This window comes from Bos javanicus, chromosome 2, assembly GCF_032452875.1.
Source record: "Bos javanicus breed banteng chromosome 2, ARS-OSU_banteng_1.0, whole genome shotgun sequence".
Lineage (NCBI taxonomy): Eukaryota > Metazoa > Chordata > Mammalia > Artiodactyla > Bovidae > Bos > Bos javanicus.
In genome coordinates, this window is record NC_083869.1 from 126,163,025 (window position 1) to 126,223,972 (window position 60,948).

At 48.5% G+C, this 60,948-nt stretch overlaps 2 protein-coding genes and 1 pseudogene across 6 annotated transcripts; 1 reads left to right on the forward strand and 2 right to left on the reverse strand.

Annotated features, from left to right (window-relative positions):
• Positions 1–11,946: 11,946 nt before the first annotated feature.
• LOC133256377 (protein CEBPZOS-like) lies at positions 11,947–12,425 on the reverse strand (annotated as a pseudogene).
• A 10,355-nt stretch (positions 12,426–22,780) lies between these two features.
• On the forward strand, positions 22,781–35,728 carry KDF1 (keratinocyte differentiation factor 1). 4 transcript variants are annotated; one of them, XM_061392270.1, is made up of 4 exons: positions 22,781–22,870; positions 32,284–33,354; positions 34,432–34,506; positions 35,073–35,728. In XM_061392270.1, exons 2-4 carry the CDS (start codon positions 32,316–32,318, stop codon positions 35,153–35,155), a joined length of 1,197 nt encoding a protein of 398 aa, XP_061248254.1. In that variant the 5' UTR covers positions 22,781–22,870; positions 32,284–32,315; the 3' UTR covers positions 35,156–35,728. The 4 variants fall into 4 exon arrangements, 3 of the variants coding, with proteins under 3 accessions (XP_061248254.1, XP_061248245.1, XP_061248236.1); XM_061392261.1 differs by having other exon boundaries at positions 22,856–22,932; XR_009731408.1 differs by lacking the exon at positions 22,781–22,870 and adding an exon at positions 23,208–23,484 and having other exon boundaries at positions 34,432–34,595; positions 35,073–35,158.
• Positions 35,729–38,666: 2,938 nt separating this feature from the next.
• On the reverse strand, positions 38,667–52,219 carry NUDC (nuclear distribution C, dynein complex regulator). Of its 2 annotated transcripts, none has more exons than XM_061392296.1 (9): positions 51,990–52,219; positions 49,593–49,670; positions 42,172–42,375; positions 42,017–42,082; positions 41,170–41,289; positions 40,902–41,096; positions 39,570–39,653; positions 39,358–39,476; positions 38,667–38,935 (listed from the first exon to the last, which is right to left on the reverse strand). In XM_061392296.1, the coding sequence occupies exons 1-9, from the start codon at positions 52,068–52,070 to the stop codon at positions 38,884–38,886; spliced, it is 999 nt and encodes a 332-aa protein (XP_061248280.1). In that variant the 5' UTR covers positions 52,071–52,219; the 3' UTR covers positions 38,667–38,883. The 2 variants fall into 2 exon arrangements, with proteins under 2 accessions (XP_061248280.1, XP_061248270.1); XM_061392286.1 differs by having other exon boundaries at positions 41,170–41,334; positions 51,990–52,200.
• Positions 52,220–60,948: the final 8,729 nt, after the last annotated feature.

The window sequence follows — 60,948 nt, forward strand, 5'->3', positions numbered from 1 at the left end:
CACTAAGCCTCTGTTCCCACATTTGTTAAATGAGACCCCTGGATTCCTAAAGGTGGCATGAACCACATGTTTGGGTAGAGGGAGGGCAGTGGCTTGGATGGGGACTAGATACCTTCCCGAGGAAGGCAGAGGCGCAGTGTCAACCATCTCAGTCACGCTCCATCCAGAGACCTCATGGGTTTTCTTTTTTTTTTTTTTTCCCCTCTTGTGGTGAAAATTTTGCCCTGGATCTTATTCCTAGAATAAAAAGCTGTGACTTGTGTTCACAATGGATGTAGCAGGTTTCATGTGCTTTTAGGGCTCCAACACGTTTCTGACAAGTAGCGATTTTACTTCCCTGTGGGATGTTGGAAAGAGCAATGCCCCTTCCCCCTGGAAGCTTTGCTCAAATCACCCCACCTTTATGGGTCTCTGTTTTCACAGCTCTAAAGTGGCCAGGTGGGACTTCCCTAGTGGTCCAGTGGTTTAGACTTTGGCTTTCAGTGCAGGGTGTGGCTTCAGTCCCTGTAGGGGAGCTAAGATTCCACATGCCTGGCAGCCAAAAACCCACAACATAAAACAGAAGCAATATTGTAGCAAATTCAGTAAAGACTTTAAAAATGGTCCACTTCAAAAAATCTTAAAAAAGAAAAAAGATGGCCAAGTGTTGAAGGGTAAGAAGGACAAGGTTAGAGTCTATGCTTTCTAGAGTGTAAGTTCCAAAAGGGATGAGTTGGAATCTGCCTTCCTGCATTCATTCAGCAATGTAATTAAGCATATGCCGTGTACCAGCCACTGTGCAAACTGCTGGGAGTACAGCAGTGAATAAGAAAAACACAATTCCTGTTCCCACAAAAGCTTACATTTCAGAAACCAAAATAATTAAATCCCAAGAAATGTACCATGAAGGAACAATAAAATACCTGTCAATATTTATTGAATGCTTACTCTGTGCTTTGCACAGAGTGCCTATCTTTTGAGGTACTACTATTAACACACTCCCATTTTACAGATAAGGAATCCAAAGGACAGATTGGTCAAGTAACTTGGTCAAAGTCACATGGTACAGGACTGGAAAAGCTAGGATTCAACACCCAGGCAATCTGCCTCCAGAGCCTGTTTTCAACCGTGAGGTCACAGTGCTTCCCTGGAAGTCATGAACAAGGACTAATCTGGTGACATGATAGAAAGGGGAGGCAGGGATGGCTTAAGAGGTGACATTTAAGCTGAGACCTGAAAGAAGAGCAGGAGTCAGTTATGTGGAATTGGGGAGAGAGACTTCCCAGTAGAAAAAATAGTATGTGCAAAGGTCCTGAGACAGAAAGATCAGGGTATTCAGTGTGTACTAAGCCAGCAGGAAAATGGGGAGAACTAAGGTCAGAGGAGCTGGGTCTGGGGGTCAGGGTGAGGATTTGGGGTTTTACCTTAAGGGTAGGGGAAGCTTTTGAAAGGTTTAAGTGGGGATCTGATTTTGCTGTTAGCTGTGTAGGGGATAAACTGAAAGGCAGCAAGAGGAGGATGGGGGAGACAGATTGGGTGATTACTGCAGTAATCCAGCTGAGAGAGGATGGAGGCCAGGCCCCGAGTAATGGCAAGAGGTGGGGGGAGGGACGGATTTGGATTTTATTTGGAGATGAACTGAGAGGACTTGTGGATGGATTAGTGTGGGGGTGAGGGAATGCTCTCTGGTTTTGTGGATAGAGCTGCAGAATGAATTGTGGTGCCCTTGACTGAGATGGGAAAGACCAGGGGCGGAACAGGTTTAATAAAGAAATCAAGGTTAAGAGGTTTTTTGGTATTTTGATTTTTTTACCCCCCACATGATAATTGCTTCACGACAAAAATAAGGATTGAAATGTCTATAGTAATGGTCCATGTAGCTTCCCATTTTTTAGTCTAACTAAGGTTTCCCAGCGGGGCTCAGTGGTAAAGAATCCCCCTGCCAATGCAGGAAACACAGAGACGAAGCTTCGATCCCTGGGTTGGGAAGATCTTCTAGAGAAGAAAATGGCAACCCACTCCAGTATTCTTGCCTGGAAAATTCCATGGACAGAGGAGCCCAACAGGCTAGAGTCCATAGGGTCTGACAGGACTGAGTGACCGGGGACCCGTGCACAAGAAACAGTATACCTCGCAAGGGGTATACATTCAGTTCAAAGGTGAAACCATTTTTTAAAATAACTGACATTAGCACAGCAGCATTCAGATGTTATGCTTTGAGTTACTGTGCGCTAGAAAATGAAAGTCTGACTTGTAAAATCACGCTCTCTGCATCCATCTAACACAGAAAGGCAAAACTCAGTTTAAAAAAGAAGTAACACAGAATGGAAAAAGCATATTTTACTAGATAGTAAAGCTCTACACACATAAGGAATAAGTAAACCTTTGGAAACAAGCTTGCTGTGGACACCTATTTTGGAAACTGTCTTCTGTTTTTCTTCTTTCCTCTCAATACTCACAGAATACTTCTGACACTTCTGGTCACCAAATGTGTGCATGCATTTCCCCATGCCAACCAATTCTTCTACACTAGCTGGGTGTCCTGTGATTCAGTGTAATTTGATTCTGACACTAATGCAGATCCCACAGGTAAAGGGCCTATTCCCACAAGACTGCCCTTTGCTTCAGACACCAGTCACAAGTAGCAGATCCCCAAGTTACGGCAACTTTGTCTGTCCAGTTCAGTTCAGTTCAGTCGCTTAGTCGTGTCTGACTCTTTGTGACCCCATGAACCACAGCACGCCAGGCCTCCCTGTCCATCACCAACTCCCGGAGTCCACCCAAACCCATGTCCATCTAGTCAGTGATGCCATCCAACCATCTCATCCTCTGTCGTCCCCTTCTCCTCCTGCCCCCAATCCCTCCCAGCATCAGGGTCTTTTCAAATGAGTCAGCTCTTCGCATCAGATGGTGAAAGTACTGGAGTTTCAGCTTCAGCCTCAGTCCTTCCAATGAATATTCAGGACTGAATTGCTTTACGATGGACTGGTTGGATCTCCTTGCAGTCCAAGGGACTCTCAAGAGTCTTCTCCAACACCACAGTTCAAAAGCATCAATTCTTCTGTGCTCAGCTTTCTTTATAGTCCAACTCTCACATCCATACATGACCACAGGAAAAACCATAGCCTTGACTAGATAGACCTTTGTTGGCAAAGCAATGTCTCTGCTTTTGAATATGCTATCTAGGTTGGTCATAACTTTCCTTCCAAGGAGTAAGTGTCTTTTAATTTCATGGCTGCAGTCACCATCTGCAGTGATTTTGGAGCCCAGAAAAATAAAGTCAGCCACTGTTTCCCCATCTATTTGCCATGAAGTGATGGGACCGGATGCCATGATCTTTTCTGAATATTGAGCTTTAAGCCAACTTTTTCACTCTCCTCTTTCACTTTCATCAAGAGGCTCTTTAGTTCCTCTTCACTTTCTGCCATAAGGGTGGTGTCATCTGCATATCTGAGGTTATTGATATTTCTCCCGGCAATCTTGATTCCAGCTTGTGCTTCGTCCAGCCCAGTGTTTCTGATGATGTACTCTGCATATAAGTTAAATAAGCAAGGTGACAATATACAGGCTTGACGTACTCCTTTTCCTATTTGGAACCAGTCTGTTGTTCCATGTCCAGTTCTAACTGTTGCTTCCTGACCTGCATACAGGTTTCTCAACTCACCTAGAAATCAGAGGTTCCCACAATCCCCCCTGAAAGAAAGAAAGAAAGAAAGTGAAGTTGCTCAGTCATGTCCGACTCTTTGCTACCCCATGGAGTATAGCCCACCAGGCTCCTCTGTCCATGTGATTTCTCAGGCAAGAATACTGGAGTGGGCTGCCATTTCCTTCTCCAGGGGATCTTCCCAACTCAGGGATCAAACCCAGCTCTCCCGCATTGCAGGCAAATGCTTTCACCTCTGAGACCTAGGATTCAATAATTTGCTAGAACAGCTAGAAAATTCAGAGCAACACACTTACCAGTTTATTATATAATAAATGATACAGTTGAACAGCCACCTGAAGAGATGCAAGGAGTGTGATCTGGGAAGGTCCTGAGCACAGGAGTTTCTGTCCCACTGAGTTGGGGTGCACCACCCGCCAGTGTTGGGTATGTTCACCAACCTAGAAGCTCTCCAAACTCTGTACTTTGGGGAATTTTTATGAAGTCTTCATCACTTGAACATGATCAACTCAATCTCCAACTCTTCTCGCCTTCCCCAAGGATGGGGTAGGGGCGGGGGCTGAAAGTTCCAAACTTCTAATCATGGCTTGGCCTTTCTGGTGTCCAGCTCTCACTCTGAAGCTATTCAGGTGCCCACCAAGAGTCACCTCGTTAGAACAAAAGATGCTCCTATGACCCAGAAATTTCCAAGGATTTTAGGAACTCTGTGTCAGGAACTGGGGGCATCTATATAACCCATTATTTCACAACACCCATGTTGGATATCCATGATAAGTAGGCAAGTGTACAGAGGCTTCTGGAAGTCAGCACTGGAGAGTCACAGCTGGAGACTTAAATCTGGGGAGTCATCCATAGATGGTACTTAAAGCCATGGGACAGGATGAATGGCCTTGGGAGAAGGTGTTAATGGAGAAGTGGACATAAGTCAGAGACACCATGCTTAGAAGTGGTGATGATGGACAGGGACCAGCCAAGGAGCCTGAGCAGGGACAGCTGTCAGTAAAGGAGGGAAACAGAAAAGTGAGCTGAGCAGTAAGTTGAAATTAAGGAAGCAAGTATGGCAAACGCAGACGGTTCTTCTGTGTAAGCTTTGTTTTGAAAAGCAGAGAAATGTGGAGTGGTAGCTGGCAAGAAAGTGGGGTCGAATGTGTGTAGTTGCTAAGTCACGTCTGATTCTTTGTGACCCCATGGACTGCAGCCTGGCAGGCTCCCCTGTCCTTGGGATTCTCCAGGCAAGAATACTGAAGTGGGTTGCCATTTTCTCCTCCAGGTGGGGTGGAATAGGGATTCTGTAAGATGGGAGCTGCTAGGAGCACCTTTGTATGCTGATGGGGTTGATCTAGTAGAAGGGAAAATAAGGCTGCCTGGCATTATCAACTTCATGTGGGAGATTCCTTTTTTTTTTTTTGGCCACCCTGTGCAGCTTGTGGAATCTTTGTTCCCCAACCAGGATCGAACCCAAGTCCTCTGCAGTGAAAGTGTGGAGTCTTAACCACTGGACCACCAGGGAGGTTCCCTTGTAGGAATTCTTTTTTCTTTTTGTAGGAGATTCTTGAAACAGCAAGAAAAAATGAGCTGTCCATCAAGTTCATTCCTACCACAAGCCTTTATTAAGTACTTACTGTGTAGCAGACACTTCCAAGTGCTAGAAATATAGCAGTGATCAAGACAAGCAAGAACCCTGCCTTCTGAGCACTTTCAGTCCAAAGGAAAAGAGGACAGCCATAAAGAATCAAAACAATTAAGATCATTTCAGATTGTGTTACATGTTTTGAAGAAAGAAAACAGCGTGATGTGATAGGGAGTACCTTAGATAGATAACTCTAGGATGACGGGTAGGTAGCTGTGGGTTTTGCCTTCCCACCATTCATTTCCTACTTTTAATAACAATGCCTTTATATTTCGGGGGAAACCACTGCTGCTACAAGCTCAGTGCATGTTTCTTGTGGGGCTGAGCCCAGCCCATCTCCAGGAATGGGCTTACGATCTTGGGCTGGCTAAGGAAACTCGATACTAGGAAGTTTCCCGGAACTACGCAAAAAGAGAAACTTTCTTTGCCCAGGAATTGTTGACTAAGCAGATTATAAACCTGGAACTGAAGGCAGTCATCTTGCCACTACAAAGGAAGTGCGTGCCTACTGCCTGGCAGGAGAGCCCAGAAACAGGGACCTAGTGAGTATGGAAGTCACGTGAATCAGCTGATTCCAGTCGCATCTAAAGGTACCCTTGGACTTTTCTGTTAAGTGAGCAAACACATTCTCCTGTGTTTCTTAAGCTATTCTGGGCTATTTTGAACTTATAATTGAACAAATCCTGATTGATGAAGAAAGCAAAGGAGAAAAGGAGCCAGGCTTAGAAGTGCTGTGCTGTGCTGTGCTTAGTTGCTCAGTCATGTCTGACTCTTCGAGGCACCATGGACTGTAGCCTGCCAGGTTCCTCTGTCCATGGGGATTCTTCAGGCAAGAATGATGGCGTGGGTTGCCAGTTCCTTCTCCACGGGGTCTTCCGGACCCAGGGATTGAACCCGGGTCTCCCACATTGCAGGCAGATTCTTCACCATCTGAGCCACCGGAGCTAGGTATAAAACACCATTAGCCTGATAAAGTGCCCCCTCCTGGAGGAGAGAGTATCTACATATATTTGGAATTTTGAATGGCACCCCACTCCAGTACTCTTACTTGGAAAATCCCCTCCTCCCATGCACAGAGGAGCCTGTTAGGCTGCAATCCATGGGGTCACTAAGAGTCGGACATGACTGAGCGACTTCACTTTGACTTTTCACTTGCATGCATTGGAGAAGGAAATGGCAACCCACTCCAGTGTTCTTGCCTGGAGAATCCCAGGGCCCGGGGAGCCTGGTGGGCTGCCCTCTATGGGGTCGCACAGAGTTGGACACGACTGAAGTGACTTAGCATAGCGTAGCAAGGAAAATGTCTGCTCTCCCTATTTATTCAGTCATCTCTGATTTTTTTTTTTTTTTGCTTCATTGAGATATAACATACATGTGTAAATTTAAAGAGTAAAGAATAAATCAACTCTCTATATAAAATAAATTAAAACATTTTTGTGGACCCTTAAAAGTATTGAGACCCCTAGGTACTGTGCTTCTTGTGGCCAGTGGATAAATCAGCCCAAATGATTACCATTAAAGGAATGACTGTGGAAAATTCTTCAAGAGATGGGAATACCAGACCACCTGACCTGCCTCCTGAGAAATCTGTATGCAGGTCAAGAAGCAACAGTTAGAAGCAAACATGGAACAACAGACTGGTTCCAAATTGGGAAAGGAGATCATCAAGGCTGTATATTATCACCCTGCTTATTTAATTTATATGCAGAGTACATCATGAGAAATGCTGGGCTGGAGGAAGCACAAGCTGGAATCAAGATTGCTGGGAGAAATATCAATAACCTCAGATATGCAGATGATACCACCCTTATGGCAGAAAGTGAAGAGGAACTGAAGAGCCTCTTGATGAAAGTGAAAGAGGAATATGAAAAAGCTGGCTTAAAACTCAACATTCAGAATACTAAAATCAAGTCATCTGGTCCCATCACTTCATGGCAAATAGATGGAGAAACAAAATGGAAACAGCGAGAGACTTTATTTTTTGGGGCTCCAAAATCACTGCAGATGGTGATTGCAGCCATGAAATTAAAAGATGCTTACTCCTTGGGAAAAAAGCTATGACCAACCTAGACAGCATATTAAAAAACAGAGCATTACTTTGCTGACTAGTCAAAACTATGGTTTTTCCAGTAGTCATGTATGCATATGAGAGTTGGACTATAAAGAAAGCTGAGCACAGAAGAATTGATGCTTTTGAACTGTGGTGTTGGAGAAGACTCTTGAGAGTCCCTTGGACTGCAAGGAGATCAAACCAGTCAGTCCTAAAGGAAATCAGTCCTGAATATTCATTGGAAGGACTGATGCTGAAGCTGAAACTCCAATACTTTGGCCATCTGATGCAAAGAACTGACTCATTGTAAAATACTCTGATGCTGGGCAAGGTTGAAGGCAGGAGGAGAAGGGGACGACAGAGGATGAAATGGTTGGATGGCATCACTGACTCAATGGACATGAGTTTGAGTAAGCTCCAGGAGACAGTGAAGGACAGGGAAGCCTGGCATGCTGCAGTCCATGGGGTCGCAAAGAGTCAGACATAACTGAACGACTGAACTGAAAGGAACGATTAACACTATTTTCAGAATATTTTTCTCTGGAAGGATGAGGAAAAGGGAGGCCATGGAGGAGGATCATACAGAGGGATACAGAGGGCTTCAAAAGTACTAAAATGTCCCATTAAACTAGTAGTGACTATCTTCATTTTTACTCTGTTAACAATACATATATTTTTATATGTATGTATATGTGCATGGATATACACAATATATTCTTCTATACGTATAAGATATTTCACAGTAAAAATTTTACAACAAAAAATGTAAGGACAAGGACTTCCCTGGCGGTCCAGTGGCTAAGACTCCATGCTCCCAATGCAGGAGGCCTGGGTTCAACCCTTGGTCAGTGAACTAGATACCACATGCCACGACTAAAGATCCCAAGTGTCACAACTGAGACCCCGCACACCCAAATAAGCAAATAAATAATTTTAAAACAATGTAAGGACCAGGTCATGCGGGGAGGGAGGGGGAGTCCGTCTTAAAGATCAGGGCAGGGCCTGGCCCACCACAGCACACAGGAATTTGCTCTGAATCATTTAACGACCATCTGGTTCTGGATCAGGTCCCTCCTGCTCACTCACACTGAAGCTCCGGCTCTGCCTGCCTGTTTGCCACCGCCCCCCACCATCACAGGCATGGGTGGTGGAGGTTCTGGGGATCCTCCTCCAGGCTCCAGAAGGATGCAGGGTTGGCCCCCGCTGCTCAGATGTAGGATGCTAAGGAACAAGGACTCTGCTAAGGGATGGATTCCCAGATCCAGAGGGATACAAGGGTCTGGCTCTAGGACAGAAAACCAGCCAGATCTTCTAGGGACCACAGTAAGAGGCTCTTTCCCAACCTCTTAGACAAGGGGTGAGGTTGTCAGTTCAGGCTTCCTGATCCCAGGGAAAGGATAGATCTAGGCCCTGGGTTCAAGGGGACGAGTGCACTCAGCAGACTGGACCCCACACTGAATGTGCCCAGAGGACCAAAGATTCTATGTGCCCAGCATGGCTGGCACTGAATGGCACAGTCCCTGACCTGATAGGGTCATGCTGGTCAGGTGACCAGGGAGGCCTGGTGACCAGACTGAAGGACCTTGTTCACGTCTGATTCTGTAATGCCTCTGGGCCTTGGCCCAACCCTAAGTGCTGTTCTGGGTTGAGAGAGTCCAGCAATAATGGAAACTGGATTTCCCACCAGCTAGATGGCAGGAGAGCTCTGAGTGGGTTTTTAAAAAACAGCCTGTATCTTCCCTACCTGTCTGTGTGCACCCATATTCATACCCATACCTGCTTCTGCCTTTTTTGCTCACTTCTGTCTCTTTCTGACTCTCCCTGGGTCTGTCTCTATCTCCCTTTCCAGGTCTTTCTCTGATTTTGCCTTCCCCTTCCCCAGCCTCCCACCTACTACAGAGAGCTCTGGTTCCAAGAAAAGAAGCTTTTGCTGTGAATGCACCAGATGCCAGGACCTCCCCTTCCCACTCCCTCCATCATTTCCATGCCCCCTTCCTGCTGTATCTGAGACCTGAACTCAGCAGCCACCCCCACCCCCACCACCACCCCCAGACAAGCCGGACGGGAAGAAGAATAGGGCTCCAGCTGGACTGGATCGGCTTGGATGTAGGGCTGCCTTTCCCTTTGGAGGGGAGGTCAGAGCTCAGATGGCTCATGAATTATTGAGCTCCTGTGCTGGCGGCTCCACTTGGCAGAGCGCTGGGACTCTTGCCACCAGTCTTGAAGAGTAGGACAAACTCAAGGTCATTCAGGCTGAGCTGGGCCAGGCTCTAAGCTCCCAGCCTCCTTCCTATCCCCTCACCTGAGCCCCCAGGACTAAACCTGGCAACTCTCCCCACCCTTACTCACTTTATAGGGAACCCAGCCCAGCCCTAGGATTGCCCTGGTGGCTCAGACCATAAAGAGACTGCCTGCAATGCAGCAGACCTGAGTTCGATCCTTGGGTCGGGAAGATGCCCTAGAGAAGGAAATAGAAACCCACTTGCCTGGGAAATCCCATGGATCATGGAGCCTGGCTGGGCCACAAGTCCATGGGCTCGCCAAGAGTCAGACACGACTTAGCGATTAAACAACAACAACCCAGCCCTAGTCAGAAGTACCCCATGCTCTCTCCCCTGGCCCTGACCTCTGACATTCACACAATTCAGTTAGTTCAGCTCAGTTGTGTCCAACTCTTTGCGACTCCCTGGACTACAGCACTCCAGGCTTCCCCGTCCATCACCAACTCCCGGAGCTTGCTCAAACTCATGTCCATTTAGTCGGTGATGCCATCCAACCATCTCATCCTCTGTTGTCCCCACAATTACCCTCCATCTTTCATCCCTTAGACTGGGGGCCCCTGAGAGTGGGACTCCACAGGAAGGGCCTGAGGGCCAGATGGCTCAGACTAGGGGCTCCAAGTCTGGATCTGGCTGACCCCCATCCGCGTCACCACCTCCCTTAATGTCTCTTCACAAGGCTCTGCCTTCCTTAGGGGAGGTGATACAGACCCAGGATCCAGGGAGGGGCGCTCCATCCACAGCAGCTCTCAGGCCAGCCCCACTGTTCCTATGATTTCAGCAAGAACTGAAGAGGGTGGAAGGAAGCCCAGGATGTGATGAGCTGGATCTGGCTTGAACAATCTACCCACCCTGACTTTCAGTTTGCTCATCCATAAAATGGGAAGAATAATTTCTGCAGCTGGTCTTCCCAGCACCTGCTGGTGGAGCCGCTTTCATCTCTGCACTGTCAGGGCTGGAAGGCAGCTACAAGGCCCTGGCTGGGGCCCTGTCTGACCTCTACCTGCTCCAGCTCTACCCTCTTGTCTATTTACTCCCAAGTACTCCTCCCCTGGGACCCCCGGAAGGCCCTGGACAACTTTCCACTGCAGCACTAAGCTGCCATCTCGCACACTGGGTTGGAACCTGTGGGTACGGTCTGTCTTCCTCAAGCCCTTTGGGTCCCCCAAGGTCACACATAGAGTCTTCTTCCTCTCTGTGTTCTGCAGCAGTCAGGCCAGGCACAGGCACAGAGGAAGGGCTCAGAGATGCTGCCAAATGAGGGAATGGCCTGGAGACTTCCCAGGACCTCTGCCTTGATTACTGCCTCCTACCCTCCCGCACCATACTTGCCGGGGACTTTGAGTGTTCACTGCTGCCAGTTGTCCCGAGCCCACCACCCTCCTCAGTGGCTCACTTGGAAAATCCAGGGGCAGGACACTGTACCACCACCCCAGCACTTCCGGCAAACCCTGCTCTCTGCCTTCTACCCTTGAATTTCACCCACATCCTTAGACCACAGACCCAGCAGTTTGTGCTAAACTGTTACGCGGGCAGCCTTCAGTAAAGCAGGCCTCCAGACATCCATGCCCTGTGCGTCTCTTCCGTGCTGACTCTGGCCTTGGCTATATGACTTGCTCTCTCCAGTGGGATGTCAAGAAGTGTGAAGCAAGCAAAGGTTCAATGAGCACTTGCACAGCGGGCCTCGTCCTCTTGGAAGTCCGCTGCTTCACTGTGAAGGTCAGCTAGACTTCTTTTTTTAGTCTTTTTTTTTCTCTAATTTTATGAAAGAATTTTATTCCAAAGTGGCTCTAGTAGTGCTGGAGACATTGATGTAGAGTTTGAATATTGTTTCAGGTAAAGTGAAAGTGGATAAAAGTAATATTTCTAGCTAATATATTTTTAGATGACAGGATTTTAAATGTGTCAGTTAAAATAAACATTAATGAACTTATTTATGAAACAGAAACAGACTCATGGACATAAAAAACAAGCCAGGTGATTACCAGAGGGGAAAAAAATCAGATAAACAGGGTCCTACCATATATATAGCACAGGGTACTATATTCAATATTTTGAAGTAAATTATAATGGAAAAGAAAAAATGCAAAGAATATTAAGAATAGATATTTTACTATTTTATGTATTTTGAAAGGATTTTAGATTCAGAATTATAGGGGAGATTTTTTTTTTCCTTAAGGAGAACCACTTTATACTGAGTAGTAAACAAAACTCTATTTATGACATAGTAAACAAAATTTCCATCAACTTCTTCAATTAGTCCAAAGAACAAAACCTCTGACTTAATCAGAATTTACATTTAACCTTAAATATTCTAAAATCCATCCGTGTCAACTTTGGAATTTTAATCTCGCCTAATACTATGAAATAGGGCAAACCTTGATTGACAGTCAAATTCCAAATTTTCTCTGTTTAGCCACTTTTTTGATCTTCTTTTTGATTCCACGTATTCCACAGTGTTCAATGGATTTGTAATAAACTTCCAAGATGAAGGGGGATTTCTTGCTCATTTTTCGCCTGACATCTTGACTTGTGTTCATCTTTTTAAACAAAAAATATGCTCCAGAAAATGGCCACATGGTCACCTACTACAACTTCTTTAAAGATGTTCTTTGCCAGTGGATCCATACTATGGCCATCCTGAGGCGTGTACTCACGAGGCTCTGCATCTAGACTTCTGAACAAGATGAGAGGCCAGGCGGACAGAGGCCCAGGGAGAGGGGACACCGTCTAGATAATCCAGCCCCCGCTGCTCCCAGTTGAATGCAGCCCCATGAGTGACACCAGGCAAAACCAGCAGGACTGGCCAACTGACCCCAGCTGAACCACAGAATTTCTAGAAATAATACATCATTTTAAGCCACTAAGTTTTGGGGCCCTTTGTTTCTCAGCAAGGGCTTCCCAGGCGGCTCAGAGGTAAAGAATCTGCCAATGCAGGAGACTCAGGTTTGATCCCTGGGTCAAGAAGATCCCCTAGAGAAGGAAATCTTGTCCGGGAAATCCCACGGACAGAGGAGCCTGGTGGGCTACAATCCATGGGGTTGCAAGAGTCAGACACGACTTAGCAACTAAACAATGATCATTTCTCAGCAAACGATAACTGAAATCAGGGGCCAACCCTGAGTCCTCTCTGCCCACGTCTTGCATATCCAGTCTTGTGGGGTCCACTTCCAGAATATATCATGTATCTGAGCACTTCTCCTCTCATTCCCAGGCACCACTTTAGTCCAGGCCACTGTCCCCCTCACCTGGATTATTCCCAAAGCCTCCTCACTGGACTCCCTGCCTCCACTCTTATTCTCCTGCAGTCATCATACGGGGCCAGAGTGAAACTTTGGGGGTATTAGTCAGATCAAGTCACCCACCTGCTTAAGACCTTCCAGTTACCTCCTACATCACTTAGATCAAAAGAAAGACCCAGGAATTCTCTGGTGGTCTAGTGGTTAGAAGTCCACCTGCAGGGGACCCGGGTTCTATTCTTGGTCTGGGAGGATTCCACATGCAGGGCGGGGGGCAACTAAGCCCATGTGCCACAACTGCTGAGTTCACACACCCTAAAGCCCATGCTCTTCAATAAGAGAAGCCGCCACAATGAGAAGCCCACGCACCACAACTGAAGAGTAGCCACCACTTGCGTCAACTAGAAAAGTCCACACACAGCAACAAAGACCCGGTGCGGCCATAAATTAATAAAATAAACCACAGGCTCCTTGAAGCCCTGTGCAGCCCAGGGCCTGCACAGCTCCACCCCCACCTCCAGCCCCCCTTGCTCAGTGCGCTCCAGCCACACTGGTTTCCTTTCTGTTTCTTGAACATGCAGGCCTATCTCCATCTTGGGGCCTTCACATCAGTTCTTTACTCTGCCCAGAAAACGCAGACCTCTAGGTCTTTCCATCTAGGTCTTCCAGTTCTCAGCTTACATGTCCCCTCCCCTAAAAGGCTATTTACAGAAGAGAGGACTGAGGCTTGGAGAAGTGAGGTCATTTCCCAAGTACACACAATTAGGGAGAGTCTGGGCTGAGTTTTCACCCTAGGTTTGTGTGAGTCCCCACTCCAGGGCTCTTTCTGCCACATCAGTGGTTTGGGAAGGTGAAGGTCATGGGCTCCTGAAAAGGAGAGGGGTTGGAGGGGCTTCCTTCACTGACTTCTTCCACAAACACTCTCAGCCGTACCCTTTGGACCCTGCCCTGGGCTGAGTGCTGGGGACTCAGAGAGATGAACTGAACCAGACTTTTCTCTCTGGGAGCTCCAGTCTAGGGACAGGGAAAGCAGCAGAGGAGGTCAAGGCCATCAGAGGGGCTCAGACAGCCTTTCGGGAAGGCATAACATGGAGTATGAGGGTGGCTGGGGGCAGGCGCATGGGGGGCAGAAAGTGGGGGTGTTTGTTCAGGGGTCAGAGCTGCCTATTGTCCCCTGAAAGTGACCAGGAGACTTAGCATCAGCCATGTGTGTCCAAGCTGCTGTGAGAGTGTGTGTGTGTGTGTGTGTGTGTGTGTAAGAGAGTAAGGGAAAGTACGAGGGGTAAGGTGGACTTTAGGCAGGAGAAAGCTGAATGAATAGAATTTACTGATGTGGCTAAAGCCCACAAAGGCTGAGTCACTTGCCCAGCTCACCGTAAAGGCAGAATATGAACCAAGCCTATCCTGACACCACCTCCTCCAGGGCCCACTGCTTCTTCACTATGTGACCTCAGCTAAAGCCATTCTCCTCAGGGGCCTTATTTCCTCATCAGTAAGCTGAAGGAGTTGGATCAAGTTTTCTTCAGCACAAGGATTCTGCAGAAAATATCACTACTAGAGCTTGGAATCAAATTCAGAACCTGCCTCAACCGGTACAGGATGGTTTCTCAGCCTGCAGCTCCCTCCAGGCCTAAACTGGGTGTCATACAAGCTAAAGTCAGGGAGCCCCAGTAATTCCCCCGGTGTCAGGTGGACCTGGGGTCTCTCTTTCAACAGCCCAGCCTACAGTTCCAGAATCCCTACAGCCCAGCTCCTTAGAATTCCGGAGCTCCTAGTACACCCTTACTTCATCATTAGCCCAGCCTGGATCCCAGCTTATCTGTCCACCATTCTCCAGGATAACTCTGGGACTCCCCTGGTTCTCTTCAGCTTCCAGGAAACACCATCCTTTAGCCAATGAAGGAAAGGGGAGAGGCAGCTATGAATGATCATTGGCCCATTGTCTGACCAATACAGACAGACCTGGCCAATCAGAAGAACCAGTTCAGTTCAGTCGCTCAGTTGTGTCAGACTGTTTGCGACCCCATGGGCTGCAGCACGCCAGGCCTCCCTGTCCATTGCAAACACCCCGAGTTTACTCAAACTCATGTCCATTGAGTCAGTGATGCCATCCAACCACCTCATGTTCTGTCGTCCCCTTCTCCTCCTGCCTTCAATCTTTCTCAACATCAGGGTCTTTTCAAGTGAGTCAGTTCTTCTCATCAGGTGGCCAAAGTATTGGAGTTTCAGCTTCAGCATCAGTCCTTTCAATGAATATTAGGACTGATTTCCTTTAGGATGGACTGGTTGGATCTGAGATAGCCTCAACTTCCATGTTCCAGTTCTGCTCATCCTCCACCATTCTGTGCCCTCAGGGTTCCCTTTCAGGTGGTTCCATCCCACTTATTACATTCAGAATTCCAGGAAATTATATCTGGGAAAGAGAAGTACGGTGAGTAGGATTAGAGCTGATTACAGCTGGAGGATTCCCCCATTCTGCTGCAGCCTGGGGCATCCTCTGGGGCCGGGTTTCAGTGGTACCCAGAGGAGCCACTGCAAAGAGCTCAGGCTCTGAACAGGAAGAACTTGGGCTCAGTTCCAGGCTTTGCCCCTTACTAGTTGCGTGACTGTGGGCAAGGGGCTTAAATCTCTGAACCTCTGTTTTCTTAGCTACAAAATAAGGATTTGGGATCTATTCACTGAGTTACTGTGAGGATTATATGGGAATAAGGCTCATAATATATCTAAGACATAGTAGGTGATCATAGTAGTCATAGCCATTTGTTCTGCTTATTCTCAGAGGCAGTGGTCTGGCCTCTAAAAAGTCCTGGCCTCATAATGGCAGGGGAGGTAGAGAAGGGGCAAGAAGAAGAGGTTAAAATAAAATAGCTGCAATCTAACAACCATGTGCCAGCCCCTGTAGTGATCACCATGTGAAACTATTACTAATCTAACTTTATGAACAAGGCGCGTCTGAAGCACAAAGAAGTTCTGTAACTTGGCCAAAGTCACAGAGCTAGTAAGTGGCAGAGTTGGGGCATAAATTCAGGCTCTCTGGCTCCAGAGTTCAAACTCTGAACCGTTGCTCTATCCTGCTGCTGTTACTGCTAAGTCGCTGCAGTCGTGTCCGACTCTGGCGACGCCATAGACGGCAGCCCACTAGGCTCCTCTGTTCCTGGGATTCTCCGGGCAAGAACACTGGAGTGGGTTGCCATTTCCTTCTCCAATGCATGAAAGGGATCGTCATGTTAATCCCGTTTTAGGATGAGAAAGGCTGAGGTTCAGAGAAATAAGTTCTCGCTGCTGCTCAACAGGGGTGCATTTAGGACTCCAGTTGATTAATAGATGGATCCTGTGACTCAGAGCGGAGAAGGCAATGGCACCCCACTCCAGTACTCTTGCCTGGAGAATCCCATGGACCGAGGAGCCTGGTAGGCTGCAGTCCATGGGGTCGCTGAGGGTCGGACACGACTGAGCGACTTCACTTTCACTTCTCACTTTCAACGCATTGGAGAAGGAAATGGCAACCCACTCCAGTGTTCTTGCCTGGAGAATCCCAGGGACGGGGGAGCCCAGTGCCGTCTGTGGGGTCGCACAGAGTCGGACACGACTGAAGTGACTTAGCAGTAGCAGTGACTCAGAGAAGGCAATGGTAACCCACCCCAGTACTCTTGCCTGGAAAATGCCATGGACAGAGGAGCCTGGTGGGCTGCAATCCATTGGGTCGCTAAGAGTCGGACACGACTGAGCGACTGCACTTTCACTTTTCACTTTTATGCACTGGAGAAGAAAATGGCATCCCACTCCAGTGTTCTTGCCTGGAGAATCCCAGGGACGGCGGAGCCTGGCGGGCTGCCGTCTATGGGGTCGCACAGAGTCGGGCACGACTGAAGCGACTTAGCAGCAGCGGCAGCAGTGACTCTGAAGTTCTGGCAATTTCTGCTGTTAGTGCTGCCCTCTAGTGCTCTCCATGGGAGAAGCACACCAGAGGCAAGCCGCAGATACCATGGACCCACAGTCCATTGCCCACACTCCTCTGAACCAGTGCTTCTCCCCACCCCCAGAGCTGCAGGTCTTAGAGCTTCCAAATATCATTCTGAACGTCATCCATATATACAATCGTGACATTTCTTGGTTATCTCACAAATCCTTAAACTCAACTGATCGAATATTCTTGCCTGGAGAATCCCATGGACAGAGGAGCCTGGCAGGCTACTGTCCAAGGGGTCACAAGAGTCGGACAGGACTTAGCGACTAAAGAGAGAGAGAATACCAAGTTTACAGTTTCATACCCCAAACCTGCCCTCCCCAGTCATCTCCATCCATCCCAGTAGCACAAGCCAGAACCCCAGCCGTCCTTGACACCTCCCTCTCCTCTTCATTCTGTCTCCATCCCAGGAACAAAATGGCGGCCGACGAAGCAGACCCGAAAAATAAACATCAATCAGAACAGAGCCAAAATGTGGAAGCGGAAGATCAGAACAACTGTCTCCTATTGTGGCCAAGAGGAAAAAAATGAGCTCAGGTGGTTAGAAAGGCACAGAAAGAAGCCCGAACACAGCTTTAAGGGCCAGAAGAATGGCACAGTAAGAAACTGTGCAAGAAAAGAAAAGAAAGTGAAGTCGCTCAGTCGTGTCTGACTCTGCGACTCCATGGACTCTAGCCCGCCGGGCTCCTCTGTCCGCGGAATTTTTCAGGCAAGCATACTGGAGTGGGTTGCCATTTGATCCAAAAGGACTGGATTCCTACCTAGCTCCACTACTTAGTAACAATATGGCCTTGGGACCTTGCTGTGCCTTGGTTCCCCCATCTGCAAAATGAATATGACCACGGTTATGTCTAGGACTTCTGTAAGGATCAAATTTAAGTGTTTGCTTTGTAAACTGCACAGCAGAAGTGGGTTATTATCTGGAAATTTCATTCCAATAGACTTGTATCTCCTTTGTTACGTTGAATGCTGGACCTGTAGGGTGACTTGTTTTGTTTTCAAAGAATGTCATCAGCTTGAGGGTTTTTAAATTGTGGTTTATATATATATATTATATATAATATATATGATTTTTAAATTGTGGTATATATATATATATATATATATATACACACACACACACACACACAGAGAAAATTTGCCATTTTATCTATTTTTAAGTTACAGTTCAGCAGCATTATTTACATTCACACTGTTGTGCAACCATCACCATTATCTAGTTCCAAAATTTTTCATCATTCCAAATAGAAACTCTGTACCCATTAAGCAGTAACTGCCAACTCCTCCCTCTCTCTAGCTCCTGGAAACCCCTAATCCCTGTCTCTATGAATTTGTTTGTTCTGAATATAAGTGGAATCACAATATTTGTTCTTCTGTGTCTGGCTTGTTTTACTTAGCATGATATCTTCAAGGTTCATCTATGTTGTAGCATGTATCACAAAAATTTCATTCTTTTCATGGCTAAATAACACTCCATTGTGCATATATACCATATTTTGTTTATCCACTCATCTGTTAATAGACATTTGAGCTTTCCACTTTTCTGCTCTTGTGAATAGTGCTGCAATGAATACTGTTGTATAAGTACCTATTTGAGTCCCTGGGTTCAATTTGGGGGGGGATATATTAATACCTATAAAGTTATCAGTTTTTGACAGAGTTTTTCAATATGCACTGCGGCAGGGGAATGGGCCCTTGGGAACAGGGCCCAGTGTGTTTGAGTGTGGGAGGGAGATGGGCAGAGGACGAGAGAGGTTTCAGTGTGGCCATGCTTCCCAGGTGGCGCAGTGGTAAAGAATCTGCCTGCCAGGGAGATGCAAGAGACACGGGTTTGATCCCTGGGTCAGGAAGATTCCCTGGAAGAGGAAATGGTAACCCACTCTAGTAGTCTTGCTTGCCTGGAAAATTCCAGGTAAGAATTTTCCTGGTATGGAAAATTCCGTGGACAGAGGGGCCTGGCAGGCTTTAGTCCACGGGGTTGCAAAGAGTTGGACACAACTGAACACATACACACACATGATTAGAATGCCAGCTAACTTGTGCCTTTTGCAAAGTACTCCACAAAACACACTAGAGGAGGAAATGTTATCATCTCCATTTTACAGATGAGGAGAAGGGAAGTGGCTTCTCCAGGGCCACACAGCTGGTGGGAGGCAGGGCCTCCAGAGAAAGGTCCCCTCACACATCAGAGAATGCGGCCAGAAGTTCAGAGATTATATTTTCCTTCCTTCCCTCCCCGCTTTTTCCCTTTCTAGGCAAAGAACATAGTTCTGAGCTGCTTCAATCATGTTGCTACTTATTAATCTACCATGTTTTAGGTACTACAGAATCAGAATTTCGTAGTGTGCATTTACTAAACATGTTCTGGAAAAAGCAAAGCTATGGAGACAGAAAAACGATCAATGGTTGCCAAGGGCTGAGACAGGGGGAGGAACAGCTTGCAGAAAAGTTTAGGGAAATTTGCAGGGGGGGTGATGAAACTGATCTAAATTTTGATTGTGGTGGTGGTTATGTCGATGTATGTATTTTTCAAAATTCACAGAGCTGTACACTAAAATGGATAAATTTCACTATATGTAAATTATACCTTAATCTTTGAATGAATAAACAAATGGGGGAAAACTGAACAAGATTCTAGACTCTTAGATTTTTTGGTACCTTGAAATCTTGGCAAGGGACTTCCCTGGTAGTCCAGTGGTTAAGACTGCCTTCCAATTCAAGAGGCATGGGTTTGATCCCTGATTGAGGAAGTAAGATCCCATGTGCTACTTGGGGTGTGGCCAAAAATTGTTTTTTAAAAAAAGAAAGAAAACTTGACAGGTAACAGTGTCCTTAATCATTTAGTTACAGCATAAATTGCTATTTTTTCATGTACTCATTCATTTATGATAAAAATGAAAGTCCTAGAGTCCAACCCAAGAATCAGAACACCATTAAAAGTGAAGTCTGCTTATGGATTTCCCCATCATTTCTTTTTTTTTCCCCAAGACTTTATTTAGTCAAGTAAATATTTATTTCATCATGTATAGAAATATGAGCAATATGCAGTATTGTTGTTTAGTCGCTAGATCGTGTCCAACTCTTTCACGACCCCAGGGGCTGTGGCCCGCCAGGCTTCTCTGTCCATGGGATTTCCCAGGCAAGAATACTAGAGTGGATTGCCATTTCCTTCTCCAGGGTCCCTGTCATTTCTGATCCCTCCACTACCCCACCCCCAGATAACCATTATTCTGAATTTTGTGTTCCTCATCATCTTGCTTTTTTAAAAAAATATTTTTTTCCACACATAAATTAGGCTGAAAGTGAAAGTTACTCAGTCGTGTTCAACTCTTTGTCACCCCAAGGACTGTAGCCTACCAGGCTCCTCTGTCCATGGGCTTAACCTTATGAATTATATATATATATATATATATATATTTTTTTTTTTTAGGTCAAAAAGGGCTTCCCTGGTGGTCCAGTGGTTAAAAACTCGCCTTACAATGCAGGGGACATGAGTTCAGTCCTTGGTCCAGGAAGATCCCATATGCCAGGGAGCAACTAAACCCATGCACCACAACAGAGTTCTAGAGCCTGTGCTCTGCAACAATAGAAGCCACCACAATGAGATGCCTGAGCACCGCAAGTAGAGAATAGCCCCTGCTCTCTGCAACTAGAGAAAGCCCGGGCAGTAATAAAGCTCCAGCACAGCCAAAAATTAATTAATCAATTCATTTTTAAAAACCGGTCAAAAAATAGCTATGCAATATGGTTCAACCCAATATTATACCTAAATATAGTACTTCCAGTTGTATTTGAACTTTATGAAAAGGATACCATTCCCCATGCACTCTTCTCTGACTCGCAGTTTTTTCACTCAGTATTATATCACTGTGATCTAGCCATGCTGCTATTTTTCATTCATTTTCTACTGCTATATAATTATTTCACATTTCTTTATCTCCTATCAACGGCATTTGGATGTTTTCACCACAGTTTGAGGTTACTGTGAACCATGTTTCTGCCACCGTTCTTGTACATGTCTCTTGGTATATATGTGAAATTCTTGTGGCTGTATCCCAGAAAACACTTACTGGGTCTTACAGTACACAGATATTCAACTGTACACGATATGACTCACTTTCTGAGGTCCAAATGAAGTTAGAGTGGCCACTTGCCACCCCAGGTGAGAATGTGGACAAGATGTACTGAGAAGGACTGTCATGGAGGGTCTGTGGTTGAAATTGAGCACCTACTCTGTGCACATGGCAGGGCACCTATAGAATAGGCCATGGTGCCCTGAGAGGTGAGATAGGGAAGGAAACCCCCCAGTCACCGTGGGAATTAGCTTCCAAGGAGTGTCCCACCCTGGCTGGGGAAGGGGAGGACTTGGCAAACCAAAGCGGGCAAAGGGTTCTCTCCTAATTGGCGGTATCTCCATCTGGGATTAGGAGGTAGTGAATCTTTGGTATACCTGGAGAAGAAGGGGCTCAGTGGTACTGAATTCCACTTACCCATCCTACCTCAGTGATCTCTTCCAATATCCTTTATCTCACTTTGCATCTGTACCCTTTTGAAATTCTCCCAGTTGGAGAGAGATACTATTATTTCCACAGATGAGGTTTGGAGAAGTCGTCTTGCCCAAAGTTACACCATTTGGGCCAAATGCCTGAGCAAATAATTTCCCCTTCCTAAGCCTCAGTTTCCTCACCTGTAAAATAAAAATGATAACACCTGAGGTGTTATTCTCAGGTGGAAGGATTAAATAATACTATGCAAGTAAAGGGTTAAGCATGGATCCTGGAGATGCTCCCTAGAGCATTGTTCACTGCTGCTATAGTTGCTATGAAGTTGGTATTAAGAGGAGTAGGAACCTAGAATAATCCGACTGCTGACATCTGCCGCCAATGACATTGTCTCTTACAGAGACCCCGTGGGATGCAGTGATCATGGCCTATTTTGGCCACTTCTGCTCATCTGGGATGTATTTCATGACTGCACAGCCCAGTCTGCTCTTCCACACTGCTCCTAGGCCCCAGAGCAGAGGCCCTTGTCTTCCTCTGCAGATTTCCTGGGACAGAGAAAGTGAACTGGTCAGAACAGGCAAACCAGGCCCCCTCAGGACAAAGGGAGTCATCAGAGCCCAGTGGTTCACTCAGCAGAGAATATCTGCTGAAAGTGTAAGTCACTAGGTCATGTCCGACTCTTTGCAACCCCATGGACTGTCCATGGAATTCTCCAGGCCAGAATACTGGAGTAGGTAGCCTTTCCTTTCTCCAGGGGATTTTCCCAACCCAGTGATCAAACCCAGGTCTCCTGCATTGAGGGCGGATTCTTTACCAGCTGAGCTCAGCATCTCCTATGTATCTGGTCCTGCTCTGGGCACCCAGGACACTGGGGAACATGACTATACCCTAGTCAGAGGCTAAAGGAGGAGACAGAAGAGAATAGTGTGCTGAATATTTTGATAAGGACTGCAGAGAACTGCTCTATATAACAGAAAACCAGACGGGCATAGTTGTAAAAGAGGAGGCTTCCCAGGTGGCCAGAGTGGTAAAGAACACGCGTGCCAATGCAGGAGACATAAAAGATGTGGGTTCGATTCCTGGGTTGGGAAGATCCCCTGGAAAAGGGCATGGCAACCCACTCCAGTATTCTTGCCTGGAGAATCCCATTTTCAGATGAGCCTGGCGGGGCTACAGTACACTGGGTTGCAGAGTTGGACACTGAAGCGAGTTAGCAGGCAGGCCAAAAGGAAGGCGTCTCTGAAGACATGCCCTTTGGGCTGAGCCTTTAAAGCCTGGCAGGCGCTAGAGACTGCTAGGACCATCTGCCCATTTAACAGAAAAGAAGACTGAGCCCAGCGTCTGTCCACGGTGCCCTCCAGGCCTCATTTAATCCGACTAGGCCGAGCGCTGCTCTCCGAGTCCGCAGGTCGAGCGCCAGAGCCCGGCCAACTTGCCCGCCCAGCTCCCGGGGCGGAGCCTCGGCCCAGGTGCGCGGCGGAGGCGCTTCGCGGAGGCAGGAAGTGTGTCCCCAGCGGCGGCCCGTGCAGCGCTCCCGCGAGACGCTCACCTGCGCCCCAGGTGAGCAGCGAGGGGGGGCGGGGGGAGGGGCCGAGCTGGAGGCGGCTCACCTGGCGGGACAGGTAAGCCCCGCGCGGGCCCGAGGGGCCGCGAATCAGGGCGGCACCAGTGTGGGAAGACCCCCTCCCGAGGCTACGGCCGGGCGGGCGAGGGTCCAGGGGCCGGTTCCTCCGGGGCCACCCTCCCACTTCCGGGGTGCGCGGGCCGGGCCCGGCCAGGGAGCGGCCTGAGCGGGCGCCTAGGCTGGGCGGGCAGACTGGGGGGTGAGGGGGCCGGGTTCGCCCTTAGGGTGGCGCTGGCTTGAGGTGGGAGCAGTGCTTGCTGGGGAGGCGGGGGCGGGCGGGGAGCGGGGGCCATGCACACCCCAAGGGGCCGTGTCTACAGGCTGGATCCTCCCGCGGGCGGAGGGCCCCTGCAGCCGGAGAGGGTGGTGCTTGCCCCGAGGGCACCGCTGGTGTAGGGGCTGTGCTAGCCCGAGCGGCAGAGCCGGGATCTGGTTCTTCCTTGCCCCCAGGACTAGATGCCCGAGGGGGCGGGAGTCGGGGGACTGAGACTTTGGGGCCGGAGATCAAGGGTGCACGGATGCTCGGGCACGCGAGTCGACGGCTGTTTTGGTGAGCAGGGTTGGGGAGACCCTCTCGGCAGGTTGGATGTGCCAGACGCAGCTGGGCTGGTGCGGCCGGGCCTCTCCTGGTCACCTTCGGAGGAAGGGGATGGAACAGAGAGAGACCTCCGATGTGTGTGTTCTCAGGGACTAAGGGGGAGTGGGAGAGCCCCAATTAGAAGTTTGGGGAGGGCTGCCAGGGTCTGGGGGCTTCTGACCCTGAGGACGATCCCTGCAGTGCCTTGGGGTGCCCAGAGACCCAGGCCCTCCCAGGTGCCAGGCACAAGCTCTAAGGCCCCTGAACGCAATATCTCATTTAAACCTGAAGGTGGCCCCTGAAGGTATTCCTCTCTCCCCTCGTTAAAGATGAGAAAACTGAGGCCAGGAGCCTTACCCCAGGCACAGCAGGACCTCCTGCTGAAGCAAGAGACTGGTGTTCCTAGGAATTTGGAGGTGGGGGCAAAAGCAGCAAGGGGGAGATAGAGCCAGGACGAAATGGCCTGAGATTGACTTCAGGAGGGTTCAGGGTCTAGAAAGAAGCGGGAAACTGGAGCCAGGCACTGTCCTTGCCCCAGGTCTTGTCCCCTTTCCTCCATCCCACCCTGCCTTCTAGATTTGTGGTGTAGAACAAACTACAGGGGCTTCAGAGTCTGGCAGACCACAGTACAAATCCAGCTCCATTCCCTCCCTGGTCTCTGGGCAAGTCACTTCACCTCTCTGAGCTTCAGAGTCGTGATCTGTAAAGTGGAGATATAATACTTACAGGGCAATTATGAGCACTTAAAGAAAGCAAAAATCCTCTTGAGCTGGAGCCTGTTTCTAGCCCATTTAGCACAGCCTTGGGCACATGGTAGGTGCTCAGTAAATATTTGTTGGATGAATTTGATGAATGGTGGTGGTGCTGTTCAGTCGCTCAGTCACGGCCAACTCTTTGCAACCCCATTGACTGCATCACGCCAGACTTCCCTGTCCTTCATGATCTCCTGGAGCTTGCTCAAACGCATGTCCATTGAGTTGGCGATGCCATCCAACCATCTCACCCTCTGTCATCCCCTTCTCCTGCCCTCAATCTTTCCCAGCATCAGAGTGTTTTCCATTGAGTCGGCTCTTCGAATCAGATGGCCAAAGTATTGGAGCTGCAGTTTCAGCATTAGTCCTTCCAGTGAATATTCAAGGTTGATTTCCCTTAGGACTGATTGGTTTGATCTTGCTGTCCAAGGGATTCTCAAGAGTTTTCTCCAACACCATAACTCAAAAGCATCGATTGTTCAGCGATCAGCCTTCTTTATGGTCCAACTCTCATATCCATCCATACATGACTAGTGGAAAAACCATAGCGTTGACTATATGGACCTTTGTTGTCAAAGTGATGTCTCTGCTTTTTAATATGCAGTCTAGGTTTGTTGTAGCTTTCCTTCCAAGGAGCAAGCATCTTTTAATTTCATGGCTGCGGTCACTGTCCACAGAGATTTTGGAGGCCAAGAAAATAGAGTCTGTCACTGTTTCCATTTATTCCCCCATCTATTTGCCATGAAGTGATAGGACCAAATGCCATGATCTTAGTTTTGTGAATGTTGAGGTTTTTTTTGTTTTTTGGGGTTTTTTTGGGTCTTTATTGAATTTGTTACAATATTGTTTATGTTTTATGGTTTGGTTTTTTGAGGCATGAGGGATCTTAGCTCCCTGACCAGGGATCGGACCCATACCCCCTGTATTGGAAGGTGAAGTCTGCCAGGGAATTCCTGGGTCTGGAGAATGTTGACTTTTAAGCCAAATTTTTTACTTTCCTCTTTCACCTTCATCAAAAGGCTCTTTAGTTCCTCTGCTTTCTTCCATAACAGTGGTGTCATCTACATATCTGAGATTATTGACATTTCTCTTGGTAGTCTTGATTCCAGCTTGAACTTTATCCAGCCTAGTATTTCACATGATGTACTCTGCATCTAAGTTAAATAAGCAGGGTGACAATATACATCCTTGATGATCTCCTTTCCCAATTTGGAACCAGTTTGTTGTTCCATGTCCAGTTCTAACTGTTGTTTCTTGACCTGCATCCAGATTTCTCAGGAGACAGGTAAGGTGGTCTGGTATTCCCATCTCTTTAAGAATTTTCCACAGTTTGTTGTGATCCACACAGTCAAAGGCTTCACCATAGTCAATGAAGGAGAAGTAGATGTTTTTCTGGAATTCCCTTGCTTTTTCTATGATCCAGTGGATGTTGGATCTCTTGTTCCTCTGCCTTTTCCAAGCCCAGCTTGTACATCTGGAAGTTCTCAGTTCATATATTATTGAAGCCTAGCCTAAGGATTTTGAGCTTTACCTTGCTAGCATGTGAAATGAGTGCAATTGTGCGGTAGTTTGAACATTCTTTGGCATTGCCCTTCTTTGGGATTGGAATGAAAACTGACCTTTTCCAGTCCCATGGCCACTGCTGAGTTTTCCAAATTTGTTGCCGTATCGAGTGCAGCACTTTCCCAGCAGCATCTTTTAGGATTTGAAATAGCTCAGCTGGAATTCCATCACCTCCACTAGCTTTGACAACTCCTAAAACCTTGGAGGTAGAGGAGAAGACAGTAAATGAAACCATGAATAGTAACCTCTTGTTCTTACAAATCCTGGGTACCCCAGAGCTCAGTGTAGTTCAAACAGGGTAGAAATGCCTACCCTCTTGATCCAAGGGCTAAGCCCAAGACGCAAGGCTCTCCCTATGCAAGCACTCCTTGGGCACAGGCTCATCCATGGAATTGGCAGCTGACCACTTTGACTGCTCCCTTCCTCTCAAATAATAGATGGGGTGGCATATAAATTGAAGTGGGCCACTTGCGTTCAAACAGATGTGTGGCTTTGACAATTTAACCTCTCTTTAGCCTCAGTATAACGACAACAATAATACCTACAAATAGCGTTCTGAGAATTAATTGGTTGAGTACATTTAAGCATTGAGAACAATGTAAGCTATCAATAATTAACTCTTTCACTAGAATCAAACTCCTGAGGTTTGGAAATTTTGTCTGTTTTACCACTTCATCCACAGAATTTAGAAGTGTCCGCCATATAGTAGGCTCTCAGTAAATATTCATTAATTGAGTGAATGAATAAATCCATACCCACCCCAGCATTGCTGAAACCAAGGCAGAAGGTTTTTAACCACTTGCCTCTCTGGACTGTGAGGGACTTTCAAGCCACCTATTACAGTTTCAGTTTAGGAACCTTTGGAGGGGGAGTTCACCTTACTCTCACCAGACTGCTGTTTCCCCCACTCCAGTCAGCCTGGAGCCCAAGCCCTTTCTCTTTCTACCTAATGGTCCTGGTTCTACCCAGAGGTCATGCAGAATGTAGCAGTCTCCTGAAGTACTTACTGTACCAACCCTGATCTGGACACTGATGCAGAAAGGAGTCAGGCACAGTCCCTGTTCCCTTGGGTCATATAGGCTTATCTTCAAACAATGGGTTCAAGGCCAATTCAGCTGACTCAGAGCCAAGCAGAATGCTGTGGGGGGAGGGGCTCCCATTTGACTTGAGGTTCTGGAGAGTCCTTGGAGAAGGAGCGCTGAGTGAAACTAGGGGAATGGGTTGAAAAGTTGCAGGAATAAAGAACTCCTGTATCCTCCTCATCTGCATTCATCACACCTAACATTCCCTCCCTTTTTCTGTCTACGCATACCTTTCCTATTGGGAGGAACCCTTTGAGATTAGGTTGCAGATACCATGCGTCTTTACCCCTAAATGCTTCAGTGTACACTGCCTAAGAATCAGAACATTGTCTTATTTCACAGTGAATTTAACATTGGTGATTTAACATTGACATAATGGTATTAAATAATATGCAGTCTAGTTTTAAATTTTACCGATTATCCAGATTGAATCCAAGATTCAATCCAGGATTGCACATTCCATTTACTTATCATGTCCCTTAATTTGGGCTTGTCTGATGTCTTTTCATGATTATGTTCAGGTTATACATTTTTGGCAGGAATACTCCATAAGCGATGCTATATCCTTTTTAGCATGTAGTACCAGGATACACATCCTGTCGGTTTGTCCCATTATTAATAATGTTAACTTTGATCACTTGATTAAAGTTGTGTCTGCCTAGTTCCTCCAGATTCGTGACTGTTGTCATTGTTGCTGCTTTTTAAATTGTCACTGGCTGCAGTAAGTAGAAGGGAACAGAGGTGGCCAGAATGGGGGCCTTGATAGTATCTGGGTGAGAGATGATGGAGGCTGTGTGTAGGGAGGTAGCATTGATCTGCCCAAAGCACATCACCTGTTAAAGCCAGAATTGGGACTGGAATACAGATAGCCTGAGATTCAGTCCCAGGTTCCCTTCACATCACCAGTTCTAAGACACTAGTAAAAGATTAATGTCTCAGAAAATCTAGGCCAAGGATAGTTACTGCCCAGCAAACCCTTCCATGTGATCAGAGAGAAAGAACGTGAAGTCACTCAGTCATGTCCAACTCTTTGCGATCCCATGGACTGTAGCCTACCAGGCTTCTCCGTCCATGGATTTTCCAGGCAAGAGTACTGGAGTAGGTTGCCATTTCTTTCTCCAGGAAATCTTCCTGACCCAGGGATTGAACCTGGGTCTCCCGAATTGTAGGTGGATGCTTTACCATCTGAGCCACCAGGGAAGTCCTCCACGTGATCAGTTCAGTTCAGTTCAGTTCAGTCGCTCAGTCGTGTCCAACTCTTTGCGACCCCATGAATCGCAGCATGCCAGGCCTCTCTGTCCATCACCAACTCCCGGAGTTCACTCAAACTCATGTCCATCGAATTGGTGATGCCATCCAGCCATCTTATCCTCTGTCGTCCCCTTCTCCTCCTGCCCCCAATCCCTCCCAGCATTAGACCCTTTTCCAAAGAGTCAACTCTTCGCATGAGGTGGCCAAAGTATTGGAGTTTCAGCTTTAGCATCAGTCCTTCCAAAGAACACCCAGGACTGATCTCCTTTAGAATGGACTGGTTGGATCTCCTTGCAGTCCAAGGGGCTCTCAAGAGTCTTCTCCAATACCACAGTTCTTTGGCGCTCAGCTTTCTTCACAGTCCAACTCTCACATCCATACATGACCACTGGAAAAACCATAGCCTTGACTAGACGGACCTTTGTTGGCAAAGTAATGTCTCTGCTTTTTAATACGCTATCTAGGTTGGTCATAACTTTCCTTCCAAGGAGTAAGCATCTTTTCATTTCATGGCTGCAGTCACCATCTGCACTGATTTTGGAGCCCCAAAAAATAAGTCTGACACTGTTTCTACTGTTTCCCCATCTGTTTGCCATGAAGTGATGGGACCAGATGCCATGATCTTTGTGTTCTGAATGTTGAGCTTTAAGCCAACTTTTTCACTCTCCTCTTTCACTTTCATCAAGAGGCTCTTTAGTTCCTCTTCACTTTCTGCCATAAGGGTGGTGTCATCTGCATATCTGAGGTTATTGATATTTCTCCTGGCAATCTTGATTCCAGCCCAGCGTTTCTCATGATGTACTCTGCATATAAGTTAAATAAGCAGGGTGACAATATACAGCCTTGATGTACTCCTTTTCCTATTTGGAACCAGTCTGTTGTTCCATGTCCATTTCTAACTGTTGCTTCCTGACCTGCATATAGGTTTCTCAAGAGGCAGGTCAGGTGGTCTGGTATTCCCATCTCTTGAAGAATTTTACACAGTTTATTGTGATCCACATAGTCAAAGGCTTTGGCATAGTCAATAAAGCAGAAATAGATGTTTTTCTGGAACTCTCTTGCTTTTTCGATGATCCAGAGGATGTTGGCAATTTGATCTCTGGTTCCTCTGCCTTTTCTAAAACCAGCTTGAAGGTCACGGTTCACATACTGCTGAAGCCTGGCTTGGAGAATTTTGAGCATTACTTTACTAGTGTGTGAGATGAGTGCAATTGTGCCATAGTTTGAGCAGTCTTTGGCATTGTCTTTCTTTGAGACTGGAATGAAAACTGACCTTTTCCAGTCCTGTGGCCACTGCTGAGTTTTCCAAATTTGCTGGCATATTGAGTGCAGCACTTTCACAGTATCATCTTCTAGGATTTGAAACAGCTCAACTGGAATTCCATCACCTCCACTAGCTTTGTTAGTAATGATGCTTTCTAAGGCCCACTTGGCTTCACATTCCAGGATGTCTGGCTCTAGGTGAGTGATCACTCCATCGTGATTATCTTGGTTGTGATAATCTTGGTGTGATTATTCACCTAGAGCCAGACATGTGATCAGGGACCTTCCCAAATACATCATGACATAATGTTCCCACAGACAGTTATTTTCTCCCATAATGCTGCGTATATCCTACATGTTCCAGCTTTTAAGCATCTGTTTTCCCTACAAAACATGTGTGAATTACAGGAATAGCATCTATAGTTCATTCATTTTTGGTTCTACTGTGCCTAACACAGGGCCAGGTTCAGTGAAATTTGAGCTTGCTAGCAACCAAGTCAAAATGGGAAAGAAGATGCATTTTGAGGCTTGCTTTCTTGTCTAATCAAAGGCAGCAAAACAGTGCTTGATGTTAAATGTTGATAGGAGAGCCAGTCTGAGTCATACTGAAACATGGACAGGGGACCTGTTGATTCCCAAGTCTGATCTGAAGGAGGAGGGGAAGAAAGGGAAAGTGGTGAGGATCAGGTTCTGTAGCAAGTCAGATGGAAAGACATTTGTTGAGCAGCCTCAGGCTCTGTGCTGGTGGGCTTACCAACAGTAGGAAGAAACTCAGGGAGACCGTTACCCCAAAAGTGAGATCCCAGGAGCTTTTTCTTTTTATGTGGTAAAATATATCTAACATAAAATATACCATTTTAATTTTTAAGTGGTGTTGATGTTACAGGCCTGTATGTGACATTAAATACATTCATATTGTTGTATAACCATCACCACCGTCCATCTCCAGAACGTTTTCATTTTCCCAAACTGAAACTCTGCCCATTATATACTAACTTCCCACTCTCCCCCTGCCTCCAGCAACTACCAGTATACTTTTTTACTGTTCTAGATATTTCATATAAGTGGGACCATAAAATGTTTGTCCTTTTGTGTCACGCTTATTTCACCTAGCATAATGTCTCAAGGCTCATCTACATTATTTGTTGGTTGGTTGCTAAGTCATGTCTGACTCTTTGTGACCCCATGGACTGCAGTACTCCAGGCTCCCCTGTCCTTCACTGTCTCCCAGAGTTTGCTCAGATTCACGTCCATTAAGTTGGTGATGCTATGTAACCATCTAACTTTCTGCAGCCCCTTCCTCCTTTTGCCTTCAGTCTTTCTCAGCATTAGGGTCTTTTCCGGTGAGTTGGTTCTTCACATCAGGTGGCCAAAATATTGGAGCTTCAGCATCAGTCCTTCCAGTGAATATTCAGGACTGATATTCTTTAGGATTGACTGGTTTGATCTCCTTGCCGTCCAAGGGACTCTCAAGAGTCTTCTCCAGCACCACAATTCGAAGGCATCAGTTCTTTGGCCCTCAGCTTTCTTTATGGTCCACCTCTCACATCCATACATGACTACTGCAAAAACCGTAACTTGACTGTACAGACCTTTGACTGCAAAGTGATGTCTGCTTTTTAATATGCTGTCTAGGTTTGTCATAGCTTTCTTTCCAAGGAGCAAGCAACTTTTAATTTCATGGCTGTAGTCACTGTCCACAGTGCTTTTGGAGTCCAAGAATATGAAAGCTGTCACTGCTTCCACTTTTTCCCCTTCTATTTGCCATGAAGTGATGGGACTGGATGCTATGATCTTAGTGTTTTGAGTGTTGAGTTTTAAGCCAGCTTTTTCATTCTCCTCTTTCACCTTCATCAAGAGGCTCTTCAGTCCTTTTTCACTTTCTACCATTAGAATGGTATCATCTGCATATCTGAGCTTGTTGATATTTCTCCCAGCAGTCTTGATTTCAGCTTGTTATTCATCCAGCCCAGCATTTTGCATGATGTACTCTACTGGTGCAATGGTAAAGAATCCATCTGCTAATGCAGGAGATGCAGGAGACAATTCAATCCCTGGGTCGAGAATATCCCCTGGAGGAGGCAATGGCAACCCACTCCAGTACTCTTGCTGGAAAAATTCCATGGACAGAGGAGCCTGGCAGGCTACAGGGGTGGTAAAGAGTCAGACACGACTGAGTGATTGAGCACACACACTCTGCATATAAGTTAAATAAGCAGGGTGACAATACACAGCCTTGTCGTACTCTTTTCTCAATTTTGAAGCAGTTGTTCCTTGTTATAGCATGTATCAGAATTCCATTCCTTTTTAGGGCTGAATAATATTCCATTGTGTGTATACAGCTTCTTTTTTTTTTTTTATTCATTCATCCATCAATGGACACTGGGTTGTTTCCATCTCTGCCTATTGTGAGTAATGCTGCTAGAACATTGGTATACAAATATCTGTTTGAGTGCCTGTTTTTCCATCCTTTGGGGTGTAAACCAGCTGGGTTATATGCTAATTTTACATTTAACTTTCCAAGGAAGTACCACGCTGTTTTCCAGAGCAGCTGTGCCACTCTGCATCCCCACCAGCAATGCACAAAGGTTCCACCCTCTCCATGTCTTCAAGGCTTGTCATTTTCTGTTTTTAATAGTAGCCATCCCAATGCGTATGAAATCCCAGGAGGTTTTGATATATAGGTTAGAGGCCAAAAAGAATTTCCTCTTTGGGGAAGCAAGGGGACAGGGTTCATGGGCATACTAGGGCCCATCCACATCACAGACCTCAGAAGCCAGAAGTGGGAAGCTCCTTAGGTCTCAGCGCAGGCACGTGCCCCAACCTCTGACCCTGTCTCCCTCCTGGCCTCTCCCTCACAGGCATCTGGCTACAGCAGACCATGCAGTGAGCCATGCCCCGCCCCGGACACCCCCGCCCATCATCCGGGCCCCCACGCTTGGGACCCTGGGAGCGGCCAGCAGAACTATGCCTGGAGACCTACGATGAGCAAGCCCGGGCCCCACCAAGCCGCCGCACCCGCAGACCAGACCCCAAGGACCCCGGGCACCACGGGCCCGAGAGCCTTACCTTTATCTCCGGCTCTGCCGAGCAGACTCCCGAGCCCCCCGCCTGCTGCCTGCTCTGGCGACCCTGGGTATGGGACTGGTGCCGGGCGGCCTTCTGCTTCCGCCGCTGCCGGGACTGCCTGCAGCGCTGCGGGGCCTGTGCACGGGGCTGCAGCCCCTGCTTGTCCTCGGGGGACTCCCCTGAAGGGGCCGCTGAAGCCAACTGGGTCAAGGAGCACAACGGCGTGCCCCCCAGCCCTGACCATGCGCCTCCCAGCCGGCGGGATGGCCAGCGGCTCAAGTCGGCCATGGGGAGCAGCTTCAGCTACCCCGACGTCAAGCTCAAAGGCATCCCGGTGTACCCCTACCGCAGCACCACCTCCCCCGCCCCCGACGCGGACTCCTGCTGCAAGGAGCAGCTGGCTGACCCCCCACCCATGCGGCACAGCCTGCCCAGCACCCTCGCCAGCAGTCCCCGGGGCTCCGAGGAGTACTACTCCTTCCACGAGTCGGACCTGGACCTGCCCGAGATAGGCAGTGGCTCCATGTCCAGCCGAGAGATCGACGTGCTCATCTTCAAGAAGCTGACAGAGCTGTTCAGTGTACACCAGATCGACGAGCTGGCCAAGTGCACCTCAGACACTGTGTTCCTGGAGAAGACCAGTAAGATCTCGGACCTTATCAGCAGCATCACCCAGGACTACCACCTGGATGAGCAGGACGCTGAGGGCCGCCTGGTACGCGGCATCATTCGCATCAGTACCCGCAAGAGCCGCGCCCGCCCGCAGACGGCAGAGGGGCGCTCAAGCCGGGCGGCCGCCCCAGCTGCAGCTGCCCCAGACAGCGGCCACGAAACCATGGTGGGCTCAGGGCTCAGCCAGGATGGTAGGTGGGGTGCCACGGCCCGAGGGACGGAGCGGAAGAGGCTTTGGCCAGGGAGGGTTACACTGGGCTCTTTGGCCGCTGTGGATCCACCCCTCAGCGGGTCCCAGCTCTTTCTCCACCTTGCTCTCCAGCCCTCTACGTTCCCTCACAGGCTCCTTCTGTCCCCGGCTGCTACCTGCCAGAGGGGCTTCCAGGCCTAGCCAGCTAGTCTGGTTAACAGGACCCAGGTACCCATATGAATTTGGACCTCTGACCTGTGCTGGCCTAACTAAACCCCCCATCCACCATTGTACAGACAGACAGACAGACAGACACACAAACACACCCTCTGTGTCGCTTTTTAAACATCATTTCTCTACACACACACACACACATGATGTTTCTCTAACCCAGCGCACATGCACACACAAAACACACATTCCATGTCGTTTTTTAAACATTGTTTTTCTACACACTCACAGACACACACATGATGTTTCCCTAACCCACCACGTGCGCTCGCGTGCACACACACGCACACAAAATGTTTCTCTAATCCAGCACGCGTGCACACTCACACACACACTCCATGTTGCTTTTTAAACATCATTTCTCTACCTACACACACACACACACACGATATACACACACCCTCCATGTCACTTTTTAAACATCATTTCTCTACACACACACATATGATGTTTCTCTAACCCAGCGCACATACACACACACACACACGATGTTTCTCTAATCCAGTACATGTACACAAACACACACACACACACACGATGTTTCTCTAACCCAATGCGTGTACACACACACATACACGATGTTTCTCTAACCCAGTGCGTGTACACACACACACACGTTTCTCTAACTCAGTGCGTGTACACAAACACACACACACACACTCCGTGTCGTTTTGTAAACTTCGTTTCTCTACACACACACACATGATGTTTCCCTAACCCAGTGCGTGTACACACACACACACACACACACACACAATGTTTCTCTAACCCAGCAAAGGGCTGAGAAGTGGGGAGTGAGATTGAAAGGATGTGATAACCACCACTGCCCCTGGTGTTCCCTCCCTAGAACTCACGGTGCAGATCTCCCAGGAGACGACCGCAGATGCCATTGCCAGGAAGCTGAGACCCTATGGAGCCCCAGGTTTGGTCCTGACGTGATGAGGAGTGCGGAGAGGAGAGGGGACAGCCCTCGCGGCCCCCAACCTGCCCCTCTCCCAGCTTCCTCCTGGGGTGGGTGAGGATGGGTCAGAAAAGGAGGAGAGGCCCGAGCAGCCTCTTACCCTATATCTGTCCTGCAGGCTGGCTCAAAGATTCCGCTGGGAGAGATTCAGGGGGATGCCCCTGAGCCAGGAGGTGGGCAGGTGCCTAGAGCCTGAATCGAAACCCCGGTCACTGGAGAGGAAAGTGGAGGGCGGGGGAGACGGGCACCCACTGCTGCTGAAAAGGCACCCTGTGTGGTCTCTACAGCTATCTTCTTGGTTTTCATTCCCCTTGGGAATGACCCTTGGCAGGGTCATTCCCCTTTACAGGGAGCAAGACTGGGGTTGAGAGAGGCGAAGAAGCTGAGTGGCTCACCCAGCCAGGACGAACCTGACCCAGGCTCAAGTCCCCCTCTGTTTCTTTTCAGCAGGTTGTTCCCTGCCCGAGTGCTTTGCATGAGCTCCTCCCCATCTCTGAGCCTCTGTTTCCTCCTTCCTTCCCCAGCAGGATACCCTGCCAGCCACGACTCATCCTTCCAGGGCACCGACACAGACTCTTCAGGGGCACCCCTGCTCCAGGTGTACTGCTAACCCTCGCCAGGCCCAGTCCTGCCACCCCATCTGAGAGAAGTACAGTCTACAGCATGAAGAGAGGGACCAGAGCCCCACTTTGTGGGAGGCAGGGCCTGGAGCCCAGAAGCAGTGCCCACTCTGGCTCCTCCCGCCTTGGCTGAATGGTTCCCGAGCCACATGCATTTCACTGGGCTGTGGTGCCCACGTTCCCCCGGGGTCCCTCGCTGGCCTGGGCCCTGCCTGGGCCTGTTCCTTCCTGCCCAGTCTTCAGAAGGCCTGGGTCATGGAAAGCAAAAGCTGAGGAGGGGACTTCTGGGATTGAATCCCAACTCCACCCCCATAACACGCTCCCCCTGTAACATACAACCCATAATCTATCATGCAGTCCTCCCCCTCCCCAGGATAGAGGGGTAACAGCTCAAAGAAGCTTGTCTTAAATGTATTGGGTTTGAGGGCAGGCAGGACCTCTGTCTGGAACTCTGTGGACAGTGCCCACACCATGTTATGTTCTGTTGAGCAGTTAGGTTCTTGGCTGGTGTTCTACATACTAATGTGACCATAGTACAAACTTAATAGATATCTGTCTGCTCATCTTGGCTGTCATGCTGTCCTTTCTGTCTCATTTGCCTAACTGCTGCCTGGAGCAGAAGACCACACAGAGCATCCATCCTGGCTTAGTGCCATGGGGTTGAGATCAGAAGGCTGAACTGAGAGCAGTAAGGCCCATCTCTCAGGCTCATCACAGTGAGTTCCAGGAGATCGAGACAAGTGCAGTGTCTGTATCTTAGAAGGATTTATCAAGTGGCTTCTGTCATGGTTGAGAGGTCTGTCTAAGCAGACCTTTTGCCCCAGTTCACTGCCCACATGTGGCCGCTTCTGGCCATCCTTGCAGCTTCCCCAAACCCTAAGAGCACGTCAGCCTCCGCGCTCCCCACCTCAGGCCTGAGGCTCCCTCCATCTCTCCCTGGAGCCGACAGCACCGAGGATCCCTGGTGTCTTCTTGGGGTGGGGTCATTCTTTGACAGGGGCTGGGGCTCAGGGGCATTAAGGAGTTGAGAGGGTCACATACTAGTAACTGTGGCTCTGTACCCAGAAGCTGGCCTCTTGGCACTTCTGCCCCCAAGCTGGCAAACTGACCTGTATGATGTCCCCTGTATGGACATCAGAGCCCAGCTGGGTTCAGAAAAGTAAAAGTGAAAGTCGCTCAGTCATGTCTGACTCTTTGGGACCCTTGCCAGGCCAGAATCTGGAGTGGGTAACCTTTCCCTTCTCCAGGGGAATCTTCCCAGCCCAGGGATCAAACCAGGGTCTCCTGCATTGCAGGCGGATTCTTCACCAATGGAGCTCTGCGGGTTCAGAAGGCTCCTGCCACTCCTCACACACAGGGGTGTGTCTGTCCTCAGTGAGACCAGAGCAGGCCCGCCGGCCAAGTCCCCACAGATAAAGCTAGGTGTCCGGGGCCCCTCTCTGCCCCACTTCACCTGCAGCCGCCCCCACTGCCCTTTCTCCTGTCCTCAGGGGCACCCTTGGAAGCTGACTAGACAAACTGCTTGTCTGTTCAGTTTCCTATTGGACACAATGGATGGTCCCTGTGGCCATGACCGCAGGCTCAGTACCAGTGATAGAACTGGCCGCCCTCCTTAGGCTCTGCTGTTCCATCCAGGTCGTGGCCCTTGGTGATTGAAAGTAACCACAGGCCAGGAATTCCCTGGTAGCCCAGTAGTTAGAACTCTGCACTTCCACTGCTTCCCTGGTGGCTGAACCTATCTGCAAAGTGGGAGACTGGGGTTCGATCCCTGAGTCAGGAAGATCCCCTGGAGAAGGGAAAGGCAATCCACTCCAGTATTCCTGCCTGGAGAATTACATGGACAGAGGAGCCTGGCGGGCTAGTCCATGGGGTCACGAAGAGTCAGACACGACGGAGCAACTTTCACTTTCACAAGGGGCAAGGGTTAAATCCCTGATCGGGGAGCTAAGATTCCACATGCCACAGTGTGGCCACCAAAAAAATTTTTTTAAATGGTGAGGAAAATGACCATGGGGCACTGGAGCCCAGGGATATCACTGGACAGAGCAGAGTCATGCTACAGCCCCTCCACCTTAGCCTTGGCCCTTGTTCAGTCACTAAATCGTGTCCGACTGTTTGCAACCCCACAGACTGCAGCATGACAGGCCTCCCCGTCCCTCACCATCTCCCAGTTTGCCCAAGTTCGTGTCCATTGAATCGGTGACACCATCCACGTCGTCCCCTTCTCCTCCTGCCCTCAATCTTTCCCAGCATCAGGGTCTTTTCCAATGAGTCAGCTGTTTGCATCAGGTGGCCATAGTATTAGAGCTTCAACATCAGGCCTTCCAGAGAATATTCAGGGTTGACTCCCTGAAGATTGACTGTTTTGATCTCCTTGCTTTCCAAGGGAGCCCTCGAGGGTTGTTTCCAGCACCAGTTTGGTTCTCTGCTCTTTATGGTCCCACTCTCACATCCCTACATGACTACTGGAAAGAACGTGGCCTTGACTATACGGTCCTTTGTCAGCAAAGTGATGTCTCTGCTCCTTAAGACGCTGTCTAGGTTTGTCACAGCTTTCCTGCCAAGAAGCAATCTGACCTTAGAAAATGGGCCTCTGGGGCCAAAGATTTTTTTGAGCCCCATTATCCAAGCTCAGCCTTGGGAACCACTACTGGCATTCCCAGAAAAAGGGGTTTGTAAGTTTGATAAACAGACAAAGCCAAATACTGCATAGCTTGTCTTTAACAAGCTATTCTGAGATGCCAAAAGGACACATATGCTGTGTCCTAGAAATTCAGGGGTCACCCGTGGCTCACAGAGCACAGCACCCTGGGCAAGTGAACCCATTCCTCTTGTTACCATAACCTCTATGGCACTCTGCACTGTGACCTGTACTTCCTGCCAAAGCGGGGCAAGGGTCAGCTCTGGTGGCTGGATTGGGGCAAAAGAGAACACCTCTCCAGCCTGAGCACAGCCTCAGTGGCTCACTCTGAGAAGCCCTAAAATCTGCAAGGGTCCAGGTCAAAGACACACAACAGGCTCCATTGGGCTTCCCCCTGCCTTCCCAGCCAGATCCCCACCACACACAAAGCCCATCTGAGGCCTAGGCAGTGCCCCTAGCCTTTGCTGCTTGCTCTCTGCCTCTGGGAAGTAGTGTGTAGTTTTAGAAACACTTGCTCCAGGACTAGAGGACAGACCCAGTGCAGTGGGAAATTGTCTCAGAGATGAAAACAGAAATCAAGTCAGGCTGGTCTTAAATGCTGCAGAGTCATGGGCCCCTGGGAGAATCTGACATATGTTTGATGCCTGTAACCAACACCTTTTGTTCAAAATCATACACAGACTAAAAGCCTTGTCTGAATCCTCTAAGGAATGAGAAACTGAGCCCAGGGAGGGACAAGGACTTGCCCTAGATCACATGGCAGAGCCTGGGTGAGCAGCCAAGCCCCCAGGTGGCAGCAGCAGTCTTAAGAGGCCTGAACCCCAGAGAAAGGCCAGAGAGAAGAGAAGACACGAGTGGAATTGGGTAAATGGTTTTAATGTGTAACAGCAGGCCAGCTGGGGAGGACAAGACCCCCCAAGGCCCCAACCCTTCTCCCATGATGGCCTGGGACCTGTGTGTGCCGGCCAGCCCCGTGCCTGCCCTGGCCCTGCGGCCCACCAGTCCCAGGGAGGGTGGGAGAGGAGAGTGGGGAGCCGGGAGTTCAGCCTGGAGAGTTCAGGGGAGCACACACAGGGGCTAGTTGAATCTGGCCTTGGAAAAGTCCATCTCTGGATGCTGATCCATGAACCTGCAGAGACAAAGCGGGAAGGTGGGACAGGCCATCCGTCCCCCAACTTTGCCCCTTTCTCTCAGCCTCCAACATGAGGTCTCATCTGTTTACAACTCTCAGCAACCTGGAGCCATGCCAGGCAGGAGTGGGGCCCCCAAGGTCTCCCCAAGGTTGGATGCTGAGGTGCCAATACCGGCACTACTTTTTCTGTTGGTGACTGTGACCGCCTGTTACCCTTTCCTATCCTGTGGTGGCCTTGCCCTCAAGATGACCTCAGTAAGTGATTAGGGGAGGCAAGCCAAGGCTATAAAGCCATAAACTTGGCTGGCTCGTCCTGGAAGGGGCGGGGCAGCTCCTGTGTTCTGCTCAGTAAACACTCGCCGCTGTCACCCAGGTCCCAAACTGACACCTCCCCAAACCCCCATCTCTGCATTGCTCACTTCTTCAGAATCTCCTGTTTCTTCTGCTCATCGGAGGTAGGCAGCCCCATGGACTTCTGTCTCTGGTCATACATCATCTTCTCCACCATGCTACGGGTCTCACTGTCCAGGTCTGACAGCTAGGGGCAGAAAGTGACAGGGTGGGTGAAGCCCTGGGGCCACCCAGGCCCCAAACCTCCCAACCGCAGCTCCTCCAACCAGCCTGAGCTCACCTTGGAGTTCTCGGGGTTGATCTTCTTAGTATTGATCTCGGGGTCACTGGATACCAAGCGGCTCCACCACTCCATCTTGTTGATCTGAAAGGAAGAGGAGGGCCACCCGGGGACGGGTGGTGGCTCACTCTGGACCCTGGTGGCCACCCCCCCGCTCTTCCAGAACCAAACGCTCTCCCAGCCACATCCTGCATCAGGGGCTTGCGAGGCTGAACTGGGACCTAGGGGCAGATGGGCAAGACCTCTGCCCTCCCCGGTGGCTGGGGGAGACAGACACGGAGACAGTCAGCATGATAAGGGAAAGAATAAAGTACAGAGGGAGATACTCACCCAGGTGGAGGGAGAGGTTAGGACGACACACATGGGCTGGGCCTTAAATGACTCGCGTGAGCCACGTTAAAAAGCAGGGAAGGACATTCCAGGTGGGAGGAAACGCAAGGGCAAGGGCACAGAGGGTTGAGTGAGAGGCAGCCAAGGGGGTCAGGTAGGCTGGGCCAGGCAGTATGTGCCATGGGACACTTCCCTTGGACCCTGGCACTTCACAGAGACCACGTTCATTTACTGGGGTCTGTATCCCAGTTCTCTGAGAGGGGAGAACACAGGACTCCCGAGGGGCATAGTTTTCTACGTCTTGTTCACTGTTTTCCCTCCAGCACTTAGAACAGTCTCTGGCACGTAGCAGGTGTTCAAGTATTTGCTGAATTGAATGCTTGTATCGATACAAACCTAATGGACGGACTTTCCTGGTGGGTCCAATGGTTAAGACTCTGAGTTCCCAAGACAGGGGGCCCAGGTTCGATGCCTGGTCAGGGAACTAGGTCCCATGTGCTGCAACTAAAGATCCCACATGCCACAGGGAAGATCCTGCACATGGCAACTAAGACTCATAATAAAAATTCAGACCCAAAATAAAAACTAGAAAAAAACCTAATGGACCTGGAGAAGGAAATGGCAACCCACTCCCGTAGTCTTGCCTGGAAAAGTCCATGGACAGAGGAACCTGGCGGGCTGCAGCCCATGGGGTTACATGACTGAGCACGCGTGCGTGAGGGTGGAGGGAGATGGGTTGGTAGGAATAAACTGGTAGAACAACAAAAACCTAATGGAAAGGAAAAGGCTTTGCTACTAAAGACAATCCTGATCCTTAACTCCACCCTCTCCTAGAGGCAGAAGTTGGGCAGATCTCTTGGGCTGCCCTTTTTCTGACTCTAAAATGTGACAGACCTACTATAGAAGTCTTACTGTGGGGATGAAATAAGATATGCCCATGAGGCCCCCAAAGTTCAGGAACAGCCAATTAGGACAGAGGGCAGGAGGCGGGACTTTTCGCACCTTCTCCAGATGCACCGTCACCACCTTGCCGTCTTCGATGAGCCACGAGCTCTCCTCCACCTTCACCTCATTGTAGAGCTCCCCATCCACGATCGCTGGCTGTCCCTTGAGCCCCACCCGGAGATGCCGCCGCTGGATGTCCACCACCACGTCCTTCCCCTTCAGCCGGAAGTTCACGCAGAAGGGCACAGCCAGCTGCACGGGGCAGGAGCAGTCAGGAGGCGCCCCAGGCCAGCTGCCTCCCCACCACCCCAGCCCCCGCACTCACGTCCAGCTCCGACAGGGTCTGGGTCCAGCGGTAACTGGGCAGGTCCGCCCCGTTGCCGAGGTTGGGCTTCAGTTTCCCTTTGTCCTTCTCGTCCTCCTCCTCCTCCTCCTCCTCGGCCTCCTGCTCACAATTGGGGTGCTTGGCTGCTTCCCTGACAGACCCAGACTGAACCCCACTGGCTGGCACGGCACATACAGCCACAGACAACACAGCAGACCTGGTCCCTGCCCAGTCCAGCGCACTGCAAGTCAGAGCTAAAACCTGTTTGGCTCTCTGCCGGCTCTGCCCGAGAGGAGCTCAGATGGGGAGACCGTGGGACAGCTGGGGGGTGGCGGCACTCAGAGACAGACCCCGGGGACCCAGCCAAGGGACTTGGGAAGGAAGCCCAGCCCAGAGCAGGTCAGGAGGTGGCTCCAGCAGAGTTGTTCTAAAGGAAAACCAGCCTGCCAAATGGTCAGCTTCATTCTTCTCTGTCTGGAGGGTGGGGACCCAGCCCCAGACCAGAACCTCTGAAGAGCTGAAGGAGTGCCCCAAGGATTATGTGGGAGCGGGAGGAGCCCTGAGGAGAACATGCCCTAGGGGTGTCAGAAAAACCCACCGCGGACCCAAGCCCACCCGCATGGTGTCCATGCAGCACTGCCCATCTCTGTCTCTCTGGCTTTCCTGCCAAGGCTTAAATTAAGCCAGTGAGCTTTGGAGGGTTTTTTAAATCCCCCTTTGGTCCAATGTGGGGTCCTGGAGTATGAGGAGGATTCCCAAAGCTAAGGGAACGGTGGGGTGGACCTTCCAGAGAAAGGGAGTGGATAAAGAGCCCCAGAAGCTCCCAAAGCCCTCCAGTCCATCTCACCTGCTTCCCTGGTGAGCCAAGGCTGCCATTCTTGAGCTGGGCCTCCTGATTCTCGGCATCCTTTTTCTGTGGCAAAGGGGAAAACAGGTGGCAAGAGGGGCCCCACTTCTAGTGTCCATGGGGTCAGGGGGCAGGGGAGGCAAGCCCATTCCTACCTGGTCAATTTCCAGCTGTAGCCTCTCAGCCTCCTCATCAGTCAGTTCTTTGATCTGGGGCCCAGAGGTCTCTGACTTGGCCTCCTTGGCCAACCTGGCTGCCCGCTCTGCCTTCTCCCGCCGCTCAGTCTCCTGCCGAGCTCGCTTCTCCCGCCGGGCCTTCTGTGCCAGCTGGTTGTGGTGGTTGAAGGTCTGTGTGATAAGCTGAGGAAGGAAGAGAAGGCTAAGAGGCACTGGAGGAGAAGACACGTTCCAAGACATGAAGCCAGTCCCATCTCTGAGTGCCAGGAAGAGAAGGCTAAGAGGCACTGGAGGAGAAGACACGTTCCAAGACATGAAGCCAGTCCCATCTCTGAGTGCCTGGGCAACGCACTGCACTTAGAACCTCAGTTTCCACATCTTTAAAATGGGATTTAATACACATCTATCTCATTGAGTTGTAATGAGAGTACCTGCAAAGTATCTGCTTCAATAAATAGCAACCACTTAAAAAAAAAAAAAAGGCAGTCCAGGAAATAAGACCCAACACTGAAGTTGGACAACCTGCGTTCTAATCCAGGCTTGTCACACACTAGCTATTTCGTTTTTGGCAAATTACTTAACCTATTAATGGTTTTAATGGGCTTCCCTGGTGGCTCAGTGGTTAAACAACCCACCTGCCAATGTAGGAGATGCAGGTTCGATCCCTGGGTCGGGAAGATCCCCAGGGAGCTTCAGAGTCCTTATCAGCAAGGATAAGTCCCCACCTCACAGGAATGTCGGGCAGACCAAATGATAAGTGCTTTGAAAGTCCTTCACAGCAGAGTGAAGCTGTCAGGAGAACTCCAGCCTCAGCCCCTCTGAGAAACTTTTCCTCAGCTCTCAGGCCAGAAAGAGCATTCCGGAGGGAAAAGGTCAGCGGCTTCCTCCCCTCGGCCTGTAAGCTATCCATTTCAAATCCACCCTCTCCCACGACGCCTTCCTAGGATGCTTCTAACCTGCTTCGTGCTAGCTGCCCCCCTCTGCGGCCCAAAAGTGACCCCAAAACTGTTACCCCAGGGTCTGGCTCTGTGGTCTTGGACAAGGAAACAACTTTGACCTTTCTTAGCCTCAGTTTCATCAGCTGTCACGAAGATGCATATGACACTTGTCAAGAGACTGGCACAGTCCTAGCCACAAACCAACTGCCCATGAACTGCTGGCTTCCCAATACCCCCTGCCTGGCTGAGGCTAACCCAGGGTCAACTGGTGGAGAAGCACCTTCTCTGCTATGAAGATAACAAAAGGGGGAATGGTTACACCTCTCGTTTTACATCAGGAGCTCCTGAAGTGTGGGTCCCTGATCCACAGAATATGTTGGCATCACCCAGAATTTGTTAGAAATGCTGACTCTCAGGCTCTACTCCAGGCCTACCCAATCAGAAGTCCCAGGGGTGTGGCCCAGCAATTTGTACTTTTAACAGGCCCTCCTGGCCAATTCTCATGCATACTTGAGTCACACCTGCATCTGAGATCCTGGCCTACTCCTTCTGCCTGTGTGACCCTGAGGTCATCTCTCTGTGCTTCTATCGTGTTATTTCTAAAAGCAGTCTTACATAGCTGTTCTTTGCCTACAATATCCTTGCCTCTACTCCCAGGTCACCTCACAAACAGCTTCTTATCCTCCAGGACCAGCTCAAGTGTCTGTTCAATTTCACCTCTTCTCCTTTGGCAGACTCAGGAATTTACCCAACTTAGGAAACCCAACTCTGTGTCAACCCACACACCTGGAGGAGCCCTCACAGGACACCCACCACATGATCAGTGGTCAACAAACCATCTTTCAAGAATCTCTGAGCCAGAGCTAGAGGGAAATGGATCTGCAAGAGTTGAGAGGAACCACGTGGGGCTCAGGGTCACCAAAGTCAGCCATGGGCTCCTAGGCCTAGGGTTCTGCCAAATGCCCTGTGGCTTCTCATTCATTGGGTGCCAATTCTTCCTGTTACCCTCAAACCTCCAACTTCATGCCACATTACAGTAGCTCCACACTCTTCGAGGCTAAAGGGTACCAAAAGCGCCCCGAAACCAAATGGGTTAACAAAATGAGGTATATGTAACAAAGAAATGAGCCACCTGAAGGCCACTGTGCTGTCAACAGAAGGGGCTGGTCATGGCCCAATTACGCCAGCAGAGGCTGTTCCACCCTAATCAGGGAGACCTTGAACTCAGGCCATCTGCTAACCAGTGGCCAAGGGGAGGCAGGAGCGGGGCCGTCCCCTCTCCCAGCTCCAGTGAATCACGTCCCATTCGTCCTGTTCCTTCCCAGCTCCTGGAGGGCAGATGAGGGCAGAGCTGAACCACCAGGCAGAGTCAAGGCCAGTCACAGCAGCCTCTGACCCCTCCTCCCAGTCTCCTCCCACCAGCTTTACCGGGGCCCAGGCCCAGGCCCAGGCCCAGGCAGAGACCCCAGCGAGACTGTAGCCTACTCAGGGTGCCAACTGGCAGGCTGTCAGAGTAAGCTTCTGTCACTGGACATGTCTTTGGGAACCAGAGCCCAGCAGAGTGAGAAAGGGGTGAGGAGGGCTGGGAGGCCCCCAGAGTGTTCGGTGAGCATACCTGAACACAGCTTTCCTGATCTAGCCTGGGTGATAGGAAAGTAGAGAGTGGGTCCCACCAGACTGGCCAAGGAAGACTCCAGAGAGATATTTAAGCTAAACCCAAAGGCATGAGGTCCTGGACCTGACCATGGAGTGGGGGAACACGTCTGAGGGAGAAGACACACTCCTGTTCTAGAACTTCATATAAATGGACTAATTCAGTATGTGCTCTTGTCTGTCTTCCTTTAGAAGGCTGAATAATATGTATGTATGTGTGTGCTCAGTCGTGCCCAACTCTGCAACTCCATGGACTGTAGCCTGCCAGCACACCCTGCTGCTATGGGTGTGCAAATCTCTCTTCAAGATCCTGCTTCCAGGGCTTCCCTGGTGGCTCAGTGGTAAAGAACCCACCAGCCAATGCAGGAGACACAGGTTTGATCCCTGATCCAAGAAGATCCCATATGCCGCACAGCAACTAAGCCCACGCACCACAGCCACTGAGCCTGGGCGCTAGAGCCTGGGAACCGCAATTACTGAGCCCACGTGCTGCAACTATGGAAGCCCACTTGTCCTAGAGACCACGCTCCGCAACAAGAAAAGCCGCCACCACGAGAAGCCCACACACTAGAGGGTAGTCCTGGGGAGCAGCCCCCACTCGCCGAAACCAGAGGGAAGTCCATGCGGTAGTTAAGGCCCAGCACAGCCAAAAATTAAAAAAAAAAGATCCTGCTTCCAATTTCAGGGGGTAATGGGATTGCTGGATCATATGGTAGCTCTCTTTTTCAATTTTCTGAGGCACTGCCATACCGTTTTCCACAGCAGCTGCACTATTTTAAATTCCCACTGGTAGTGCACGAGAGTCCCAATTTCTCCACAACCTTATCCAACACTTAGTGTTTCTGGGGGTTTCTGACAGAATCCATCCTAGTGAGTGTGAGGTGACATCTCACTGTGGTTTTTATTTGCCTTTCTCTAATGACTAGTGATATTGAGCATCTTTTATAATAAAAAAGAACTATAATTCACTTTTACCAACAATGTCTGAAGAGTACCCTTTTTTCCCCCCACATCCCTGTAAGCAATTAAAAAAAAATATTTTTGTCAGTTTGACCAGAGAAAAGGGCATCTCACTGTTGAGTTCATCTACATTTCCTTGATTACTACTGAATATAAGCATCTTTTCATATGCTCCTCATGGAATGGCCCATTTTTCCATTTATCCTTTTCTTGTCAACTTATAAGAGTTCCTGCATATTAAACTGGCTCCTAAATTTTATCTGTCCTCTGCATTGCACATTTTTCCCAGATCTATTGTTTTTCAAATGACTCTATATCACTGCGTCTCTTCTGCCACATTTTCTATATCTGAAGAGACAAGCAGCTATCTTTTATTCTATAGCTTCCAGGTTTCTATCCTTGCTAGGTCTCTTCCACACAAGGTTATACATAATTTCCTAGCTTTCCTTACTAAGCTCTTCTTGATCTGGAATTTATTTTTAGATACGAGTACAACAGGCTTCCCAGGTGGCACTAGTTGGCAATACAGGAGACACAAGACACACAGGTTCTATCCCTGAGCCAGGAAGATCCCTTGGAGGAGGGCATGGCAACCCACTCCAGTATTGGTGCCCGGAGAATCCCATGGACAGAGGGGCCTGGCAGGCTACAGTCCACAGGGTCGCAGAGTCAGACACAACTGAAGTGACTTAGCAAGCACGCACATACGAATAAAACAGACGGTTTTACACTTTTGGTACTTTTCCAAATAGCCAGCTGTAGCAGCACGACTTATCAAATCACCTTTGCCTGTGAACTGATTTACCTTCCTGGACACATCTTAACGGTAGACTTTTTCTGGGTTCTCTGTTTCACTAGTCTATTTGTCTCTTCCTATGTCAATAAAATATTGATTTGATCATTATGGCCTTTATGCAAATCCATAATGCCTAGCTTCAAAAGCTATAAAAACTAAAGTGTTTTTGTGTTTCTCTAAGTTTGAAGCATGAAGGTATTTACAGTCTTCATATCTTGGCATAAACATGGATATACACTTCTCTGCAGAAGTATCAATGTTTCATTACATTATGCTGCTCCTGACCCCTGGACTGGAGTAAAGTATATTATATACAGTATATGCACTGTGAAAGTGTTAGTCGCTCAGTGGTGTCTGACTCTTTGCAACCCCATGGACTGTAACCTGCCAGGTTCCTCTGTCCATGGAATTCTCCAGGCAAGAATATTGGAGGTAGTGGGTAGCGATTCCCTTCTCTGAGGGATCTTCCAGACCAGGGATCCAACCCAGGGTCTCCTGCATTGCAGGCAGATTCTTTACCATCTGAGCCACCAGGGAAGCCCAAGAATTCAAGTTCACAGACCCTTTTTTGAACCTATTGGGGCCAGATGTGTTTTGGGATTAGAATTCTTTTGGATTTTAGGAGGCAATACAGTGCATATTTAACCCTAAAATCCAAGAACTCTAAATTCCAAAATTTTGTTAATCTCTCTCCCTTCTGCCTGCTACCTCACTCAACCTTCATACCTCAGACATCTCCCTCAGCGTCTTCCCTGAGCACTCAACCTAGGTTAGTCACCATTTTATGCTCCTAGGACAAACACCCACCACTTCCTCACAGTCTTATACATATTAATTAAATGAATGAATGCTGGTATTTTATGGTGAAGTCTGGCCCACAAAAAAATAGGAGGTGCTAGTGCTAATACAGAAAGCATATTTGAGCCAGAAAGGGTCCTAAAGGTCAGTGAGTCCACCTTCTTCTGCTTGACAGGTGTGAAGATTAAAAGGACCAAAGAATTGGTGGGAAATCAACCAGACCACACAACTAGACCAAGAACCCAGGACTCCTACTCCAGGACCACGTCCTTACTACAGAGTAGCCTCAGAGCAGGCATATTATCAAGCATTTCAGCTTGTTAGAACTCTGAGGCCGCAGAAAGCAGTTTGTAAAATGTCTCCTTTTGGTTATTATGTCTCCTGTTTAACTGAAAACAACTGTCAGTTTTCACAGTTCAGTGAAATGACATCTTCTTCATTATTTATGAATCTTCAAAAATATAATTACAACCTAGGCAATCAAAAGACATTCAAACTCTCAGAACCTGTACCATAAAGCACAATTCTCAGGAATCACCTAACAGCAATCAGAACGGCTATCATCAAAAAGTCTAGAAATAATAAATACTGGAGAGGATGTGGAGAAAAGGGAACCCTCCTACACTGTTGGTGCAAACGTAAATTGGCGCAGCCACCGTGGAGAAGAGGCTGCTGCTGCTAAGTCGAGTCAGTCGTGTCCGACTCTGTGCGACCCCAGAGACGGCAGCCCACCAGGTTCCCCCGTCCCTGGGATTCTCCAGGCAAGAACACTGGAGTGGGTTGCCATTTCCTTCTCCAATGCATGAAAGTGAAAAGTGAAACTGAAGTCGCTCAGTCATGTCCGACTCCTAGCGATCCCATGGACTGCAGCCCACCAGGCTCCTCCATCCATGGGATTTTCCAGGCAAAAGTACTGGAGTGGGTTGCCATATGATCCGGCCATCCCACTCCTAAGCGTATATCCAGAAAAGACAAAAATTCTAATTGGAAAAGACACGTGCACTCCAATGTTCACAACAGCACTACTTTTAATAGCTAAGACATGAAAGCAGTCTAAATGTCCAATGACAGATGGATGCACAAAGAAGATGTGGTGTGTACACACACACACACACACAGGAATATTACTCAGCCATTTAAAAAAAATACCAGTTGCAGCAATATGGATGGACCTGGAGATTATCATACTAAGTAAATCAGAGAAAGACAAATATCGTATGATATGATTTATATGTGCAATCTAAAAAAAATGATATAAGTGAACTGATTTACAAAACAGAACTAGATTTACAAACATAGAAAATAAACTTACGGTTACCAGGGAGCGGGGGTAAATTGGGAATTTGGGATTAACAGATACACACTACTATATACAAAAAAAAAAAAAAAACACCCCAAGGACCTACAGGGAACTATATTCAATTTCTTATAATAACCTATAATGGAAAAGAACCTAGAAAAGATACATATATATATAGGAGATAGACAATTAAAAAAATACACCACCACTATTCTCAAATCCCTGAACTTTGGGTCACAGCATCCAAGAAGACTAGGACTGGCTGGCTTTGAGTTTTCCTAGACCTCTGTCTTCTAAGCTCAATTTCTAACATTTGCCTACTCTCATCTCTCAGTGAGGTAATTAGATAAAACCTGGGCTTCCCTGGTGGCTCCACAGTAAAGAATCTGCCTCCAATGCACGAGACCTGGGTTCAATCCCTGGGTTGGGAAGATCCCCTGAAGAAGGGAATGGCTACCCACTCCAGTATGCTCGCCTGGAGAATTTCACGGACAGAGGAGCCTGGAGGGCTACAGTCCATGGGGTCACAAAGAGTCGGACACAACTGAGAGACTAATGCTTTCACTTTGCTCAATGGAGAAAAAGAACCAAGAAGCATTGTGTAAGGGGCAGAATGCAGTTTTACAAGAGACTCTGGTTCCAACCCTGGCTCTCCCATAACCTGGCTCAAGAATCTGGACAACCCTGGCTTTCCTATAACTCACACCAATTTCCTCATTTGTAAATGGGGACAGTAACACCTGCCCCTCAAACAGTTAAAGGACCATGGGGAAGAGGGTAGGTAATGCAGTTGGCGAGGTGAGGGGCTTTAATAAACGATGGCTTGCTTCCCTTCCCCGACTCTTTGCCCCTGGCCTTTTACTTCTGCTAAAAGTTACTAGTATGCCAAAGAAGGCCAGGTCAGCTCTTCTGGAGAAACAGAGCTGCCCAAAGGCCACTGGCCCCCAACACTCACCTTTTCTGCCATGCCTTCTTCTCCTCCAACAAAGAAGTCTGTTTTGCGTCGAAGGAAGCTGAAGAAAGTGTTCACCAGCTGAAAGGAGACAAAGACAGAAGCTGGAGAGATGCCATACTGGAAGCCCTTCAACTGCACAGAAGCGAACTCTCTTAGCCTAGGAGGGAACCTGGGACTAGACTGTTTCACCCCCAGCCTCTCAACTGGTGACACCTCCTCCCCACAGGCCCGGGCTCTGTCACTTCCGCCAGGAAGCCGAAACTAACTTTACCCGATCACTTGAAAGGCAGATTTCTCATTTCTTTTTAATTTATTTTTGGCTGCACTGGGTCTTCGTTGTGACACACAGGCTTTCTAGTTGCGGTGAGCAGGGGCTGCTCTTCATTGTGGTTCACAGGCTTCTCACTGCGGTGGCTTCTCTTGGATGGACTCTTAGGCATGGACTCAGCAGTTGTGGCACACAGGCTTAGCTGCTCCATGACACGTGGGGCCTTCCCAGACAAGGGATCAAACCCGTGTCCTCTGCATTGGCAGGCCGATTCTTAACCACTGGACCACCAGGAAGTCCCAGATTTCTCATTTTCTTGTGTGCACGTGTATGTATATTTCACATTTTTTGTGGTGCTAGAGGCAGCCTGAGGATACGGGCATCTATGGCTTGAAACACTTGGGGCCCGCCTACCTTTCCTCTTCACATAGTAAAAAACCCATCCAGAGTGGCACTGGCTGAATTACTGGGGCAGAGCTAGAAGGAAGGGAACAAATGAAGCCATTTCAAAGAAAGTTCAGACCAACTAATTCTGGCTGGGTAGCCAAGTGATTTAAGAACATCAGTCTGGGTATCAAGACTGATAGACATGAGCTCTGTGACCTTAGGAAAGCTTCTTAACTCCACAAAAGAGAAACAGCAGCAGGACCTATTTCCAGGGATATACGTGAGGATCCTTTGTGAGAACCAAAGCAAGTAAAGGAGGTGAGGTCCCTAGCAGTGTCTGGTCCAGGGCAAGAGACCCTCTGCAGGAGAGTGAAGTCCACATAAGCATGCACCATGAACACCCTCAGGGCCCAGCATCAGACCTGATTCAGAGTACATGCTCAATAAACATTCTGATGAACAAAATGACCTAGTGGTGACCTAAGGTTAGCATCTATAAATAAGCCCTTTTATTTGTCCAAGAGAGTGGTTCTAAATCCGATGCTAGATTTTATCTCAATGGTTTCAATTCCTGCTTCTACACACTTTTTTCAGTTCACTCAAAAATGAATACACTTCAAATCCAGTTGTGTCAACAATTTGAGGCGGGGAGGGGAGAGGGAGCCTTTCACATCCTCAAATTAATAGTACTCTTCCGCCCTCAAAGGACTTAGGAGTCCTTGGTCACCACAGGTACCTACCTGAATGAGAATGGGAATGGAAAGCTCGAAACTTTTGTCCCCAGAGAGACACAGAACCTGAAATGGTCTGTGGACAGCACACACTGGCCTAAGGATGCTGGTCCCCTCCAGGTCAGGAGCCTGTTGGATGATCTTGGGCAAGTTCCTTCAGTGTCTTTAATAACAAGACTGATCTTGACAGGCTTTTCAACCTTTTGAACTTTTCCATGGTTCAAAACACCAATTCCAGAGCCCCTTCTAAGTTGGTCCATATCCTTCATCCACTCTGTGTTACTGGGTCTGGTCACTACGCAGGAAATTATGTTCCTGCACAGATCAATCACTCGAACAAATACGTGTTGACTGTCCAAGCCTGGTTACTGAGAATTCCTCACTGTCCCTCCCTTCAAGACACTACTCTCCTACAAATTCAGGAAATAAAAGGATTCCCAGTGGTGTCTCAAATAAAGAAACTGAGGCTGGGAGACGTGGAAGGGTCTTAAGTTGGTAGGTGCAGTGTAGAACAATCGTGAACATAGGCCTCCTGTTCCCCCATTCAAAGACCACGTGTTAATATCGCCTCCCACTCTCACATTCTTTCGCTCGCTCCAAGTCTCCGTACAGGCAAGTCGTAATGTTTAGAAAGATTCATCCCAAGGGATGCTCTTCGGGGACAGCCACCAACGGAGAAACGGAGACGAAAGCATGTGGGGTGGGGGGTGGCAGGGGGAAAATCCCCAAACTCTGGGGCTTTTCCGGGGGCGGGTGCAGCGACGCCGGAGCTGCAAAGGCAGAAACTGCTGAGAGGTCTCGGGGGGAACCAGGCCTGGTACGAGTGAAAGCCCTGGTACGAGTAGGCCAGACCGGAAGCTCGAGTGCAGTAAGAATGTGGAGGGGAATCCCAGAGCCCGCGAGGCCCAGGGGTGTATCTCGGCTTCTCGAAGGCAGAGAAGGACGGAGAGAGCGTGGCTGGGGCCTTCCCCCGGGTAGGCCGGGCCCAGCCAACTCCGCGCGGGCCGTTACCTCCTGCACGCCGCCCTCGTGCTGCTGCGCCATGGCCAGCAACATGCCGTCGAACCGATCCTCCTCCTGCTCCCCGCCCATCGTGCCAGCTGCTAGCCACGCTCCGAAAACCGAGCTCCGCACTCGCGTCCCGCGCTCCCCGATCCTTTGGATCGCGTCCGTCCAACGGCTCCAGTCCTCCGCTTTCCGCAGCGGAGCCGGAAACACGCAGGCGCCGTGCCGCCCAGGCCCACCCGCTCACTCCAACGTCCCGCCCCACTTCGAGCCTGCGGCCATTGACCGCGCGGCAGATAGCCCGCTTTGCCGGCCATTGGTCGACCTGCTGAGCCAATCAAAGAGCGCGTTCCTGAAGCGGTGGGCGGAGCAGAAGGCCCCGGAGTTTGGTGTGAGTTGCTATGGTTACCAGACGCTGTTTGGAGGCTTCCAGAAAGGTCTGGACACAAATCCGGCGTGGTTGGAATGGAAAAAAAAGGTACAAACTTTGTTCTTACGCCTTGGGCGTGACTTCCCAGCTTGCAGCAGGGTGAAGTGGAAAATGTTCTGTTATCTCCTCTAACCCTCCCATGGGTCAATTGAGGCCCAAAAAGGAGAATGGACTCGCCCAGAGAGCAGTCTGCCTCCGTCATCATCACGTGCTCTATATAAATTGTGCAGTCTCAGGGGCCCTGGACTTAGAAGGACTCTGTGTTTGGATTAATCCTCTTCTGCTAAAGTCTGAAATTTTTAAACAAGAGAGCCCACATTGTCGGTTTACACTGCTGCTGCTTGCTAAGTCGCTTCAGTCGTGTCCGACTCTGTGCGACCCCATAGACAGTAGCCCACCAGGCTCCCCCATCCCTGGGATTCTCCAGGCAAAAACACAGGAGTGGGTTGCCATTTCCTTCTCCAATGCATGAAAGTGAAAAGTGAAAGGGAAGTCGCTCAGTCGTGTCCAACTCTTAGCGACCCCATGGACTGTAGCTCACCAGACTTCTCCATCCATGGGATTTCCAGGCAAGAGTACTGGAGTAGGGTGCCATTGCCTTCTCCCGGTCCCCGCAAATTATGTAATGAATGATGTATTCAACCTCACTTCTGTTAATGTGTGGGACAGGTCCCAGTCATCGAAGGCCAACCACTTTACTTTTTCATTGAATTTCATCTTCTCAGTCTCTTCAGGGATTCTACTCTTGTTATTATTCTTTTCTAAATCTCCTGCATCACAATTTTCTTTCTTCTAGATTATCCCCTTCAACTTACATTTAACTCCACTTCTTTTGTATGATCCCACTTTCTCTTCCTACTACCCCAATTTTCAACTCTCTTTCACACCAAAACTTGAAAAGATTGCTATACGTGTTTCTCCACTTGATTGCTTTCCATGACTTCTTGATTTACTCTAGTCTTTTCTTTTTTATATATAATTTTATTTAATTTTGGCTGTGCCAGATCTTATTTGCTGGGCTTTTCTCTAGTTATGGAGAGCAGGGGCTACTGTCTAGTGGCTGTGCATGAGCTTCTCCTTGCAGACCACAGACTCTAGGGTGTGTGGGCTTCAGTAGTTGTAGCCTGTGGGCTCAGTAGTTGCAGTTTCCCCACTCTAGAGTTGCAGTTGCCATGTTCTAGCACACAGGCTCAATAGTCACGGTACCCAGACTTAGTTGCTCCATGGCATGTGGGATCTTCTGGGACCAAGGATGGAACCCATGTCTTCTGCATTGGCAAGAGGATTCTTTACCACTGAGCCACCAGGGAAGCCCTAATTAGTCTTTTCTTAATACTCTGAAATGGCAACCCACTCCAGTGTTCTTGCCTGGAGAATCCCAGGGACGGGGGAGCCTGGTGGGCTGCCGTCTATGGGGTCGCACAGAGTCCGACACAACTCAAGTGACTTAGAAGCAAGGTTACAATGACCTACTTATTGCCAAAGCCGGTAGACCACTATTATCTTACTCAGCTTCTCAGCTGCATTTGACACAGTTGACCCCTTCTGCCTTCTGGAAGCAATTTTTTTCCATAGGCTTCTCTTATGGATAGAATTTTATCCCCTCCCCCTAAATTTTTATGTTGACACTCTAACTCCCAATGTGACTATTTTTAGAGATAGGGCTATTTAAGGGGTAATTAAGGTTAAGGGAATTCGTAAGGGTGGGGCCCTAATCCAATGTCCTTACTGGAAGAGTAACACACCACAGAGACTCCTAAGCAAGCTGAGGAAAGGCTGTATGAGACAGCTATCAGCAAGCCAAAGAGAGAAGCTTCAGGAGAAAGCAAACCTGCCAACACCTTGATCTCGGCCTTCTACCCTTCGGAATTATAAGAAAATAAATTTCTGTTGTTTAAGTCACTCAGTCTGTAATAGCTTATTATAGCAGAGGTAGAAAACTAATAGGGCTTCCATGTATCACACATATCTGCTTTTTCTTCCCACCTTACTAACACTCTTTCTAAGTGTCCTGACCTACCCACATTTATAAATGCTGGGGGCTCTGTCCTTACCTCCTTTTCTTCTCTGTCTATACTTTCTCTGTAGGTGATCTCATGATGCCTCTGGCCCATATCAATCCTGAGCTCCTGGACAACCCCACTTGGGTTTTACAGTTTTTTCCCTTATTGTTGTTGTTCAGTTGCTAAATCGGGTCTGACTCTTGCAACCCATGGGCTGTAGACCACCAGGCTCCTCTGTCCATGGGATTTCCCAGGCAAGGATACTGGAGTGGGTTGCCGTTTCCTTCTCCAGGTGATCTTCCTGACCCAGGGACTGAACCCGTCTCCTGCATTGCACTTGGGGTGACTAGCAGATATCTCAAAACTCACATGGCTGGTGATGGATGCTGGTGATGGTTGCATAACAGTGTAAATGTACTTAATACCACTGAACTGTACACTTAAAAATGGCTAAAATGGCAAATGTAATCTTATGTGTATTTTAACACAGTAAGAAATTTTATAACTTTATGAGACAATTTGAAATCTGAACTCAATAGATACTCTGTTATCATTTTCAAGAATTATTATTTTTAAAAACCAACATGGCCAATATTGATGCTCCCAAACACACACAAATTAATTCTTCCCAAAGTCTTCCCCATTAAACTAAATGGCCCCTTCAAGTACCGATTTGCAAAAGCCCAAACTTACTCATCCACCGATTTGGACCAGTCAAAATCTGACCTTATCTAGTCCATTAGTAAGTGCTGTTAGCTCTCCCTCCAAAATACATCCTGATTCTCTTTCTCACCTTGCTGTTTGAAGCAAGATGCTATTACTAGTCTAAACCAGCATTCTCTCTTGCTTGACTTCTAATATATCCAACTTCTCACTGGTCTCCTTACTTCCTTTTTTGTCACTTTGTAGTCCATCCCAGTTTGGAACCAGTTTGGAACTATTTAAAATCCTAAAAGATGATGCTGTTAAAGTGCTGCACTCAATATGCCAACAAATTTGGAAAACTCAGCAGTGGCCACAGGACTGGAAAAGGTCAGTTTTTATTCCAATCCCAAAGAAGTGAAAAGCCAAAGAATGTTGAAACTACTGCACAATTGCACTCATCTCATACACCAGCAAGGTAATGCTCAAAATTCTCCAAGCCAGACTTCAACAGTACATGAACCAAGAACTTCCAGATGTTCAAGCTGGATTTAGAAAAGCCAGAGGAACCAGAAATCAAATTGCCAACATCCGTTGGATCGTTGAAAAAACAAGAGAGTTCCAGAAAAACATCTATTTCTGCTTCATTAACTACACCAAAGCCTTTGACTGTGTGGATCACAACAAACTGGAAAATTCTTAAAGAGATGGGAATAACAGACCACCTTACCTGTCTCCTGAGAAATCTATATGCAGGTCAAGAAGCAACAGTTGGAACCAGACATGGAACAACAGACTGGTTCTAAATCAGGAAAGGAGTACATCAAGGCTATATATTGCCACCTGCTTATTTAACTTATATGCAGAGTACATCGTGCAGAATGCCAGGCTGGATGAAGCACAAGCTGGAATCAAGATTGCATGAGAAATATGAATAACCTGATACACAGCCTCTTGATGAAAGTGAAAAAGGAGAGTGAAAGAGTTGGCTTAAAAATTCAACATTCAGAAAACTAAGATCTGGCATCCGGTCTCATCAATTCATGGCAAATAGATGGGGAAACGATGGAAACAATGAGAGAGAGACTTTATTTTGGGGGGCTCCAAAATCACTGCAGATGATGATTTCAGCCATGAAATTAAAAGATGCTTGCTCCTAGGAAGGAAAGCTATGACCAATCTAGACAGCATATTAAGAAGCAGATACATTACTTGGCTGACAAAGGTCCGTCTAGTCAAAGCTATGGTTTTTCCAGTCGTCATGTATGAATGTGAGAGTTGGGTCATAAAGAAAGTTGAGAAAGCTGAGTGCTGAAGAATTGATGCTTTTGAACTGTGGTGTTGGAGGCTCTTGAGAGTCCCTTGGACTGCAAGGAGATCCAGCTAGTCCATCCTAAAGGAATCAGTCCTGAATATTCATTGGAAGGACTGATGCTGAACCTGAAACTCCAATACTTTGGCCACCTGATTCGAAGAACTGACTCATTTGAAAAGACCCGGGTGCTGGGAAAGATTGAAGACAGGAGGAGAAGGGGACGACAGAGGATAAGACGGTTAGATGGCATCACCGACTCGATGGACATGAGTTTGGGTGAACTCCGGGAGTTGGTGATGGACAGGGAAGCCTGGCGTGCTGCAGTCCATGGGGTCGCAAAGAGTCGGACACGACTGAGCAACTGAAGTGAGTTGAGCAGCCAGAGCAATTGCTCTTAAGGATAAGCCAGGTTTTGTTACTCCCTTGCTTAAAAGTAGCCCTTCATGGATCGCCACTGTATTCAGGATAAATTCCAAGCTCCCAACCACAACCTTTGAGAAGCAGCAACATCAGGGCCCTGCCTACCATGCCAGCCTCATCTTGTCTCACACTCTCCTTCACACACCAGAGTCTCTCTTCACTTGCTGCTTTCACTTCCTCAAATGCCCCGTCCTAATTCCAAGGCCTTTGCCAGCAACTCCTTTTTACCTATCAAGTCTCAACCCAAATGCCACTTCCTCTGTGAAACTTTGTGCGTAGTTGCTCAGTCGTGTCTGACTCTTTGAGGCCCCATGGACTGCAGCCATGAAATTAAAAGACGCTTACTCCTTGGAAGGAAAGTTATGACCAACCTAGATAGCATATTCAAAAGCAGAGACATTACTTTGCCAACAAAGGTTCGTCTAGTCAAGGCTATGGTTTTTCCTGTGGTCATGTATGGATGTGAGAGTTGGACTGTGAAGAAGGCTGAGTGCTGAAGAATTGATGCTTTTGAACTGTGGTGTTGGAGAAGACTCTTGAGAGTCCCTTGGACTGCACAGAGATCCAACCAGTCCATTCTGAAGGAGATCAGCCCTGGGATTTCTTTGGAAGGACTGATGCTAAAGCTGAAACTCCAGTACTTTGGTCACCTCATGTGAAGAGTTGACTCATTGGAAAAGACTCTGATGCTGGGAGGGATTGGGGGCAGGAGGAGAAGGAGACGACAGAGGATGAGATGACTGTATGGCATCACTGACTCGATGGACGTGAGTCTCAGTGAACTCCGGGAGTTGGTGATGGACAGGGAGGCCTGGCGCGATGCAATTCATGGGGTCACAAAGAGTCGGACACGACTGAGCGACTGATCTGATCTGATCTGATCTGGACTGTAGTCTGCCAGGCTCCTCTGTCCACTGGGGATACTCCAGGCAAGAATACTGGAGTGGGTTGCCATGCCCTTCTCCAGGGGATCTTCCTAACCCAGGGATCGAACCCAGGTCTCCTGCACTGTAGGCAGATTCTTTACCATCTGAGCTACCAGGAAAGTGACCCTGATAAACAGATTGTCTCCATCTCCATGATTTTCACTGATCCTCTGTAATTACTTGCCACAGTTGAAATACACAATTAAGAAATTTTGGTTCTATATCCATTCCTTCTCCCTGGAATATAAACTTCATGAAAGATAGAACCTGTCTGATTTATCTGAGCATTCAGCACAGAGCCTCAAACATGGTAGAACCTCAATAAATATTTGAGGAATGAATAAATGGTCTTTGCCTGATACTGTTGACTTTTATTATAAAACTTATCAATAAATATTGGTAAAGTTATTTTACAAATTTTAAAATTTATTGTTAAAATTTATTGAGCACCCAGTACTGTGCCAAATGCTTTATCAACATTATTTGATTTAACATAATGCTCTCTTTAGGGCATCCCTGATAGCTCAGTTGGTAAAGAATCCGCCTACAATGCAGGAGACATGGGTTCAATCCCTGGATTGGGAAGATCCCCTGGAGAAGAGAAAGGCTACCCACTCCAGTATTCTGGCCTGGAGAATTCCATGAACTGTATAGTCCATGAGGTTGCAAAGAGTTGGACATGACCGAGCGACTTTCACTTCACTTCACTTCAGTGCTCCATTTAGTGGAGAGAAAACGGACAGAGAAGTGAAGTCATGTGCCCAGGGCCACACAGCTGAAAGGGAAGAGCCAAGACTCAAACCCACGCAGCCTGACTCCAGAGGTCTTAGAGTTCTACCTCCCTGAATTGGCATTCTGATTTTAGAATTCAGACCCAGGTTCTTATTTGATGTAACTATGCCCTGGGAGACCAAGGCCTGATCTTGAATCCTGGTAATTCATGGAAATAATAAACATTGCCCAGGAAAGTCTCTTAGTGATAAGTCAACCTCCCCTATTGCTCTCTGACCCCATCTACATTTGAACACCACCAGCAGCAGGTAAGTGGGTAATTACATCACCCACTAAGTGCTCCATTAGGACTAGATGACCCTGGGGAACTAAGGGAGGAAGCAATTTATTCTTCCAAAGAGGCAGAGAGGGAAAACACGCAAAGCCTGTGCTAGACCATAAAGGGTGACCCAGGAGCTTACCAAGGAGACAGGGTAATGGAAACATACCCCAGGCACGGGGAACAGCTTGGAGGGACAGAGTTGCATGACGCATTCAGAGCATGCAAAGGCACCTAGTCCTCACTTCCTACTTCGCAGTTCCAGCCCTTAACCTAGGCCCTCTGCTGCCCTGGGTCTCCCAGCTATACCGTCAAGCAGTCTGAGGCCTCTGTACAGATGAGAGCAAACATGTGCACCCTGGTCATAGGATTGCAAAGTGTGTGGTCTCATAGGGTACTCCTTAATTTCCAAATGATGCCCAGCCCAGTGCCTGAACTGGGCAGTGGGTGCTCAGTGTCACTGGTAACGATGATGATGATTGTTGTCCCTGCTTGGATAGTAACATCTTCATCCATGAGGATGAAGTCACATGAGGATTAACTGAGATAACTGCTGTGAAGGCACCCTGTAAACCAGACAGTGCTGTACAGATGGGAAAGTGCTCTCATGGACTTTTCCTCCCGAAAGCCTTCCAGATTCAAGCTCTTCAGCCCCACTGCTCACGGTAGCGCTCCCACCCACCCCCCACCTATGCAGGCATCCTGGCTCCCCTCTTAGAGCTACTGGGAGTGGGGCTGTCTCTCTCTCCTCACCACAGGGGCTCCTGGGACTTCCCTGGTGGTCCAGTGGTTAAGACTCCATGTCTCTACTGTAGGGGGCCTGGGTTTGATCCCTGATCAGGGAACTAATATCCCAAATGCCACGCAGCACAATCCAAAAAGGAATGGGGGCTCCTCCAGGCTGGCCTGTGTTTCCCCGTTACACTGAAGGCTCCCCGAACCCAGGCTGATCTCCTCTATCAGACTACATCTCTGAGGCCTGGACTGTGTCACCCCCAATTAGATCTGGGGTTCCTAATGGTGCAGCTGTGTCTCCCTCTTGGGACTAGGGACTCCTGAGGGTTGACTTGTGTCTCTCCCTTCAGATAGAGAGCAGCTGAGGGGACATCTTGGCCCAAGAGACCTCCTATCCCTCCGAGTAAATGGTTCCAGTCGGGCTCTGGGCTCTGGAGATCCCAGCTGAGGTTTCACCTCACCTCCAGAGCCTCCAGGGCTGACATCCTGGCCTTCAGGCCAAACACAGGGCTCAGAAAACACAGCTCCTCACAGTGCAAAAAAGTGCAAGACTTAAAACTCAGGGAGCCAGCCTCCAGCTCAGTTTTACTATGACGTCTAGTGAGGTGTCTCCTCGCTCCTCTGGGTCTCCCTCTCCTGAACCTCCTCCTCCAGGCAACAAAGATGAGAACACCACCAATGACGATGACAACACCACCAATGACGATGACAACCGCCCTCCTTTACAGAGCACTTACTGTGCCAGGCACTTCATGTCCTCATAACACCTAGAAAAGGCATTCTTAGGGGCAGATTTGCTGTGAAACTAACGAGGCTCGAATTCCAGGGCCTTGCATTTGCACGGGCCCTTCCAAGGCAGCACCAGGAGAGGTCCCAGTGTCTTCTTAGGGTCAAATACATAGATTTTGTTTTTCCTTTCTAGCTTTTGAAAAATAAAAATTCTAAACAACACTGTTTCTTCTCACTCTACAGCTCTTCCTAATATGAATTATTCCCAAGACATCTGGAAGTATGTGGGTGGTGGAGAAACAAGGATTTGTGTGGGGCAAGAAGCAAATCTGTGCACAATTCTCTTACTCATCACTAAATTGTCATTTTATCTTCGACACTAACTCAAAAAGGAAGCTTCCTCCTATAAGTAATAGGCTGCTACTGCTAAGTTGCTTCAGTCGTGTCTGACTCTGTGCGACCCCATAGACGGCAGCCCACCAGGCTCCCCCGTCCCTGGGATTCTCCAGGCAAGAACACTGGCATGGGTTGCTATTTTCTTCTCCAATGCATGAAAGTGAAAAGTGAAAGGGAAGTCGCTCAGTCCTGTCCAACTTTTCATGATTCCGTGGACTGCAGCCCACCAGGCTCCTCTGTCCATGGGATTTTCCAGGCAAGAGTACTGGAGTGGGGTGTCATCGCCTTCTCGGAAGGAATAGGCAACATATGCAATTA

Bases quoted from the DNA above. Each gene is read 5' to 3' on its own strand.
- KDF1 (XM_061392270.1), top strand. From the start codon at position 32,316: ATGCCCCGCCCCGGACACCCCCGCCCATCATCCGGGCCCCCACGCTTG. The intron at 33,355-34,431 runs GTAGGTGGGGTG...TTCCCTCCCTAG, and splicing joins CTCAGGGCTCAGCCAGGATG to AACTCACGGTGCAGATCTCC. The intron at 34,507-35,072 runs GTTTGGTCCTGA...CTTCCCCAGCAG, and splicing joins GAGACCCTATGGAGCCCCAG to GATACCCTGCCAGCCACGAC.
- NUDC (XM_061392286.1), bottom strand. From the start codon at position 52,070: ATGGGCGGGGAGCAGGAGGAGGATCGGTTCGACGGCATGTTGCTGGCC. The intron at 49,671-51,989 runs GTAACGGCCCGC...GTCTCCTTTCAG, and splicing joins ACGAGGGCGGCGTGCAGGAG to CTGGTGAACACTTTCTTCAG. The intron at 39,477-39,569 runs GTGAGCTCAGGC...TTCTGCCCCTAG, and splicing joins TCAACCCCGAGAACTCCAAG to CTGTCAGACCTGGACAGTGA.